The 72089-nt window shown below is 36.8% G+C and overlaps 2 protein-coding genes across 2 annotated transcripts; one reads left to right on the top strand and one right to left on the bottom strand.

The window, feature by feature from the left end:
- Positions 1-36114: 36114 nt before the first annotated feature.
- On the bottom strand, positions 36115-42104 carry LOC141241382 (manganese-dependent ADP-ribose/CDP-alcohol diphosphatase-like). Its single transcript, XM_073668752.1, has 4 exons — positions 41983-42104; positions 38331-38927; positions 37213-37329; positions 36115-37039 (listed from the first exon to the last, which is right to left on the bottom strand). The coding sequence occupies exons 1-4, from the start codon at positions 41987-41989 to the stop codon at positions 36744-36746; spliced, it is 1017 nt and encodes a 338-aa protein (XP_073524853.1). The 5' UTR covers positions 41990-42104; the 3' UTR covers positions 36115-36743.
- Positions 42105-42477: 373 nt separating this feature from the next.
- LOC141241386 (transmembrane protein 220-like) lies at positions 42478-67716 on the top strand. The gene is made up of 6 exons (XM_073668757.1): positions 42478-42680; positions 44982-45011; positions 49002-49062; positions 49152-49266; positions 49346-49405; positions 67274-67716. The coding sequence occupies exons 1-6, from the start codon at positions 42582-42584 to the stop codon at positions 67404-67406; spliced, it is 498 nt and encodes a 165-aa protein (XP_073524858.1). The 5' UTR covers positions 42478-42581; the 3' UTR covers positions 67407-67716.
- The last annotated feature ends 4373 nt before the right edge of the window (positions 67717-72089 follow it).

Here is a 72089-nt window from a genome sequence, read left to right as displayed (position 1 = left end):
ATAATACTGCCCCCTATGTACAAGAATATAACTACTATAATACTGCTCCCTATGTGCAAGAATATAACTACTATAATACTGCCCCCTATGTACAAGAATATAACTACTATAATACTGCCCCCTATGTACAAGAATATAACTACTATAATACTGCCCCTATGTACAAGAATATAACTGCTATAATACTGCCCCCTATGTACAAGAATATAACTACTATAATACTGCCCCCTATGTACAAGAATATAACTACTATAATACTGCTCCTATGTACAAGAATATAACTACTATAATACTGCTCCTATATACAAGAATATAACTACTATAATACTGCCCCCTATGTACAATCATATAGCTACTATAATACTGCTCCTATACACAATAATATAACTACTATAATACTGCTCCCTATGTACAAGATTATAACTACTATAATACTGCTCCCTATGTACAAGAATATAACTACTATCATACTGCTCCTATGTACAAGAATATAACTACTATAATACTGCCCCTATGTACAAGAATATAACTACTATAATACTGCCCCTATGTACAAGAATATAACTACTATAATACTGCTCCCTATGTACAAGAATATAACTACTATAATACTGCCCCCTATGTACAAGAATATAACTACTATAATACGGCCCCTATGTACAAGAATATAACTACTATAATACTGCTCCTATATACAAGAATATAACTACTATAATACTGCCCCCTATGTACAAGAATATAACTACTATAATACTGCCCCCTATGTACAAGAATATAACTACTATAATACTGCTCCCTATGTACAAGAATATAACTACTATAATACTGCTCCTATATACAAGAATATAACTACTATAATACTGCTCCCTATGTACAAGAATATAACTACTATAATACTGCTCCTATGTACAAGAATATAACTACTATAATACTGCTCCTATATACAAGAATATAACTACTATAATACTGCCCCCTATGTACAAGACTATAACTACTATAATACTGTCCCCTATGTACAAGAATATAACTACTATAATACTGCCCCCTATGTACAAGAATATAACTACTATAATACTGCCCCTATGTACAAGAATATAACTACTATAATACTGCTCCCTATGTACAAGAATATAACTACTATAATACTGCCCCCTATGTACAAGAATATAACTACTATAATACTGCCCCCTATGTACAAGAATATAACTACTATAATACTGCCCATATGTACAAGAATATAACTACTATAAAACTGCTCCCTATGTACAAGAATATAACTACTATAATACTGACCCCTATGTACAAGAATATAACTGCTATAATACTGCCCCTATGTACAAGAATATAACTACTATAATACTGCTCCTATATACAAGAATATAACCACTATAATACTGCCCCCTATGTACAAGAATATAACTACTATAATACTGCTCCTATGTACAAGAATATAACTACTATATTACTGCCCCCTATGTACAAGAATATAACTACTATAATACTGCCCCCTATGTACAAGAATATAACTACTATAATACTGCCCCTATGTACAAGAATATAACTACTATAATACTGCCCCTATGTACAAGAATATAACTACTATAATACTGCTCCTATGTACAAGAATATAACTACTATAATACTGCTCCTATATACAAGAATATAACTACTATAACACTGCCCCTATGTACAAGAATATAACTACTATAATACTGCTCCCTATGTACAAGAATATAACTACTATAATACTGCTCCTATGTACAAGAATATAACTACTATAATACTGCCCCCTATGTAGAATCATATAGCTACTATAATACTGCTCCTATATACAAGAAAACTACTATAATACTGCTCCCTATGTACAAGAATATAACTACTATAATACTGCTCCTATGTACAAGAATATAACTACTATAATACTGCTCCTATATACAAGAATATAACTACTATAATACTGCTCCTATATACAAGAATATAACTACTATAATACTGCCCCTATGTACAAGAATATAACTACTATAATACTGCCCCTATGTACAAGAATATAACTACTATAATACTGCTCCTATGTACAAGAATATAACTACTATAATACTGCTCCTATGTACAAGAATATAACTACTATAATACTGCTCCCTATGTACAAGAATATAACTACTATAATACTGCTCCCTATGTACAAGAATATAACTACTATAATACTGCCCCCTATGTACAAGAATATAACTACTATAATACTGCCCCCTATGTACAAGAATATAACTACTATAATACTGCTCCTATGTACAAGAATATAACTACTATAATACTGCTCCTATGTACAAGAATATAACTACTATAATACTGTCCCTATGTACAAGAATATAACTACTATAATACTGCTCCTATGTACAAGAATATAACTACTATAATACTGCCCCTATGTACAAGAATATAACTACTATAATACTGTCCCTATGTACAAGAATATAACTACTATAATACTGCTCCTATGTACAAGAATATAACTACTATAATACTGCTCCTATGTACAAGAATATAACTACTATAATACTGCTCCCTATGTACAAGAATATAACTACTATAATACTGCCCCCTACGTACAAGAATATAACTACTATAATACTGCTCCCTATGTACAAGAATATAACTACTATAATACTGCTCCCTATGTAAAAGAATATAACTACTATAATACTGCCCCCTATGTACAAGAATATAACTACTATAATACTGCCCCTATGTACAAGAATATAACTACTATAATACTGATCCTATATACAAGAATATAACTACTATAATACTGCCCCCTATGTACAAGAATATAACTACTATAATACTGCCCCCTATGTACAAGAATATAACTACTATAATACTGCTCCCTATGTACAAGAATATAACTACTATAATACTGCCCCCTATGTACAAGAATATAACTACTATAATATTGCCCCTATGTACAAGAATAAAACTACTAAAATACTGCTCCTATATACAAGAATATAACTACTATAATACTGCCCCCTATGTACAAGAATATAACTACTATAATACTGCCCCCTATGTACAAGAATATAACTACTATAATACTGCTCCCTATGTACAAGAATATAACTACTATAATACTGCTCCTATATACAAGAATATAACTACTATAATACTGCTCCCTATGTACAAGAATATAACTACTATAATACTGCCCCCTATGTACAAGAATATAACTACTATAATACTGCTCCTATGTACAAGAATATAACTACTATAATACTGCTCCTATATACAAGAATATAACTACTATAATACTGCCCCCTATGTACAAGAATATAACTACTATAATACTGTCCCCTATGTAAAGAATATAACTACTATAATACTGCCCATATGTACAAGTATATAACTACTATAATACTGCTCCTATATACAAGAATATAACTACTATAATACTGCCCCCTATGTACAAGAATATAACTACTATAATACTGCCCCTATGTACAAGAATATAACTACTATAATACTGCTCCCTATGTACAAGAATATAACTACTATAATACTGCCCCCTATGTACAAGAATATAACTACTATAATACTGCTCCCTATGTACAAGAATATAGCTACTCTAATACTGCTCCCTATGTACAAGAATATAACTACTATAATACTGCCCCCTATGTACAAGAATATAACTATTATAATACTGCCCCTATGTACAAGAATATAACTACTATAATACTGCTCCTATATACAAGAATATAACTACTATAATACAGCCCCCTATGTACAAGAATATAACTACTATAATACTGCCCCCTATGTACAAGAATATAACTACTATAATACTGCTCCCTATGTACAAGAATATAACTACTATAATACTGCCCCCTATGTACAAGAATATAACTACTATAATACTGCTCCTATGTACAAGAATATAACTACTGTAATACTGCCCCTATGTACAAGAATATAACTACTATAATACTGCCCCTATGTACAAGAATATAACTACTATAATACTGCCCCCTATGTACAAGAATATAACTACTATAATACTGCCCCTATGTACAAGAATATAACTGCTATAATACTGCCCCTATGTACAAGAATATAACTACTATAATACTGCTCCCTATGTACAAGAAAATAACTACTATAATACTGCCCCCTATGTACAAGAATATAACTACTATAATACTACTAATATGTACAAGAATATAACTACTATAATACTGCTCCTATGTACAAGAACATAACTACTATAATACTGCTCCTATGTACAAGAATACACCTACTATAATACAGCCCCTATGTACAAGAATATACCTACTATAATACAGCCCCTATGTACAAGAATATAACTACTATAATACTGCCCCCTATGTACAAGAATATAACTACTATAATACTGCCCCTATGTACAAGAATATAACTGCTATATTATTGCCATTATGTACAAGAATATAACTTCTATAATACTGCTCCCCTATGTACAAGAATATAACTACTATAATACTGCTCCTATGTACAAGAATATAACTGCTATAATACTGCCCCTATGTACAAGAATATAACTACTATAATACTGCCCCTATGTACAAGAATATAACTACTATAATACTGCTCCCTAAGTACAAGAATATAATTACTATAATACTGCCCCTATGAACAAGAATATAACTACTATAATACTGCCCCCTATGTACAAGAATATAACTACTATAATACTGCCCCTATGTACAAGAATATAACTACTATAATACTGCTCCTATATACAAGAATATAACTACTATAATACTGCCCCCTATGTAAAAGAATATAACTACTATAATACTGCCCCCTATGTACAAGAATATAACTACTATAATACTGCCCCCTATGTACAAGAATATAACTACTATAATACTGCTCCTATGTACAAGAATATAACTACTATAATACTGCTCCTATATACAAGAATATAACTACTATAATACTGCCCCCTATGTACAAGAATATAACTACTATAATACTGTCCCCTATGAACAAGAATATAACTACTATAATACTGCCCATATGTACAAGTATATAACTACTATAATACTGCTCCTATATACAAGAATATAACTACTATAATACTGCCCCCTATGTACAAGAATATAACTACTATAATACTGCCCCCTATGTACAAGAATATAACTACTATAATACTGCTCCCTATGTACAAGAATATAACTACTATAATACTGCCCCCTATGTACAAGAATATAACTACTATAATACTGCTCCCTATGTACAAGAATATAGCTACTCTAATACTGCTCCCTATGTACAAGAATATAACTACTATAATACTGCCCCCTATGTACAAGAATATAACTATTATAATACTGCCCCTATGTACAAGAATATAACTACTATAATACTGCTCCTATATACAAGAATATAACTACTATAATACAGCCCCCTATGTACAAGAATATAACTACTATAATACTGCCCCCTATGTACAAGAATATAACTACTATAATACTGCTCCCTATGTACAAGAATATAACTACTATAATACTGCCCCCTATGTACAAGAATATAACTACTATAATACTGCCCCTATGTACAAGAATATAACTACTATAATACTGCCCCTATGTACAAGAATATAACTACTATAATACTGCCCCCTATGTACAAGAATATAACTACTATAATACTGCCCCTATGTACAAGAATATAACTGCTATAATACTGCCCCTATGTACAAGAATATAACTACTATAATACTGCTCCCTATGTACAAGAAAATAACTACTATAATACTGCCCCCTATGTACAAGAATATAACTACTATAATACTACTAATATGTACAAGAATATAACTACTATAATACTGCTCCTATGTACAAGAATATAACTACTATAATACTGCTCCTATGTACAAGAATACACCTACTATAATACAGCCCCTATGTACAAGAATATACCTACTATAATACAGCCCCTATGTACAAGAATATAACTACTATAATACTGCCCCCTATGTACAAGAATATAACTACTATAATACTGCCCCTATGTACAAGAATATAACTGCTATAATACTGCCATTATGTACAAGAATATAACTTCTATAATACTGCTCCCCTATGTACAAGAATATAACTACTATAATACTGCTCCTATGTACAAGAATATAACTGCTATAATACTGCCCCTATGTACAAGAATATAACTACTATAATACTGCCCCTATGTACAAGAATATAACTACTATAATACTGCTCCCTAAGTACAAGAATATAATTACTATAATACTGCCCCTATGAACAAGAATATAACTACTATAATACTGCCCCCTATGTACAAGAATATAACTACTATAATACTGCCCCTATGTACAAGAATATAACTACTATAATACTGCTCCTATATACAAGAATATAACTACTATAATACTGCCCCCTATGTAAAAGAATATAACTACTATAATACTGCCCCCTATGTACAAAAATATAACTACTATGATACTGCTCCTATGTACAAGAATATAACTACTATAATACTGCTCCTATATACAAGAATATAACTACTATAATACTGCCCTCTATGTACAAGAATATAACTACTATAATACTGCTCCTATGTACAAGAATATAACTGTTATAATACTGCCCCTATGTACAAGAATATAACTACTATAATACTGCCCCTATGTACAAGAATATAACTACTATAATACTGCTCCCTAAGTACAAGAATATAATTACTATAATACTGCCCCTATGAACAAGAATATAACTACTATAATACTGCCTCCTATGTACAAGAATATAACTACTATAATACTGCCCCCTATGTACAAGAATATAACTACTATAATACTGCCCATATGTACAAGAATATAACTACTATAAAACTGCTCCCTATGTACAAGAATATAACTACTATAATACTGACCCCTATGTACAAGAATATAACTACTATAATACTGCCCCTATGTACAAGAATATAACTACTATTATACTGCTCCTATATACAAGAATATAACCACTATAATACTGCCCCCTATGTACAAGAATATAACTACTATAATACTGCTCCTATGTACAAGAATATAACTACTATATTACTGCCCCCTATGTACAAGAATATAACTACTATAATACTGCCCCCTATGTACAAGAATATAACTACTATAATACTGCCCCTATGTACAAGAATATAACTACTATAATACTGCCCCTATGTACAAGAATATAACTACTATAATACTGCTCCTATGTACAAGAATATAACTACTATAATACTACTCCTATATACAAGAATATAACTACTATAATACTGCTCCCTATGTACAAGAATATAACTACTATAATACTGCTTCTATGTACAAGAATATAACTACTATAATACTGCTCCCTATGTACAAGAATATAACTACTATAATACTGCTCCCTATGTACAAGAATATAACTACTATAATACTGCTCCCTATGTACAAGAATATAACTACTATAATACTGCTCCCTATGTACAGGAATATAACTACTATAATACTGCCCCCTATGTAGAATCATATAGCTACTATAATACTGCTCCTATATACAAGAAAACTACTATAATACTGCTCCCTAGGTACAAGAATATAACTACTATAATACTGCTCCTATGTACAAGAATATAACTACTATAATACTGCTCCTATGTACAAGAATATAACTACTATAATACTGCCCCTATGTACAAGAATATAACTACTATAATACTGCCCCTATGTACAAGAATATAACTACTATAATACTGCTCCTATGTACAAGAATATAACTACTATCATACTGCTCCTATGTACAAGAATATAACTACTATAATACTGCTCCCTATGTACAAGAATATAACTACTATAATACTGCCCCCTATGTACAAGAATATAACTACTATAATACTGCTCCCTATGTACAAGAATATAACTACTATAATACTGCCCCCTATGTACAAGAATATAACTACTATAATACTGCCCCTATGTACAAGAATATAACTACTATAATACTGCCCCTATGTACAAGAATATAACTACTATAATACTGCTCCTATGTACAAGAATATAACTACTATAATACTGCTCCCTATGTACAAGAATATAACTACTATAATACTGCTCCTATATACAAGAATATAACTACTATAATACTGCTCCTATATACAAGAATATAACTACTATAATACTGCTCCTATGTACAAGAATATAACTACTATAATACTGCTCCCTATGTACAAGAATATAACTACTATAATACTGCCCCCTATGTACAAGAATATAACTACTATAATACTGCTCCCTATGTACAAGAATATAACTACTATAATACTGCTCCCTATGTACAAGAAAATAACTACTATAATACTGCCCCCTATGTACAAGAATATAACTACTATAATACTGCCCCTATGTACAAGAATATAACTACTATAATACTGCTCCTATATACAAGAATATAACTACTATAATACTGCCCCCTATGTACAAGAATATAACTACTATAATACTGCCCCCTATGTACAAGAATATAATTACTATAATACTGCTCCCTATGTACAAGAATATAACTACTATAATACTGCCCCCTATGTACAAGAATATAACTACTATAATATTGCCCCTATGTACAAGAATATAACTACTAAAATACTGCTCCTATATACAAGAATATAACTACTATAATACTGCCCCCTATGTACAAGAATATAACTACTATAATACTGCCCCCTATGTACAAGAATATAACTACTATAATACTGCTCCCTATGTACAAGAATATAACTACTATAATACTGCTCCTATATACAAGAATATAACTACTATAATACTGCTCCCTATGTACAAGAATATAACTACTATAATACTGCCCCCTATGTACAAGAATATAACTACTATAATACTGCCCCCTATGTACAAGAACATAACTACTATAATACTGCTCCCTATGTACAAGAATATAACTACTATAATACTGCTCCTATATACAAGAATATAACTACTATAATACTGCTCCCTATGTACAAGAATATAACTACTATAATACTGCTCCTATGTACAAGAATATAACTACTATAATACTGCTCCTATATACAAGAATATAACTACTATAATACTGCCCCCTATGTACAAGAATATAACTACTATAATACTGTCCCCTATGTACAAGAATATAACTACTATAATACTGCCCATATGTACAAGTATATAACTACTATAATACTGCTCCTATATACAAGAATATAACTACTATAATACTGCCCCCTATGTACAAGAATATAACTACTATAATACTGCCCCCTATGTACAAGAATATAACTACTATAATACTGCTCCCTATGTACAAGAATATAACTACTATAATACTGCCCCCTATGTACAAGAATATAATTACTATAATACTGCTCCCTATGTACAAGAATATAGCTACTCTAATACTGCTCCCTATGTACAAGAATATAACTACGATAATACTGCCCCCTATGTACAAGAATATAACTATTATAATACTGCCCCTATGTACAAGAATATAACTACTATAATACTGCTCCTATATACAAGAATATAACTACTATAATATTGCCCCCTATGTACAAGAATATAACTACTATAATACTGCCCCCTATGTACAAGAATATAACTACTATAATACTGCTCCCTATGTACAAGAATATAACTACTATAATACTGCCCCCTATGTACAAGAATATAACTACTATAATACTGCTCCTATGTACAAGAATATAACTACTGTAATACTGCCCCTATGTACAAGAATATAACTACTATAATACTGCCCCTATGTACAAGAATATACTATAATACTGCCCCCTATGTACAAGAATATAACTACTATAATACTGCCCCTATGTACAAGAATATAACTGCTATAATACTGCCCCTATGTACAAGAATATAACTGCTATAATACTGCTCCCTATGTACAAGAAAATAACTACTATAATACTGCCCCCTATGTACAAGAATATAACTACTATAATACTACTCCTATGTACAAGAATATAACTACTATAATACTGCTCCTATGTACAAGAATATAACTACTATAATACTGCTCCTATGTACAAGAATACACCTACTATAATACAGCCCCTATGTACAAGAATATACCTACTATAATACCGCCCCTATGTACAAGAATATAACTACTATAATACTGCCCCCTATGTACAAGAATATAACTACTATAATACTGCCCCCTATGTACAAGAATATAACTACTATAATACTGCCCCTATGTACAAGAATATAACTGCTATAATACTGCCATTATGTACAAGAATATAACTACTATAATACTGCTCCCCTATGTACAAGAATATAACTACTATAATACTGCTCCTATGTACAAGAATATAACTGCTATAATACTGCCCCTATGTACAAGAATATAACTACTATAATACTGCCCCTATGTACAAGAATATAACTACTATAATACTGCTCCCTAAGTACAAGAATTTAATTACTATAATACTGCCCCTATGAACAAGAATATAACTACTATAATACTGCCCCCTATGTACAAGAATATAACTACTATAATACTGCCCCTATGTACAAGAATATAACTACTATAATACTGCTCCTATATACAAGAATATAACTACTATAATACTGCCCCCTATGTACAAGAATATAACTACTATAATACTGCCCCCTATGTACAAGAATATAACTACTATGATACTGCTCCTATGTACAAGAATATAACTACTATAATACTGCTCCTATATACAAGAATATAACTACTATAATACTGCTCCTATGTACAAGAATATAACTGCTATAATACTGCCCCTATGTACAAGAATATAACTGCTATAATACTGCCCCTATGTACAAGAATATAACTACTATAATACTGCTCCCTAAGTACAAGAATATAATTACTATAATACTGCCCCTATGAACAAGAATATAACTACTATAATACTGCCCCCTATGTACAAGAATATAACTACTATAATACTGCCCCTATGTACAAGAATATAACTACTATAATACTGCTCCCTAAGTACAAGAATATAATTACTATAATACTGCCCCTATGAACAAGAATATAACTACTATAATACTGCCCCCTATGTACAAGAATATAACTACTATAATACTGCCCCTATGTACAAGAATATAACTACTATAATACTGCTCCTATATACAAGAATATAACTACTATAATACTGCCCCCTATGTACAAGAATATAACTACTATAATACTGCCCCCTATGTACAAGAATATAACTACTATGATACTGCTCCTATGTACAAGAATATAACTACTATAATACTGCTCCTATATACAAGAATATAACTACTATAATACTGCTCCTATGTACAAGAATATAACTGCTATAATACTGCCCCTATGTACAAGAATATAACTGCTATAATACTGCCCCTATGTACAAGAATATAACTACTATAATACTGCTCCCTAAGTACAAGAATATAATTACTATAATACTGCCCCTATGAACAAGAATATAACTACTATAATACTGCCCCCTATGTACAAGAATATAACTACTATAATACTGCCCCTATGTACAAGAATATAACTACTATAATACTGCTCCTATATACAAGAATATAACTACTATAATACTGCCCCCTATGTACAAGAATATAACTACTATAATACTGCCCCCTATGTACAAGAATATAACTACTATGATACTGCTCCTATGTACAAGAATATAACTACTATAATACTGCTCCTATATACAAGAATATAACTACTATAATACTGCCCCCTATGTACAAGAATATAACTACTATGATACTGCTCCTATGTAGAAGAATATAACTACTATAATACTGCTCCTATATACAAGAATATAACTACTATAATACTGCCCCCTATGTACAAGAATATAACTACTATAATACTGCCCCTATGTACAAGAATATAACTACTATAATACTGCTCCTATATACAAGAATATAACTACTATAATACTGCTCCTATATACAAGAATATAACTACTATAATACTGCTCCCTATGTACAAGAATATAACTACTATAATACTGCCCCTATGTACAAGAATATAACTACTATAATACTGCTCCTATGTACAAGAATATAACTACTATAATACTGCCCCCTGTGTACAAGAATATAACTACTATAATACTGCTCCTATGTACAAGAATATAACTACTATAATACTGCTCCTATATACAAGAATATAACTACTATAATACTGCTCCTATATACAAGAATATAACTACTATAATACTGCCCCCTATGTACAAGAATATAACTACTATAATACTGCCCCCTATGTACAAGAATATAACTACTATAATACTGCCCCCTATGTACAAGAATATAACTACTATAATACTGCTCTTATGTACAAGAATATAACTACTATAATACTGCCCCCTATATACAAGAATATAACTGCTATAATACTGCCCCCTATGTACAAGAACATAACTACTATAATACTGCCCCTATGTACAAGAATATAACTACTATAATACTGCTCCCTATGTACAAGAATATAACTACTATAATCCTGCCCCTATATACAAGAATATAACTACTATAATACTGTCCCCTATGTACAAGAATATAACTACTATAATACTGCCCCTATGTACAAGAATATAACTACTATAATACTGCCCCCTATGTACAAGAGTATAACTACTATAATACTGCCCCTATGTACAAGAATATAACTACTATAAAACTGCTTCTATGTACAAGAATATAACTACTATAATACTGCTTCTATGTACAAGAATATAACTACTATAATACTGCCCCCTATGTACAAGAATATAACTACTATAATACTGCTCCTATGTACAAGAATATAACTACTATAATACTGCCCCTATGTACAAGAATATAGCTACTATAATACTGCCCCCTATGTACAAGAATATAACTACTATAATACTGCTCCCTATGTACAAGAATATAACTACTATAATACTGCTCCCTATGTACAAGAAAATAACTACTATAATACTGCCCGCTATGTACAAGAATATAACTACTATAATACTGCCCCTATGTACAAGAATATAACTACTATAATACTGCTCCCTATGTACAAGAATATAACTACTATAATACTGCCCCTATGTACAAGAATATAACTACTATAATACTGCCCATATGTACAAGAATATAACTGCTATAATACTGCCCCTGTGTACAAGAATATAACTACTATAATACTGCCCCCTATGTACAGGAATATAACTACTATAATACTGCTCCTATGTACAAGTATATAACTACTATAATACTGCCCCCTATGTACAAGAATATAACTACTATAATACTGCCCCTACATACAAAAATATAATTACTATAATACTGCTCCTATGTACAAGAATATAACTACTATAATACTGCTCCCTATGTATAAGAATATAACTGCTATAATACTGGCCCTATGTACAAGAATATAACTACTATAATACTGCCCCTATGTACAAGAATATAACTACTATAATACTGCCCCTATATATAAAAATATAATTACTATAATACTGCTCCTATGTACAAGAATATAACTGCTATAATACTAGCAGTATGTACAAGAATATAACTGCTATAATACTGCTCCCTATGTACAAGAATATAACTGCTATAATACTGGCCCTATGTACAAGAATATAACTACTATAATACTGCCCCTATGTACAAGAATATAACTACTATAATACTGCTCCCTATGTACAAGAGTATAACTACTATAATACTGCCCCTATATACAAAAATATAATTACTATAATACTGCCCCCTATGTACAAGAATATAACTACTATAATACTGCCCCCTATGTACAGGAATATAACTACTATAATACTGCCCCCTATATACAAGAATATAACTACTATAATACTGCTCCTATGTACAAGAATATAACTACTATAATACTGCTTCCTATATACAAGAATATAACTACTATAATACTGCTCCTATGTACAAGAATATAACTACTATAATACTGCCCCCTATGTACAAGAATATAACTACTATAATACTGCCCCTATATACAAAAATATAATTACTATAATACTGCCCCCTATGTACAAGAATATAACTACTATAATACTGCCCCCTATGTACAAGAATATAACTACTATAATACTGCCCCCTATGTACAAGAATATAACTACTATAATACTGCTCCTATGTACAAGAATATAACTACTATAATACTGTCCCCTATGTACAAGAATATAACTACTATAATACTGCTCCTATGTACAAGAATATAACTACTATAATACTGCCCCTATGTACAAGAATATAACTACTATAATACTGCTCCTATGTACAAGAATATAACTACTATAATACTGCCCCTATGTACAAGAATATAACTACTATAATACTGCCCCTATGTACAAGAATATAACTACTATAATACTGCCCCTATGTACAAGAATATAACTACTATAATACTGCTCCTATGTACAAGAATATAACTACTATAATACTGTCCCTATGTACAAGAATATAACTACTATAATACTGCCCACTATGTACAAGAATATAACTACTATAATACCGCCCTCTATGTACAAGAATATAACTACTAGAATACTGCTCCTATGTACAAGAATATACCTACTATAATACTGCTCCTATGTAGAAGAATATACCTACTATAATACTGCTCCTATGTACAGGAATATAACTACTATAATACTGCCCTCTATGTACAAGAATATAACTACTATAATACTGCTCCCTATGTACAAGAATATAACTACTATAATACTGCCCCTATGTACAAGAATATAACTACTATAATACTGCTCCCTATGTACAAGAATATAACTACTATAATACTGCTCCCTATGTACAAGAATATAACTACTATAATACTGCCCCTATGTACAAGAATATACCTACTATAATACTGCTCCTATGTACAGGAATATAACTACTATAATACTGTCCCCTATGTACAAGTTTCTAACTACTATAATACGGCCCCCTATATACAAGAATATAACTACTATAATACTGCTCCTATGTACAAGAATATAACTACTATAATACTGCTTCCTATATACAAGAATATAACTACTATAATACTGCTCCTATGTACAAGAATATAACTACTATAATACTGCCCCTATGTACAAGAATATAACTACTATAATACTGCCCCCTATGTACAGGAATATAACTACTATAATACTGCTCCTATGTACAAGAATATAACTACTATAATACTGCCCATATGTACAAGAATATAACTGCTATAATACTGCCCCTATGTACAAGAATATAACTGCTATAATACTGCTCCTATGTACAAGAATATAACTACTATAATACTGCTCCTATGTACAAGAATATAACTACTATAATACTGCTTCCTATATACAAGAATATAACTACTATAATACTGCTCCTATGTACAAGAATATAACTACTATAATACTGCCCCCTATGTACAAGAATATACCTACTATAATACTGCCCCTATGTACAAGAATATAACTACTATAATACTGCCCCTATGTACAAAAATATAATTACTATAATACTGCTCCTATGTACAAGAATATAACTACTATAATACTGCCCCCTATGTACAAGAATATAACTACTATAATACTGCTCCCTATGTACAAGAATATAACTACTATAATACTGCCCCCTATGTACAAGAATATAACTACTATGATACTGCCCCTATGTACAAGAATATAACTACTATAATACTGCCCCTATGTACAAAAATATAATTACTATAATACTGCTCCTATGTACAAGAATATAACTACTATAATACTGCCCCCTATGTACAAGAATATAACTACTATAATACTGCCCCCTATGTACAAGAATATAACTACTATAATACTGCCCCCTATGTACAAGAATATAACTACTATAATACTGCTCCTATGTACAAGAATATAACTACTATGATACTGCCCCTATGTACAAGAATATAACTACTATAATACTGCTCCTATGTACAAGAATATAACTACTATAATACTGCCCCCTATGTACAAGAATATAACTACTATAATACTGCCCATATGTACAAGAATATAACTATTATAATACTGTCCCCTATGCACAAGAATATAACTGCTATAATACTGCCCATATGTACAAGAATATAACTACTATAATACTGCTCCTATGTACAAGAATATAACTACTATAATACTGCTCCCTATGTACAAGAATATAACTACTATAATACTGCCCCTATATACAAAAATATAATTACTATAATACTGCTCCTATGTACAAGAAAATAACTACTATAATACTGACCCTATGTACAAGAATATAACTACTATAATACTGCCCCTATATACAAAAATATAATTACTATAATACTGCTCCTATGTACAAGAAAATAACTACTATAATACTGCTCCCTATGTACAAGAATATAACTGCTATAATACTGCTCCCTATGTACAAGAATAGAACTGCTATAATACTGGCCCTATGTACAAGAATATAACTACTATAATACTGCCCCTATGTACAAGAATATAACTACTATAATACTGCCCCCTATGTACAGGAATATAACTACTATAATACTGCCCCCTATATACAAGAATATAACTACTATAATACTGCTCCTATATACAAGAATATAACTACTATAATACTGGCCCTATGTACAACAATATAACTACTATAATACTGCTCCTATGTACAAGAATATAACTACTATAATACTGCTCCCTATGTACAAGAATATAACTGCTATAATACTGGCCCCATGTAAAAGAATATAACTACTATAATACTGCCCATATGTACAAGAATATAACTGCTATAATACTGGCCCCATGTACAAGAATATAACTACTATAATACTGCCCATATGTACAAGAATATAACTGCTATAATACTGCCCCTGTGTACAAGAATATAACTACTATAATACTGCCCCCTATGTACAGGAATATAACTACTATAATACTGCTCCTATGTACAAGAATATAACTACTATAATACTGCCCCCTATGTACAAGAATATAACTACTATAATACTGCCCCTACATACAAAAATATAATTACTATAATACTGCTCCTATGTACAAGAATATAACTTCTATAATACTGCTACCTATGTACAAGAATATAACTACTATAATACTGCCCCCTATGTACAAGAATATAACTACTATAATACTGCCCCCTATGTACAAGAATATAACTACTATAATACTGACCCTATGCACAAGAATATAACTACTATAATACTGCCCATATGTACAAGAATATAACTACTATAATACTGCCCCTATGTACAAGAATATAACTACTATAATACTGCTCCTATGTACAAGAATATAACTACTATAATACTGCTCCCTATGTATAAGAATGTAACTGCTATAATACTGGCCCTATGTACAAGAATATAACTACTATAATACTGCCCCTATGTACAAGAATATAACTACTATAATACTGCCCCTATATATAAAAATATAATTACTATAATACTGCTCCTATGTACAAGAATATAACTACTATAATACTGCTCCCTATGTACAAGAATATAACTACTATAATACTGCCCCCTATGTACAGGAATATAACTACTATAATACTGCCCCCTATATACAAGAATATAACTACTATAATACTGCTCCTATGTACAAGAATATAACTACTATAATACTGCCCCTATATACAAGAATATAACTACTATAATACTGCCCCTATATACAAGAATATAACTACTATAATACTGCTCCTATGTACAAGAATATAACTACTATAATACTGCCCCCTATGTACAAGAATATAACTACTATAATACTGCCCCTATGTACAAGAATATAACTACTATAATACTGCCCCTATATACAAAAATATAATTACTATAATACTGCCCCCTATGTACAAGAATATAACTACTATAATACTGACTCTATGCACAAGAATATAACTACTATAATACTGCTCCTATGTACAACTATATAACTACTATAATACTGCTCCTCTGTACAAGAATATAACTACTATAATCCTGCCCCTATGTACAAGAATATAACTACTATAATACTGCTCCTATGTACAAGAATATAACTACTATAATACTGCCCCTATGTACAAGAATATAACTACTATAATACTGCCCCCTATGTACAAGAATATAACTACTATAATACTGCTCCTATGTACAAGAATATAACTACTATAATACTGCTCCTATGTACAAGAATATAACTACTATAATACTGCCCCTATGTACAAGAATATAACTACTATAATACTGCTCCCTATGTACAAGAATATAACTACTATAATACTGCTCCTATGTACAAGAATATAACTACTATAATCCTGCCCCTATATACAAGAATATAACTACTATAATACTGCCCCTATATACAAAAATATAATTACTATAATACTGCCCCCTATGTACAAGAATATAACTACTATAATACTGCCCCTATGTACAAGAATATAACTACTATAATACTGCCCCTATATACAAAAATATAATTACTATAATACTGCCCCCTATGTACAAGAATATAACTACTATAATACTGACTCTATGCACAAGAATATAACTACTATAATACTGCTCCTATGTACAACTATATAACTACTATAATACTGCTCCTCTGTACAAGAATATAACTACTATAATCCTGCCCCTATGTACAAGAATATAACTACTATAATACTGCTCCTATGTACAAGAATATAACTACTATAATACTGCCCCTATGTACAAGAATATAACTACTATAATACTGCCCCCTATGTACAAGAATATAACTACTATAATACTGCTCCTATGTACAAGAATATAACTACTATAATACTGTCCCCTATGTACAAGAATATAACTAATATAATACTGCCCCTATGTACAAGAATATATCTACTATAATACTGCCCCCTATGTACAAGAATATAACTACTATAATACTGCTCCTATGTACAAGAATATAACTACTATAATACTGCCCCTATGTACAAGAAAATAACTACTATAATACTGCCCGCTATGTACAAGAATATAACTACTATAATACTGCCCCTATGTACAAGAATATAACTACTATAATACTGCTCCCTATGTACAAGAATATAACTACTATAATACTGCCCCTATGTACAAGAATATAACTACTATAATACTGCCCATATGTACAAGAATATAACTGCTATAATACTGCCCCTGTGTACAAGAATATAACTACTATAATACTGCCCCCTATGTACAGGAATATAACTACTATAATACTGCTCCTATGTACAAGTATATAACTACTATAATACTGCCCCCTATGTACAAGAATATAACTACTATAATACTGCCCCTACATACAAAAATATAATTACTATAATACTGCTCCTATGTACAAGAATATAACTACTATAATACTGCTCCCTATGTATAAGAATATAACTGCTATAATACTGGCCCTATGTACAAGAATATAACTACTATAATACTGCCCCTATATATAAAAATATAATTACTATAATACTGCTCCTATGTACAAGAATATAACTGCTATAATACTAGCCCTATGTACAAGAATATAACTGCTATAATACTGCTCCCTATGTACAAGAATATAACTGCTATAATACTGGCCCTATGTACAAGAATATAACTACTATAATACTGCCCCTATGTACAAGAATATAACTACTATAATACTGCTCCCTATGTACAAGAGTATAACTACTATAATACTGCCCCTATATACAAAAATATAATTACTATAATACTGCCCCCTATGTACAAGAATATAACTACTATAATACTGCCCCCTATGTACAGGAATATAACTACTATAATACTGCCCCCTATATACAAGAATATAACTACTATAATACTGCTCCTATGTACAAGAATATAACTACTATAATACTGCTTCCTATATACAAGAATATAACTACTATAATACTGCTCCTATGTACAAGAATATAACTACTATAATACTGCCCCCTATGTACAAGAATATAACTACTATAATACTGCCCCTATATACAAAAATATAATTACTATAATACTGCCCCCTATGTACAAGAATATAACTACTATAATACTGCCCCCTATGTACAAGAATATAACTACTATAATACTGCCCCCTATGTACAAGAATATAACTACTATAATACTGCTCCTATGTACAAGAATATAACTACTATAATACTGTCCCCTATGTACAAGAATATAACTACTATAATACTGCTCCTATGTACAAGAATATAACTACTATAATACTGCCCCTATGTACAAGAATATAACTACTATAATACTGCTCCTATGTACAAGAATATAACTACTATAATACTGCCCCTATGTACAAGAATATAACTACTATAATACTGCCCCTATGTACAAGAATATAACTACTATAATACTGCCCCTATGTACAAGAATATAACTACTATAATACTGCTCCTATGTACAAGAATATAACTACTATAATACTGTCCCTATGTACAAGAATATAACTACTATAATACTGCCCACTATGTACAAGAATATAACTACTATAATACTGCCCTCTATGTACAAGAATATAACTACTAGAATACTGCTCCTATGTACAAGAATATACCTACTATAATACTGCTCCTATGTACAAGAATATACCTACTATAATACTGCTCCTATGTACAGGAATATAACTACTATAATACTGCCCTCTATGTACAAGAATATAACTACTATAATACTGCTCCCTATGTACAAGAATATAACTACTATAATACTGCCCCTATGTACAAGAATATAACTACTATAATACTGCTCCCTATGTACAAGAATATAACTACTATAATACTGCTCCCTATGTACAAGAATATAACTACTATAATACTGCCCCTATGTACAAGAATATACCTACTATAATACTGCTCCTATGTACAGGAATATAACTACTATAATACTGTCCCCTATGTACAAGTTTCTAACTACTATAATACGGCCCCCTATATACAAGAATATAACTACTATAATACTGCTCCTATGTACAAGAATATAACTACTATAATACTGCTTCCTATATACAAGAATATAACTACTATAATACTGCTCCTATGTACAAGAATATAACTACTATAATACTGCCCCTATGTACAAGAATATAACTACTATAATACTGCCCCCTATGTACAGGAATATAACTACTATAATACTGCTCCTATGTACAAGAATATAACTACTATAATACTGCCCATATGTACAAGAATATAACTGCTATAATACTGCCCCTATGTACAAGAATATAACTGCTATAATACTGCTCCTATGTACAAGAATATAACTACTATAATACTGCTCCTATGTACAAGAATATAACTACTATAATACTGCTTCCTATATACAAGAATATAACTACTATAATACTGCTCCTATGTACAAGAATATAACTACTATAATACTGCCCCCTATGTACAAGAATATACCTACTATAATACTGCCCCTATGTACAAGAATATAACTACTATAATACTGCCCCTATGTACAAAAATATAATTACTATAATACTGCTCCTATGTACAAGAATATAACTACTATAATACTGCTCCCTATGTACAAGAATATAACTACTATAATACTGCCCCCTATGTACAAGAATATAACTACTATGATACTGCCCCTATGTACAAGAATATAACTACTATAATACTGCCCCTATGTACAAAAATATAATTACTATAATACTGCTCCTATGTACAAGAATATAACTACTATAATACTGCCCCCTATGTACAAGAATATAACTACTATAATACTGCCCCCTATGTACAAGAATATAACTACTATAATACTGCCCCCTATGTACAAGAATATAACTACTATAATACTGCTCCTATGTACAAGAATATAACTACTATGATACTGCCCCTATGTACAAGAATATAACTACTATAATACTGCTCCTATGTACAAGAATATAACTACTATAATACTGCCCCCTATGTACAAGAATATAACTACTATAATACTGCCCATATGTACAAGAATATAACTATTATAATACTGTCCCCTATGCACAAGAATATAACTGCTATAATACTGCCCATATGTACAAGAATATAACTACTATAATACTGCTCCTATGTACAAGAATATAACTACTATAATACTGCTCCCTATGTACAAGAATATAACTACTATAATACTGCCCCTATATACAAAAATATAATTACTATAATACTGCTCCTATGTACAAGAAAATAACTACTATAATACTGACCCTATGTACAAGAATATAACTACTATAATACTGCTCCCTATGTACAAGAATAGAACTGCTATAATACTGGCCCTATGTACAAGAATAGAACTGCTATAATACTGGCCCTATGTACAAGAATATAACTACTATAATACTGCCCCTATGTACAAGAATATAACTACTATAATACTGCCCCCTATGTACAGGAATATAACTACTATAATACTGCCCCCTATATACAAGAATATAACTACTATAATACTGCTCCTATATACAAGAATATAACTACTATAATACTGGCCCTATGTACAACAATATAACTACTATAATACTGCTCCTATGTACAAGAATATAACTACTATAATACTGCTCCCTATGTACAAGAATATAACTGCTATAATACTGGCCCCATGTAAAAGAATATAACTACTATAATACTGCCCATATGTACAAGAATATAACTGCTATAATACTGGCCCCATGTACAAGAATATAACTACTATAATACTGCCCATATGTACAAGAATATAACTGCTATAATACTGCCCCTATGTACAAGAATATAACTACTATAATACTGCCCATATGTACAAGAATATAACTGCTATAATACTGCCCCTGTGTACAAGAATATAACTACTATAATACTGCCCCCTATGTACAGGAATATAACTACTATAATACTGCTCCTATGTACAAGAATATAACTACTATAATACTGCCCCCTATGTACAAGAATATAACTACTATAATACTGCCCCTACATACAAAAATATAATTACTATAATACTGCTCCTATGTACAAGAATATAACTTCTATAATACTGCTCCCTATGTACAAGAATATAACTACTATAATACTGCCCCCTATGTACAAGAATATAACTACTATAATACTGCCCCCTATGTACAAGAATATAACTACTATAATACTGACCCTATGCACAAGAATATAACTACTATAATACTGCCCATATGTACAAGAATATAACTACTATAATACTGCCCCTATGTACAAGAATATAACTACTATAATACTGCTCCTATGTACAAGAATATAACTACTATAATACTGCTCCCTATGTATAAGAATGTAACTGCTATAATACTGGCCCTATGTACAAGAATATAACTACTATAATACTGCCCCTATGTACAAGAATATAACTACTATAATACTGCCCCTATATATAAAAATATAATTACTATAATACTGCTCCTATGTACAAGAATATAACTACTATAATACTGCTCCCTATGTACAAGAATATAACTACTATAATACTGCCCCCTATGTACAGGAATATAACTACTATAATACTGCCCCCTATATACAAGAATATAACTACTATAATACTGCTCCTATGTACAAGAATATAACTACTATAATACTGCCCCTATATACAAGAATATAACTACTATAATACTGCCCCTATATACAAGAATATAACTACTATAATACTGCTCCTATGTACAAGAATATAACTACTATAATACTGCCCCCTATGTACAAGAATATAACTACTATAATACTGCCCCTATGTACAAGAATATAACTACTATAATACTGCCCCTATATACAAAAATATAATTACTATAATACTGCCCCCTATGTACAAGAATATAACTACTATAATACTGACTCTATGCACAAGAATATAACTACTATAATACTGCTCCTATGTACAACTATATAACTACTATAATACTGCTCCTCTGTACAAGAATATAACTACTATAATCCTGCCCCTATGTACAAGAATATAACTACTATAATACTGCTCCTATGTACAAGAATATAACTACTATAATACTGCCCCTATGTACAAGAATATAACTACTATAATACTGCCCCCTATGTACAAGAATATAACTACTATAATACTGCTCCTATGTACAAGAATATAACTACTATAATACTGCTCCTATGTACAAGAATATAACTACTATAATACTGCCCCTATGTACAAGAATATAACTACTATAATACTGCTCCCTATGTACAAGAATATAACTACTATAATACTGCTCCTATGTACAAGAATATAACTACTATAATCCTGCCCCTATATACAAGAATATAACTACTATAATACTGCCCCTATATACAAAAATATAATTACTATAATACTGCCCCCTATGTACAAGAATATAACTACTATAATACTGCCCCTATGTACAAGAATATAACTACTATAATACTGCCCCTATATACAAAAATATAATTACTATAATACTGCCCCCTATGTACAAGAATATAACTACTATAATACTGACTCTATGCACAAGAATATAACTACTATAATACTGCCCCTATGTACAAGAATATAACTGCTATAATACTGCCCCTATGTACAAGAATATAACTGCTATAATACTGCCCCTATGTACAAGAATATAACTACTATAATACTGCTCCCTATGTACAAGAATATAACTACTATAATACTGCTCCCTATGTACAAGAATATAACTACTATAATCCTGCCCCTATGTACAAGAATATAACTACTATAATCCTGCCCCTATGTACAAGAATATAACTACTATAATACTGCTCCTATGTACAAGAATATAACTACTATAATACTCCTCCTATGTACAAGAATATAACTACTATAATACTGCCCCTATGTACAAGAATATAACTTCTATAATACTGCTCCCTATGTACAAGAATATAACTACTATAATACTGCCCCTATGTACAAGAATATAACTACTATAATACTGCTTCTATGTACAAGAATATAACTACTATAATACTGCTCCTATGTACAAGAATATAACTACTATAATACTGCCCCCTATGTACAAGAATATAACTACTATAATACTGCTTCTATGTACAAGAATATAACTACTATAATACTGCCCCCTATGTACAAGAATATAACTACTATAATACTGCTCCTATGTACAAGAATATAACTACTATAATACTGCTCCTATGTACAACAATATAGCTACTATAATACTGCTCCTAGGTACAAGAATATAACTACTATAATACTGCTCCTATGTACAAGAATATAACTACTATAATACTGGTCCTATGTACAAGAATATAACTACTATAATACTGCTCCTATGTACAAGAATATAACTACTATAATACTGGTCCTATGTACAAGAATATAACTACTATAATACTGCCCCTATGTACAAGAATATAACTACTATAATACTGGTCCTATGTACAAGAATATAACTACTATAATACTGCCCCTAGGTACAAGAATATAACTACTATAATACTGCTCCTATGTACATGAATATAACTACTATAATACTGCCCCTATGTACAAGTATATAACTACTATAATACTGCCCCCTATGTACAAGAATATAACTACTATAATACTGCTCCTATGTACAAGAATATAACTACTATAATACTGCCCCTATGTACAAGAATATAACTACTATAATACTGCCCCTATGTACAAGAATATAACTGCTATAATACTGCTCCTATGTACAAGAATATAACTACTAGAATACTGGTCCTATGTACAAGAATATAACTACTATAATACTGCTTCCTATATACAAGAATATAACTACTATAATACTGCCCCTATGTACAAGAATATAACTACTATAATACTGCTTCCTATATACAAGAATATAACTACTAGAATACTGCCCCCTATGTACAAGAATATAACTACTATAATACTGCTCCTATGTACAAGAATATAACTACTATAATACTGCTCCTATGTACAAGAATATAACTACTATAATACTGTCCCTATGTACAAGAATATAACTACTATAATACTGCCCCCTATGTACAAGAATATAACTACTATAATACTGCTCCCTATGTACAAGAATATAACTACCATAATACTGCTCCTATGTACATGAATATAACTACTATAATACTGCCCCCTATGTACAAGAATATAACTACTAGAATACTGCTCCCTATGTACAAGAATATAACTACTATAATACTGCCCCCTATGCACAAGAATATAACTACTATAATACTGCCCCTATGTACAAGAATATAACTACTATAATACTGCTCCTATGTACATGAATATAACTACTATAATACTGCCCCCTATGTACAAGAATATAACTACTAGAATACTGCTCCCTATGTACAAGAATATAACTACTATAATACTGCCCCTATGTACAAGAATATAACTACTATAATACTGCTCCCTATGTACAAGAATATAACTACTATAATACTGCTCCTATGTACAAGAATATAACTACTATAATACTGCTCCTATGTACAAGAATATAACTACTATAATACTGTCCCTATGTACAAGAATATAACTACTATAATACTGTCCCCTATGTACAAGAATATAACTACTATAATACTGCCCCTATGTACAAGAATATAACTACTATAATACTGCCCCTATGTACATGAATATAACTACTATAATACTGCCCCTATGTACAAGAATATAACTACTATAATACTGCCCCTATGTACAAGAATATAACTACTATAATACTGCTCCTATGTATATGATTATAACTGCTATAATACTGACCCTATGTACAAGAATATAACTACTATAATACTGCCCCCTATGTACAAGAATATAACTACTATAATACTGCCCCTATGTACAAGAATATAACTACTATAATACTGCTCCTATGTACAAGAATATAACTACTATAATACTGCTCCTATGTACAAGAATATAACTACTATAATACTGTCCCTATGTACAAGAATATAACTACTATAATACTGTCCCCTATGTACAAGAATATAACTACTATAATACTGCCCCTATGTACAAGAATATAACTACTATAATACTGCCCCTATGTACATGAATATAACTACTATAATACTGCCCCTATGTACAAGAATATAACTACTATAATACTGCCCCTATGTACAAGAATATAACTACTATAATACTGCTCCTATGTACAAGAATATAACTACTATAATACTGCTCCTATGTACAAGAATATAACTACTATAATACTGCCCCTATGTACAGGAATATAACTACTATAATACTGCTCCCTATGTACAAGAATATAACTACTATAATACTGCTCCTATGTACAAGAATATAACTACTATAATACTGCCCCTATGTACAAGAATATAACTACTATAATACTGCCCCTATGTACATGAATATAACTACTATAATACTGCCCCTATGTACAAGAATATAACTACTATAATACTGCCCCTATGTACAAGAATATAACTACTATAATACTGCTCCTATGTACAAGAATATAACTACTATAATACTGCTCCTATGTACAAGAATATAACTACTATAATACTGTCCCTATGTACAAGAATATAACTACTATAATACTGTCCCCTATGTACAAGAATATAACTACTATAATACTGCCCCTATGTACAAGAATATAACTACTATAATACTGCCCCTATGTACATGAATATAACTACTATAATACTGCCCCTATGTACAAGAATATAACTACTATAATACTGCCCCTATGTACAAGAATATAACTACTATAATACTGCTCCTATGTACAAGAATATAACTACTATAATACTGCTCCTATGTACAAGAATATAACTACTATAATACTGCCCCTATGTACAGGAATATAACTACTATAATACTGCCCCTATGTACAAGAATATAACTACTATAATACTGCTCCCTATGTACAAGAATATAACTACTATAATACTGCCCCCTATGTACAAGAATATAACTACTATAATACTGCTCCCTATGTACAAGAATATAACTACTATAATACTGCTCCCTATGTACAAGAATATAACTACTATAATACTGCACCTATGTGCAAGAATATAACTGCTATAATACTGCCCCTATGTACAAGAATATAACTACTATAATACTGCCCCCTATGTACAAGAATATAACTACTATAATACTGCTCCCTATGTACAAGAATATAACTACTATAATACTGCTCCCTATGTACAAGAATATAACTACTATAATACTGCTCCTATGTGCAAGAATATAACTGCTATAATACTGCCCCCTATGTACAAGAATATAACTACTATAATACTGCTCCCTATGTACAAGAATATAACTACTATAATACTGCTCCCTATGTACAAGAATATAACTGCTATAATACTGCTCCTATGTGCAAGAATATAACTGCTATAATACTGCCCCTATGTACAAGAATATAACTACTATAATACTGCTCCTATGTACAAGAATATAACTACTATAATACTGCTCCCTATGTACAAGAATATAACTACTATAATACTGCCCCTATGTACAAGAATATAACTACTATAATACTGCTCCTATGTACAAGAATATAACTACTATAATACTGCCCCTATGTACAAGAATATAACTACTAGAATACTGCTCCCTATGTACAAGAATATAACTACTATAATACTGCTCCTATGTACAGGAATATAACTACTATAATACTGCCCCTATATACAAGAATATAACTACTATAATACTGCCCCTATGTACAAGAATATAACTACTATAATACTGCTCCTATGTACAGGAATATAACTACTATAATACTGCCCCTATATACAAGAATATAACTACTATAATACTGCCCCTATGTACAAGAATATAACTACTATAATACTGCTCCCTATGTACAAGAATATAACTACTATAATACTGCCCCTATGTACATGAATATAACTACTATAATACTGCCCCTATGTACAAGAATATAACTACTATAATACTGCTTCTATGTACAAGAATATAACTACTATAATACTGCTCCTATGTACAGGAATATAACTACTATAATACTGCTATCTATATACAAGAATATAACTACTATAATACTGCTCCTATGTACAAGAATATAACTACTATAATACTGCCCCCTATGTGCAAGAATATAACTACTATAATACTGCTCCTATGTACAAGAATATAACTACTATAATACTGCTCCCTATGTACAAGAATATAACTGCTATAATACTGCTCCTATGTACAAGATTTTAAGTACTATAATACTGCCACTATGTACAGGAATATAACTACTATAATACTGCTCCCTATGTACAAGAATATAATTACTATAATACTGCTCCAATGTACAAGAATATAACTACTATAATACTGCTCCTATGTACAAGAATATAACTACTATAATACTGCTCCTATGTACAAGAATATAACTACTATAATACTGCCCCTATATACAAGAATATAGCTACTATAATACTGCCCCCTATGTGCAAGAATATAACTACTATAATACTGCCCCTATGTGCAAGAATATAACTACTATAATACTGCCCCTATGTACAAGAATATAACTACTATAATACTGCCCCCTATGTACAAGAATATAACTACTATAATACTGCCCCCTATGTACAAGAATATAACTGCTATAATACTGGCCCTATGTACAAGAATATAACTACTATAATACTGCTCCCTATGTACAAGAATATAACTACTATTATACTGGTCCCTATGTACAAGAATATAACTACTATAATACTGCCCCCTATGTACAAGAATATAACTACTATAATACTGCTTCCTATATACAAGAATATAACTACTATAATACTGCTCCCTATGTACAAGAATATAACTACTATAATACTGCTTCCTATATACAAGAATATAACTACTATAATACTGCCCCTATGTACAAGAATATAACTGCTATAATACTGCCCCTATGTACAAGAATATAACTACTATTATACTGCTTCTATGTACAAGAATATAACTACTATAATACTGCTCCTATGTGCAAGAATATAACTGCTATAATACTGGCCCTATGTACAACAATATAGCTACTATAATACTGCCCCCTATGTACAAGAATATAACTACTATAATACTGCTCCTATGTACAACAATATAGCTACTATAATACTGCCCCCTATGTACAAGAATATAACTACTATAATACTGCTCCCTATGTACAAGAATATAACTACTATAATACAAGAATATAACTACTATAATACTACTCCTATATACAAGAATATAACTACTATAATACTGCTCCCTATGTACAAGAATATAACTACTATAATACAGCCCCCTATGTACAAGAATATAACTACTATAATACTGCTCCTATGTACAAGAATATAACTACTATAATACTGCCCCTATGTACAAGAATATAACTACTATAATACTGCTCCTATGTGCAAGAATATAACTGCTATAATACTGGCCCTATGTACAAGAATATAACTACTATAATACTGCCCCTATGTACAAGAATATAACTATTATAATACTGCCCCTATGTACAAGAATATAACTACTATAATACTGCCCCCTATGTACAAGAATATAACTACTATAATACTGCTTCTATGTACAAGAATATAACTACTATAATACTGCTCCCTATTTACAAGAATATAACTACTATAATACTGCCCCCTATGTACAAGAATATAACTACTATAATACTGCTCCCTATTTACAAGAATATAACTACTATAATACTGCTCCCTATGTACAAGAATATAACTACTATAATACTGCTTCCTATGTACAAGAATATAACTACTATAATACTGCTCCTATGTACAAGAATATAACTACTATAATACTGCTCCCTATGTACAAGAATATAACTACTATAATACTGCCCCTATGTGCAGGAATATAACTACTATAATACTGCCCCTATGTACAAGAATATAACTACTATAATACTGCTTCTATGTACAAGAATATAACTACTATAACACTGCTCCCTATGTACAAGAATATAACTACTATAATACTGCCCCTATGTACAAGAATATAACTACTATAATACTGCCCCTATGTGCAAGAATATAACTACTATAATACTGCCCCTATGTACAAGAATATAACTACTATAATACTGCCCCCTATGTACAAGAATATAACTACTATAATACTGCCCCCTATGTACAAGAATATAACTGCTATAATACTGGCCCTATGTACAAGAATATAACTACTATAATACTGCTCCCTATGTACAAGAATATAACTACTATTATACTGGTCCCTATGTACAAGAATATAACTACTATAATACTGCCCCCTATGTACAAGAATATAACTACTATAATACTGCTTCCTATATACAAGAATATAACTACTATAATACTGCTCCCTATGTACAAGAATATAACTACTATAATACTGCTTCCTATATACAAGAATATAACTACTATAATACTGCCCCTATGTACAAGAATATAACTGCTATAATACTGCCCCTATGTACAAGAATATAACTACTATTATACTGCTTCTATGTACAAGAATATAACTACTATAATACTGCTCCTATGTGCAAGAATATAACTGCTATAATACTGGCCCTATGTACAACAATATAGCTACTATAATACTGCCCCCTATGTACAAGAATATAACTACTATAATACTGCTCCTATGTACAACAATATAGCTACTATAATACTGCCCCCTATGTACAAGAATATAACTACTATAATACTGCTCCCTATGTACAAGAATATAACTACTATAATACAAGAATATAACTACTATAATACTACTCCTATATACAAGAATATAACTACTATAATACTGCTCCCTATGTACAAGAATATAACTACTATAATACAGCTCCCTATGTACAAGAATATAACTACTATAATACTGCTCCTATGTACAAGAATATAACTACTATAATACTGCCCCTATGTACAAGAATATAACTACTATAATACTGCTCCTATGTGCAAGAATATAACTGCTATAATACTGGCCCTATGTACAAGAATATAACTACTATAATACTGCCCCTATGTACAAGAATATAACTATTATAATACTGCCCCTATGTACAAGAATATAACTACTATAATACTGCCCCCTATGTACAAGAATATAACTACTATAATACTGCTTCTATGTACAAGAATATAACTACTATAATACTGCTCCCTATTTACAAGAATATAACTACTATAATACTGCCCCCTATGTACAAGAATATAACTACTATAATACTGCTCCCTATTTACAAGAATATAACTACTATAATACTGCTCCCTATGTACAAGAATATAACTACTATAATACTGCTTCCTATGTACAAGAATATAACTACGATAATACTGCTCCTATGTACAAGAATATAACTACTATAATACTGCTCCCTATGTACAAGAATATAACTACTATAATACTGCCCCTATGTGCAGGAATATAACTACTATAATACTGCCCCTATGTACAAGAATATAACTACTATAATACTGCTTCTATGTACAAGAATATAACTACTATAACACTGCTCCCTATGTACAAGAATATAACTACTATAATACTGCCCCTATGTACAAGAATATAACTACTATAATACTGCCCCCTATGTACAAGAATATATCTACTATAATACTGCCCCCTATGTACAAGAATATAACTACTATAATACTGCCCCTATGTACAAGAATATAACTACTATAATACTGCTCCTATGTACAAGAATATAACTACTATAATACTGCTCCCTATGTACAAGAATATAACTACTATAATACTGCCCCTATGTACAAGAATATAACTACTATAATACTGCTCCCTATGTCCAAGAATATAACTATTATAATACTGCCCCTATGTACAAGAATATAACTACTATAATACTGCTTCTATGTACAAGAATATAACTACTATAATACTGCTCCCTATGTACAAGAATATAACTACTATAATACTGCCCCTATGTACAAGAATATAACTACTATAATACTGCTCCCTATGTACAAGAATATAACTACTATAATACTGCTCCCTATGTACAAGAATATAACTACTATAATACTGCTCCTATGTACAAGAATATAACTACTATAATACTGCCCCCTATGTACAAGAATATAACTACTATAATACTGCTCCTATATACAAGAATATAACAACTATAATACTGCTCCTATGTACAAGAATATAACTACTATAATACTGCTCCTATGTACAAGAATATAACTACTATAATACTGTCCCCTATGTACAAGAATATAACTACTATAATACTGCTCCCTATGTACAAGAATATAACTACTATAATACTGCTCCTATGTACAAGAATATAACTACTATAATACTGCTCCTATGTACAAGAATATAACTACTATAATACTGCTCCTATGTACAAGAATATAACTACTATAATACTGCTCCTATGTACAAGAATATATCTACTATAATACTGCCCCCTATGTACAAGAATATAACTACTATAATACTGTCCCCTATGTACAAGAATATAACTACTATAATACTGCTCCCTATGTACAAGAATATAACTACTATAATACTGCTCCTATGTACAAGAATATAACTACTATAATACTGCTCCTATGTACAAGAATATTACTACTATAATACTGCTCCTATGTACAAGAATATAACTACTATAATACTGCTCCTATGTACAAGAATATATCTACTATAATACTGCCCCCTATGTACAAGAATATAACTACTATAATACTGCTCCTATGTACAAGAATATAACTACTATAATACTGTCCCCTATGTACAAGAATATAACTACTATAATACTGCTCCCTATGTACAAGAATATAACTACTATAATACTGCTCCTATGTACAAGAATATAACTACTATAATACTGCTCCTATGTACAAGAATATAACTACTATAATACTGCTCCTATGTACAAGAATATAACTACTATAATACTGCTCCTATGTACAAGAATATAACTACTATAATACTTCTCCTATGTACAAGAATATAACTACTATAATACTGCTCCTATATACAAGAATATAACTACTATAATACTGCTCCTATGTACAAGAATATAACTACTATAATACTGCCCCTATGTACAAGAATATAACTACTATAATACTGTCCCCTATGTACAAGAATATAACTACTATAATACTGCTCCTATGTACAAGAATATAACTACTATAATACTGCTCCTATGTACAAGAATATAACTACTATAATACTGCCCCTATGTACAAGAATATAACTACTATAATACTGCCCCTATGTACCAGAATATAACTACTATAATACTGCTCCTATGTACAAGAATATAACTACTATAATACTGCTCCTATGTACAAGAATATAACTACTATAATACTGCTCCTATGTACAAGAATATAACTACTATAATACTTCTCCTATGTACAAGAATATAACTACTATAATACTGCTCCTATATACAAGAATATAACTACTATAATACTGCTCCTATGTACAAGAATATAACTACTATAATACTGCCCCTATGTACAAGAATATAACTACTATAATACTGTCCCCTATGTACAAGAATATAACTACTATAATACTGCTCCTATGTACAAGAATATAACTACTATAATACTGCTCCTATGTACAAGAATATAACTACTATAATACTGCCCCTATGTACAAGAATATAACTACTATAATACTGCCCCTATGTACCAGAATATAACTACTATAATACTGCTCCTATGTACAAGAATATAACTACTATAATACTGCTCCTATGTACAAGAATATAACTACTATAATACTGCTCCTATGTACAAGAATATAACTACTATAATACTGCCCCTATGTACAAGAATATAACTACTATAATACTGCCCCCTATGTACAAGAATATAACTACTATAATACTGCCCCCTATGTACAAGAATATAACTACTATAATACTGCCCCTATGTACCAGAATATAACTACTATAATACTGCTCCCTATATACAAGAATATAACTACTATAATACTGCCCCTATGTACAAGAATATAACTACTATAATACTGCTCCTATGTACAAGAATATAACTACTATGATACTGCCCCCTATGTACAAGAATATAACTACTATAATACTGCCCCCTATGTACAAGAATATAACTACTATAATACTGCCCCCTATGTACAAGAATAAAACTACTATAATACTGCTCCTATGTACAAGAATATAACTACTATAATACTGCCCCCTATGTACAAGAATATAACTACTATAATACTGCCCCCTATGTACAAGAATATAACTACTATAATACTGCTCCTATGTACAAGAATATAACTAGTATAATACTGCTCCTATGTACAAGAATATAACTACTATAATACTGCCCCCTATGTACAAGAATATAACTACTATAATACTGCCCCCTATGTACAAGAATATAACTACTATAATACTGCTCCTATGTACAAGAATATAACTATTATGATACTGCCCCCTATGTACAAGAATATAACTACTATAATACTGCCCCTATGTACAAGAATATAACTACTATAATACTGCCCCCTATGTACAAGAATATAACTACTATAATACTGCTCCTATGTACAAGAATATAACTACTATAATACTGCTCCTACGTACAAGAATATAACTACTATAATACTGCTCCTATGTACAAGAATATAACTACTATAATACTGCTCCCTATGTACAAGAATATAACTACTATAATACTACCCCTATGTACAAGAATATAACTACTATAATACTACCCCTATGTACAAGAATATAACTACTATAATACTGCCCCCTATGTACAAGAATATAACTACTATAATACTGCTCCTATGTACAGGAATATAACTACTATAATACTGCTCCGATGTACAAGAATATAACTACTATAATACTGCTCCTATGTACAAGAATATAACTGCTATAATACTGCCCCCTATGTACAAGAATATAACTACTATAATACTGCCCCCTATGTACAAGAATATAACTACTATAATACTGCTCCTATGTACAAGAATATAACTGCTATAATACTGCCCCCTATGTACAAGAATATAACTACTATAATACTGCCCCCTATGTACAAGAATATAACTGCTATAATACTGCCCCCTGTAGGTAAGAATGACAACTTGCTAGGTGTTATATTTGGAGATATATTATCTCTTACTCTTTATATTACACATCTTCGTGTGACACGTGTGAGCAGTATATAGTTTTCATATATGTATATATATATTTCTTCTATGGAGGGGATCTGTCAGTGGGATCTTCTTCTCCTCCTTCCTCTTCTATATGAACATGTAGGTCGTAGAAAGGTGAATAAAATGACACCTTGATATCTCCGATCTGATGTTTAATGCCGCAGAAATCCACATTTTTCTTAATATGTAAATGAGCTGTTAAGATCTATGGGCCGGACATAGATCTCTCAGAGAATCTGCTTCCAGGGCTTATTTGATATAAGGGGGTGTTACCAGTGTGAGACATGTAATGACTGACAGTCTGCTCTCCTGATCTACATGACTCACAATAGTAATGCCGCTGTTCACAGAAAATAAGCTCTAGAGGCAGATTCTTGGGGAGATCTATGTCCGGCTCGTAGATCTTAACAGCTCATTTACATAATAAGGAAAAAGTGGCTTTTTCGATAATAAATCATCAGATCGAAGATTTCAAGGTCTCGCCATCACTATAGTTCATCATGTGGTCTGTACGTTCCTCCATCTTCCAGGCGGGTTGTCACCAGGTTCTTCCCTCGTCCACTAACTTTTCCGGTAGAGCAGCGTTCTGTCGGGGATGAGGCCGCGGCCCCTCAGGACCATCCTGTCCTCATATATATACATGGTGCCAAAAGCCTGGCTGTCAGGGGGGGTTTCGATGATGCCATTAAAGGTTAAGTGGTGGATTCCGCACTGGTCCTGGTAGTATCCACCATCGTGATCGTGCCCAGCAAAATAGGCCACCACACAGGGGTGAGACTGTAGAAGGTCTAGGACCTCCAGATAGTTCCAGGTCAGACATACTGGGTCTGTGGAGCTGGGGTGGACTGGGAGGTGACCTGTATAGGAGAAGACATTTGTTATACCATGAGCATTATAAGAAGTCCATCAGATCAAAGTCAACAAGCCAACAGAGGACAGGTCACCAGATGGCAACGAGCTCATGTAACACAACACCCTCTGGAGGCATCACACAGACACACATGTAATGTCTCCACAGAAGGTGACCTACCTGCCACCATCACTTTTTCATTGTTTTTATCTGATTCTTCGAGAACCTCAGTAATCCAGCCGAGCTGAGAGACGCTGATCCCGCCATTAAACTGGACAAACCGAGTTTCGGCAAGATCTAAAACGCAAAAAAAAATATCAAAAGTAATGGCAATGACACCTCCACGAAAAATACTGAGAAGTTGTCACAGCCCTGCCCATTTCTGACATTAGGCTCAAATATTTAAGACAAGACCCAAAAGTTGTGTTACAACCGTGTAGCTGTTCCTCGGTAGTTGACGTTCCTCAGTAGTTGACGTTCCTCGGTAGTTGACGTTCCTCGGTAGTTGACGTTCCTCGGTAGTTGACGTTCCTCGGTAGTTGACGTTCCTCGGTAGTTGACGTTCCGCGGTAGTTGACGTTCCGCAGTAGTTGACGTTCCGCAGTAGTTGACGTTCTTCGCTAGTTGACGTTCCTCGGTAGTTGACGTTCCTCGGCAGTTGACGTTCCTCGGCAGTTGACGTTCCTCGGCAGTTGACGTTCCTCGGCAGTTGACGTTCCTCGGTAGTTGACGTTCCTCGGCAGTTGACGTTCCTCGGTAGTTGACGTTCCTCGGTAGTTGACGTTCCTCAGTAGTTGACGTTCCTCAGTAGTTGACGTTCCTCAGTAGTTGACGTTCCACAGTAGTTGACGTTCCTCAGAAGATGATGTTCCTCAGAAGTTGACTTTGATGCCTCCAGGTGAGGTTTTAAAGGGGTAATCCAGTCTATGCTAGTGATCTGTGAGGGTTGATGATCATTAATAGCTTTCTAAACTGGAATACCCCTTTAAGGTGCTCATTCACATTAGGGCAAAGTTAGTTTAACCTCGTAACTTGGGCCAAGTCTTTGGTAGCCTCTTGACTGTCGAAAGACCTGGTCATGCTAAATTTCTACACGTGATCCTTTTGCTCATAGGGAAGATAAGACGCCGTTGGACGTTGGTGAAATTGACTTATTCTACTCTTCTCATTCAGCTAAACAGAGTGTGCATGTGTATGAGGGCTGAGACGACAGGGTCAACAGCTATTGAAGATGTATGGGGGCACCTTGAGGAATGCCAGTTATGGTATGTCCCCCACATGATGTTTCCCTCTGATACCTTTTGGACTGTTCTTATCCTCATTCGGATTCTTCTGTCTCAGGAACTTCAAGGACTTGACGTGCTTGTCACTGGATGGATCTCTTCCAATCACGCTAAAGTCATAAGAATCAATTAAAAGGAGTCGAAACTTGGGGTAAGGACTGAAGTGATAGGCGTAAAACGAGTCCATGGAGTCTCCACCATCTGCAGTAAACCTTGTTGATGTCCCGGGGAGTCTGGAGCTGTTCAGAATAGATTCCATTAACTGCTGCCTGCTGAAGTTGTAGAACTCATGGTTCCCCCAGATATGATGGACGGGGATCTTCAGATTTTCAATCTCCATCAGGACTTTCTTCAGTGATGTCTCTGAGGACTTGTGCGTGACATTGTAGCCATCGATGAGGTCCCCAAGCTGGAGGATGAACTGAGGGGTGACGGTCTCGGAGGCCCACTCTCGCATGGCTCCTTGAAGCAACCATAGACTATTCCTGTAGTATCTCATCCTGGTCTTGACGTAGTTGTAGCCATCATCTATGTCGGCGTACTGGATGTCAGCTATGACGCCAAATGTAAACAAGGGGTCCTCCATGTCTTCATCCACGGGGGTCTCAGCTCCTGAAATACAATATTCAGAGAGGCTTCAATCATTATTCAACTAAATGGATCGATGACTGACGTTCTATGATGATAGGACCCACTGGTGGGTGAGACCCAAACTCATCGCAACGCTCGATGGCACGTGTGGATTCTCATTAGTCCCTATGCCATCAGCTAGATGCTGGGTCCAGCTGCCAAATCAGTGCCAGGGCTCCCACACTGTCACATATTACTGCCCACAGTCACCCGTGTGCCCACCATGTCGCATGCCAGCAGTCACCCACCTGCCCACCATGTCACATGCCAGCAGTCACCCACCTACCCACCATTCTCACATGCCAGCAGTCACCCACGGGCCCACCATTGTCACATGCCAGCAGTCACCCATGTGCCCACCATGTCACATGCCAGCAGTCACCCACCTGCCCACCATTCTCACATGCCAGCAGTCACCCACGTTCCCACCATTCTCACATTCCAGCAGTCACCCACGTGTCCACCATTCTCATATTCCAGCAGTCACCCACTTGCCCACCATGTCACACGCCAGCAGTCACCCAACTGCCCACCATGTCACATGCCAGCAGTCACCCACGTGCACACCATGTCACATGCCAGCAGTCACCTACATGCCCACCATTGTCACATGCCAGCAGCTACCCACGTGCCCACCATGTCACATGCCAGTAGTCACCCACCTGCCCACCATTCTCATATTCCAGCATTCCAGCAGTTTGATTCCTGCCTCGGCAGTTTGATCCCGGCCCCGGCAGTTTGATCCCGACCTCGGCAGTTTGATCCCGGCCCCTGCAGTTTGATCCCGGCCCCTGCAGTTTGATCCCGGCCCCTGCAGTTTGATCCCGGCCCCTGCAGTTTGATCCCGGCCCCGGCAGTTTGATCCCGGCCCCGGCAGTTTGATCCCGGCCCCGGCAGTTTGATCCCGGCCCCGGCAGTTTGATCCCGACCTTGGCAGTTTGATCCCGACCTTGGCAGTTTGATCCCGACCTTGGCAGTTTGATCCCGACCTCGGCAGTTTGATCCCGACCTCGGCAGTTTGATCCCGGCCGTTTGATCCCGGCCCCGGCAGTTTGATCCCAACCTCGGCAGTTTGATCCCGACCTTGGCAGTTTGATCCCGACCTCGGCAGTTTGATCCCGACCTCGGCAGTTTGATCCCGACCTCGGCAGTTTGATCCCGACCTCGGCAGTTTGATCCCGGCCGTTTGATCCCGGCCCCGGCAGTTTGATCCCAACCTCGGCAGTTTGATCCCGGCCCCGGCAGTTTGATCCCGGCCCCGGCAGTTTGATCCCGGCCCCGGCAGTTTGATCCCGGCCCCGGCAGTTTGATCCCGGCCCCGGCAGTTTGATCCCGGCCCCGGCAGTTTGATTCCTGCCTCGGCAGTTTGATCCCGACCTCGGCAGTTTGATCCCGGCCCCGGCAGTTTGATCCCGACCTTGGCAGTTTGATCCCGGCCCCGGAAGTTTGATCCCGGCCCCGGCAGTTTGATTCCTGCCTCGGCAGTTTGATCCCGACCTCGGCAGTTTGATCCCGGCCCCGGCAGTTTGATCCCGACCTTGGCAGTTTGATCCCGGCCCCGGAAGTTTGATCCCGGCCCCGGAAGTTTGATCCCGGCCCCGGCAGTTTGATCCCGGCCCCGGCAGTATGATATTCCCCGGCAGTTCGATCCCGACCTCAGCAGTTCGATCCCGGCCCCGGCAGTTCGATCCCGACCTCGGCAATTTGATCCCGGCCCCGGCAGTTTGATCCCGATCTGGGCAGTTTGATCCCGACCTCGGAAGTTTGATCCCGGCCCCGGAAGTTTGATCCCGGCCCCGGCAGTTTGATCCCGGCCCCGGCAGTATGATATTGGCCCCGGCAGTATGATATTGGCCCCGGCAGTATGATATTGGCCCCGGCAGTATGATATTGGCCCCGGCAGTATGATATTGGCCCCGGCAGTTCGATCCCGACCTCGGCAGTTTGATCCCGACCTCGGCAGTTTGATCCCGACCCCGGCAGTTTGATCCCGGCCTCGGCAGTTTGATCCCGGCCTCGGCAGTTTGATCCCGGCCTCGGCAGTTTGATCCCGGCCCCGGCAGTTTGATCCCGGCCCCGGCAGTTTGATCCCGGCCCCGGCAGTTTGATCCCGGCCCCGGCAGTTTGATCCCGGCCCCGGCAGTTTGATCCCGGTCACGGCAGTTTGATCCCGGTCACGGCAGTTTGATCCCGGCCCCGGAAGTTTGATCCCGGCCCCGGAAGTTTGATCCCGGCCCCGGCAGTTTGATATTGGCCCCGGCAGTATGATATTGACCTCGGCAGTTTGATCCCGGCCCCGGCAGTTTGATCCCGGCCCCGGCAGTTTGATCCCGGCCCCGGCAGTTTGATCCCGGCCTCGGCAGTTTGATCCCGGCCTCGGCAGTTTGATCCCGGCCTCGGCAGTTTGATCCCGGCCTCGGCAGTTTGATCCCGGCCTCGGCAGTTTGATCCCGGTCACGGCAGTTTGATCCCGATCTGGGCAGTTTGATCCCGATCTGGGCAGTTTGATCCCGGCCCCGGCAGTTTTGATCCCGGCCCCAGCAGTTTTGATCCCGATCTGGGCAGTTTGATCCCGATCTGGGCAGTTTGATCCCGGCCTCGGCAGTTTGATCCCGGCCCCGGCAGTTTGATCCCGGCCCCGGCAGTTTGATCCCGGCCCCGGCAGTTTGATCCCGGCCCCGGCAGTTTGATCCCGGCCCCGGCAGTTTGATCCCGGCCCCGGCAGTATGATATTGGCCCCGGCAGTATGATATTGGCCCCGGCTGTATGATATCGGCCCCGGCAGTTCGATCCCGGCCCCGGCAGTATGATATTGGCCCCGGCAGTTTGATCCTGACCCCGGCAGTTTAATCCCGGACCCCGGCAGCTTGATCCGGGACAGATCCTGTGGCACGGCACTAAATATTAACCCTTTCAATGGACAGTAACGCTGCATAGTGCAGAGACGGACTCGCATGTAAAGCTACAGCAATACGGAGGGGACGTGTGCAGCATTGTGGGGGTTAATCCTGCCCAGGGGCACAAGGGCTGCTCTTACCCGGCATGTCGCCTGACAGCAGGGGGTGCAGGCTGCATTGCAGAGAAGGATCTGTTCACACAGGGAAATGCTTCCTTGTCACAGCCCACCCCCACACGATCCCGCCCACACACGACACCCCACCCTCCAGGGCTGGCACTGCCTTACCCGCCATACCAGTGTGTGCCAGCAGGGCCAGAGACCTGAAGCTCCTGGGCTCCAATGCAAAATGTGTAACATTAGGCATGGCTATATGGGAGCTGGTGCTCTCTGTTATCAGCCACCCATCTGTATTAATCTACTGGCTCGCCTCCAGTGAATAGGTGCGGGACCTGCACAGCTGAGGGTTTGTTCCAGTTGCTTCCAGGCTTCTGTGACCTGATGCAAAAAAAAAAAAAGTGAAAAATACCAGCTCCAAAAAGTTTTATTAAAAAATTCCAAGTTTTTATGACATCATTTTAAAATGTGATGACGTCACGAGGCCCATGGAAATTCTGTGAAACTGATACATTGTAGCAAATAAGAAGCAGTCAGGGAAGGGTTAAGATGTGGGCGGAGCTCTCCCAACAACAGGAAGTGTCCCAGGGTCCACACAGAGGACTGAGAGAGACCCCCAGAGCATGGAGGGAGCGGCCCCCAGCCCCCAGTACCAGCAGGCGCTATGGAGACTCTGCAATGGCTGCATGGCTGCATTCTTCACTCTGGCGGCTTATGTGCAAGTAAGTGTAACCCTGCGCCTTCTGGGGGCACAGCAGCACAGAGGATTTCAGGAGAGGAGTGTGCTGATCTATGGGAGGTCACAGGCTGAGAATTACATAGTGGGATGAGGAGATTCCCCAGCAGCACAGAGTATTTCAGGAGAGGAGTGTGCTGATCTATGGGAGGTCACAGGCTGAGAATTACATAGTGGGATCAGCAGATTCCCCAGCAGCACAGAGTATTTCAGGAGAGGAGTGTGCTGATCTAAGGGAGGTCATAGGCTGAGAATTACACAGTGGGATGAGCAGATTCCCCAGCAGCACAGAGTATTTCAGGAGAGGAGTGTGCTGATCTATGGGAGGTCACAGGCTGAGAATTACATAGTGGGATGAGCAGATTCCCCAGCAGCACAGAGTATTTCAGGAGAGGAGTGTGCTGATCTATGGGAGGTCACAGGTTGAGAATTACATAGTGGGAGGAGCAGATTCCCCAGCAGCACAGAGTATTTCAGGAGAGGAGTGTGCTGATCTATGGGAGGTCACAGGCTGAGAATTACATAGTGGGAGGAGCAGATTCCCCAGCAGCACAGAGTATTTCAGGAGAGGAGTGTGCTGATCTATGGGAGGTCACAGGCTGAGAATTACATAATGGGATGAGCAGATTCCCCAGCAGCACAGAGTATTTCAGGAGAGGCGTGTGCTGATCTATGGGAGGTCACAGGCTGAGAATTACATAGTGGGAGGAGCAGATTCCCCAGCAGCACAGAGTATTTCAGGAGAGGCGTGTGCTGATCTATGGAAGGTCACAGGCTGAGAATTACATAGTGGGAGGAGCAGATTCCCCAGCAGCACAGAGTATTTCAGGAGAGGAGTGTGCTGATCTATGGGAGGTCATAGGCTGAGAATTACATAGTGGGAGGAGCAGATTCCCCAGCAGCACAGAGTATTTCAGGAGAGGAGTGTGCTGATCTATGAGAGGTCATAGGCTGAGAATTACATAGTGGGATGAGCAGATTCCCCAGCAGCACAGAGTATTTCAGGAGAGGAGTGTGCTGATCTAAGGGAGGTCATAGGCTGAGAATTACATAGTGGGAGGAGCAGATTCCCCAGCAGCACAGAGTATTTCAGGAGAGGAGTGTGCTGATCTATGGGAGGTCACAGGTTGAGAATTACATAGTGGGAGGAGCAGATTCCCCAGCAGCACAGAGTATTTCAGGAGAGGAGTGTGCTGATCTATGGGAGGTCACAGGCAGAGAATTACATAGTGGGAGGAGCAGATTCCCCAGCAGCACAGAGTATTTCAGGAGAGGAGTGCGCTGATCTATGGGAGGTCACAGGCTGAGAATTACAAAGTGGGAGGAGCAGATTCCCCAGCAGCACAGAGTATTTCAGGAGAGGAGTGTGCTGATCTATGGGAGGTCACAGGCTGAGAATTACACAGTGGGAGGAGCAGATTCCCCAGCAGCACAGAGTATTTCAGGAGAGGAGTGTGCTGATCTATGGGAGGTCATAGGCTGAGAATTACATAGTGGGAGGAGCAGATTCCCCAGCAGCACAGAGTATTTCAGGAGAGGAGTGTGCTGATCTATGGGAGGTCACAGGCTGAGAATTACATAGTGGGATGAGCAGATTCCCCAGCAGCACAGAGTATTTCAGGAGAGGAGTGTGCTGATCTATGGGAGGTCACAGGCTGAGAATTACATAGTGGGATGAGCAGATTCCCCAGCAGCACAGAGTATTTCAGGAGAGGCGTGTGCTGATCTATGGGAGGTCACAGGCTGAGAATTACACAGTGGGAGGAGCAGATTCCCCAGCAGCACAGAGTATTTCAGGAGAGGAGTGTGCTGATCTATGGGAGGTCACAGGCTGAGAATTACATAGTGGGAGGAGCAGATTCCCCAGCAGCACAGAGGATTTCAGGAGAGGAGTGTGCTGATCTATGGGAGGTCACAGGCTGAGAATTACAAAGTGGGATGAGCAGATTCCCCAGCAGCACAGAGTATTTCAGGAGAGGAGTGTGCTGATCTATGGGAGGTCACAGGCTGAGAATTACATAGTGGGATGAGGAGATTCCCCAGCAGCACAGAGTATTTCAGGAGAGGAGTGTGCTGATCTATGGGAGGTCACAGGCTGAGAATTACATAGTGGGAGGAGCAGATTCCCCAGCAGCACAGAGTATTTCAGGAGAGGAGTGTGCTGATCTAAGGGAGGTGACAGAGGGTGGAAGGAGCAGGGTCCCAGCAGCACAGAGGATTTATGCAATGATGCTGATACAATGCTGGAAGCAGTTTTCTCCCATTTTCATGTTCTGTTTTCTTACAGATCAATGATCCCGACGCCGAGATCTGGATTGTGAGTAACTGAGCGAAGTGCGAGCCCCTGACACCGTCACTGCCACACAGACACAAAGGGTTAACTCCTGCTCCACAGGAGGGAGGGGGACAGAGGAGGAGGAGGGACGGAGGAGTCTGGTGGGAGGAGGAGGAGGGACGGAGGAGTCTGGAGGGAGGAGGAGGAGGAGGGACGGAGGAGTCTGGAGGGAGGAGGAGGAGGAGGGACGGAGGAGTCTGGAGGGAGGAGGAGGAGGAGGGACGGAGGAGTCTGGAGGGAGGAGGAGGAGGGACCGAGGAGTCTGGAGGGAGGAGGAGGAGGGACCGAGGAGTCTGGAGGGAGGAGGAGGAGGGACCGAGGAGTCTGGAGGGAGGAGGAGTCTGGAGGGAGGAGGAGGGACGGAGGAGTCTGGAGGGAGGAGGAGGAGTCTGGAGGGAGGAGGAGGAGTCTGGAGGGAGGAGGAGGAGTCTGGAGGGAGGAGGAGGAGGGAGGGAGGAGTCTGGAGGGAGGGAGGAGGAGGAGGGACGGAGGAGGAGGAGGGACGGAGGAGGAGGGACGGAGGAGGAGGAGGGACGGAGGAGTCTGGAGGGAGGAGGAGGGACGGAGGAGTCTGGAGAAAGGAGGAGGGACGGAGGAGTCTGGAGGGAGGAGGAGGGACGGAGGAGTCTGGAGGGAGGAGGAGGGACGGAGGAGTCTGGAGGGAGGAGGAGGAGTCTGGAGGGAGGAGGAGGAGTCTGGAGGGAGGAGGAGGAGTCTGGAGGGAGGAGGAAGGAGGGAGGGAGGAGGAGGAAGGAGGGAGGGAGGAGGGAGGAGGAGGGAGGGAGGAGTCTGGAGGGAGGGAGGAGTCTGGAGGGAGGGAGGAGGAGGAGGGAGGGAGGAGGAGGAGGGAGGAGGAGGAGGAGGGAGGGAGGGAGGAGTCTGGAGGGAGGGAGGAGTCTGGAGGGAGGGAGGAGGAGGGACGGAGGAGGAGGAGGGACGGAGGAGGAGGAGGGACGGAGGAGTCTGGAGGGAGGGAGGAGGAGGGACGGAGGAGTCTGGTGGGAGGAGGAGGAGGGACGGAGGAGTCTGGTGGGAGGAGGAGGAGGGACGGAGGAGTCTGGTGGGAGGAGGAGGAGGGACGGAGGAGTCTGGTGGGAGGAGGAGGAGGGACGGAGGAGTCTGGTGGGAGGAGGAGGAGGGACGGAGGAGTCTGGTGGGAGGAGGAGGAGGGACGGAGGAGTCTGGTGGGAGGAGGAGGAGGGACGGAGGAGTCTGGGAGGAGGAGGAGTGACGGAGGAGTCTGGTGGGAGGAGGAGGAGGAGGGACGGAGGAGTCTGGTGGGAGGAGGAGGAGGAGGGACGGAGGAGTCTGGTGGGAGGAGGAGGAGGAGGGACGGAGGAGTCTGGTGGGAGGAGGAGGAGGAGGGACGGAGGAGTCTGGTGGGAGGAGGAGGAGGAGGGACGGAGGAGTCTGGTGGGAGGAGGAGGAGGAGGGACGGAGGAGTCTGGTGGGAGGAGGAGGAGGAGGGACGGAGGAGTCTGGTGGGAGGAGGAGGAGGAGGGACGGAGGAGTCTGGTGGGAGGAGGAGGAGGAGGGACGGAGGAGTCTGGTGGGAGGAGGAGGAGGAGGGACGGAGGAGTCTGGTGGGAGGAGGAGGAGGAGGGACGGAGGAGTCTGGTGGGAGGAGGAGGAGGAGGGACGGAGGAGTCTGGTGGGAGGAGGGACGGAGGAGTCTGGAGGGACGGAGGAGTCTGGAGGGACGGAGGAGTCTGGAGGGAGGAGGAGGAGGGACGGAGGAGTCTGGAGGGACGGAGGAGTCTGGAGGGAGGAGGAGGAGGGACGGAGGAGTCTGGAGGGAGGAGGAGGAGGGACGGAGGAGTCTGGAGGGACGGAGGAGTCTGGAGGGAGGAGGAGGAGGGACGGAGGAGTCTGGAGGGAGGAGGAGTCTGGAGGGAGGAGGAGGGACGGAGGAGTCTGGAGGGAGGAGGAGGGACGGAGGAGTCTGGAGGAAGGAGGAGGGACGGAGGAGTCTGGAGGGAGGAGTCTGGAGGGACGGAGGAGTCTGGAGGGACGGAGGAGTCTGGAGGGACGGAGGAGTCTGGAGGGACGGAGGAGTCTGGAGGGAGGAGGAGGGACGGAGGAGGGGGAGGGAGGAGGAGGGACGGAGGAGGAGGAGGGACGGAGGAGGAGTCTGGAGGGAGTCTGGAGGGACGGAGGAGTCTGGAGGGAGGAGGAGGAGGGACAGAGGAGTCTGGTGGGAGGAGGAGGAGGGACGGAGGAGTCTGGTGGGAGGAGTCTGGAGGGACGGAGGAGTCTGGAGGGACGGAGGAGTCTGGAGGGACGGAGGAGTCTGGAGGGACGAGGAGGGACGGAGGAGGAGGAGGGACGGAGGAGTCTGGAGGGAGGGAGGAGGAGGGACGGAGGAGGAGGAGGGACGGAGGAGGAGTCTGGAGGGAGTCTGGAGGGACGGAGGAGTCTGGAGGGAGGAGGAGGAGGGACAGAGGAGTCTGGTGGGAGGAGGAGGAGGGACGGAGGAGTCTGGTGGGAGGAGGAGGAGGGACGGAGGAGTCTGGTGGGGGGAGGAGGAGGAGGGACGGAGGAGTCTGGTGGGGGGAGGAGGAGGAGGGACGGAGGAGTCTGGTGGGAGGAGGAGGAGGAGGGCCTGAGGAGTCTGGAGGGAGGAGGAGGAGGGACGGAGGAGTCTGGAGGGAGGAGGAGGAGGGACGGAAGAGGAGGGACGGAGGAGTCTGGAGGGAGGAGTCTGGAGGGACGGAGGAGTCTGGAGCGAGGAGGAGCAGGGACGGAGGAGTCTGGAGGGAGGAGGAGGAGGGACGGAGGAGTCTGGAGCGAGGAGGAGGAGGGACGGAGGAGTCTGGAGGGGGGAGGAGGAGGGACGGAGGAGTCTGGAGGGAGGAGGAGGGACGGAGGAGTCTGGAGGGGGGAGGAGGAGGGACGGAGGAGTCTGGAGGGGGGAGGAGGAGGGACGGAGGAGTCTGGAGGAGGGAGGAGGAGGGACGGAGGAGTCTGGAGGGGGGAGGAGGAGGGACGGAGGAGTCTGGAGGGGGGAGGAGGAGGGACGGAGGAGTCTGGAGGGAGGAGTCTGGAGGGAGGAGGAGGAGGAGGAGGGACGGAGGAGGAGGAGGGACGGAGGAGTCTGGTGGGAGGAGGAGGAGGGACGGAGGAGTCTGGTGGGAGGAGGAGGAGGGACGGAGGAGTCTGGTGGGAGGAGGAGGAGGGACGGAGGAGTCTGGTGGGAGGAGGAGGAGGGACGGAGGAGTCTGGTGGGAGGAGGGACGGAGGAGTCTGGTGGGAGGAGGGACGGAGGAGTCTGGTGGGAGGAGGGACGGAGGAGTCTGGTGGGAGGAGGAGGAGGGACGGAGGAGTCTGGTGGGAGGAGGAGGAGGGACGGAGGAGTCTGGTGGGAGGAGGAGGAGGGACGGAGGAGTCTGGTGGGAGGAGGAGGAGGGATGGAGGAGTCTGGTGGGAGGAGGAGGAGGGACGGAGGAGTCTGGTGGGAGGAGGAGGAGGGACGGAGGAGTCTGGGCTTGTCAGGAGATGTGCATGGGCTTGTCAGGAGGGGAGTCTGGGCTTGTCTGGAGATGTGCATGGGCTTGTCTGGAGATGTGCATGGGCTTGTCTGGAGATGTGCATGGCTGCAGCAGTCGTCGGCCGACCACTCTCTGTCCTGAGGTGTATGGGCACTATGGCTGCTCTTCCTGTGTCCTGAACCCCCAGATTCTGGGTAAATGAAGCATAATGGATGCCTCACAGTTTTGGCCTCTGCACGATGTTCTGCGGGGTCGGCTCCTGCGGCTTACATCAGGCCGGCCACCATCTCCTCATTGCAGTAGTATTCTGGGGACTGACGGCCCCACTCTCCATGTCGCTCTCTTATATGTACGTAGAGAAGATATCGCCATGGTGCTTCCTATATGGAGCGGTGGCGGCCATGTTGTGTCACCCAGCTGTACAGCAGCTGAGGGTTTCTTATGGTATTTTTGGGGTGTTCTCCTCATTCTGTGTCGTCTGCAGGTAATCTATGTAATCCCCGCCGCCCTGGTATTCCTCCTCAGCATAAATCCAGATATAACGGGTGAGTCCTCGGGGATAACACCGCGTCCTGCTCACCGCCGCCTCCGGTATCCTATACTTCACCGGCGTCCATTATATGTCACCTCATAGGTCACATCATCTGGAGGACGCTGTCCGCACTACATGGCGCCGGCTGTATGATCGGAGCTTCTTATCTGCTGCTGTCCGGTAATATAAGAAACATATTACATGAGGAGGAAGGGAGGTAAGAACAACACAAAAAGATGGCGGCACGTCACATCCATGATGAAGGCAACGCTGACTGTTCACAAATTATCTCCCAGGGAACTGTCAGGATTAGTGATCATCGCAGGGTGGATGCTCCTCTGTAAGGATTCTGCCAGGTACCGCTGCAAATCAGACATGTCCTCTGTATAAAAGTATATAACTACTATAATAAATAATACCGCCCTTATGTGCAAGAATATAACTGCTATAATATATAATACCGCCCCCTGTGTACAAGAATATAACTACTATAATACTGCCCCTATGTACAAGAATATAACTACTATAATACTGCCCCTATGTACAAGAATATAACTACTATAATACTGCTCCTATGTACAAGAATATAACTGCTATAATACTGCTCCTATGTACAAGAATATAACTACTATAATACTGCCCCTATGTACAAGAATATAACTACTATAATACTGCTCCTATGTACAAGAATATAACTACTATAATACTGCCCCTATGTACGAGAATATAACTACTATAATATATAATACCGCCCCCTGTGTACAGGAATATAACTACTATAATACTGCTCCTATGTACAAGAATATAACTACTATAATACTGCCCCTATGTACGAGAATATAACTACTATAATATATAATACCGCCCCCTGTGTACAGGAATATAACTACTATAATACTGCTCCTATGTACAAGAATATAACTACTATAATACTGCCCCTATGTACAAGAATATAACTACTATAATACTGCCCCTATGTACGAGAATATAACTACTATAATATATAATACCGCCCCCTGTGTACAGGAATATAACTACTATAATACTGCCCCTATGTACAAGAATATAACTACTATAATACTGCCCCTATGTACAAGAATATAACTACTATAATACTGCCCCTATGTACAAGAATATAACTACTATAATACTGCCCCTATGTACAAGAATATAACTACTATAATACTGCTCCTATGTACAAGAATATAACTACTATAATACTGCCCCTATGTACGAGAATATAACTACTATAATATATAATACCGCCCCCTGTGTACAGGAATATAACTACTATAATACTGCTCCTATGTACAAGAATATAACTACTATAATACTGCCCCTATGTACAAGAATATAACTACTATAATACTGCCCTCTATGTACAAGAATATAACTACTATAATACTGCTCCTATGTACAACAATATAACTACTATAATACTTCCCCCTATGTACAAAAATATAACTACTAAAATACTGCTCCCTATGTACAAGAATATAACTACTATAATACTGCTCCCTATGTACAAGAAGATAACTACTATAATACTGCCCCTATGTACAAGAATATACTATAATACTGCTCCTATGTACAAGAATATAACTACTATAATACTGCTCCTATGTACAAGAATATAACTACTAGAATACTGCCCTCTATGTACAAGAATATAACTACTATAATACTGCTCCTAGGTACAAGAATATAACTACTATAATACTGCTCCTATGTACAAGAATATAACTACTATAATACTGCTCACTATGTACAAGAATATAACTACTATAATACTGCTCCCTATATACAAGAATATAACTACTATAATACTGCTCCTATGTACAAGAATATAACTACTAGAATACTGCCCTCTATGTACAAGAATATAACTACTATAATACTGCTCCTAGGTACAAGAATATAACTACTATAATACTGCTCCTATGTACAAGAATATAACTACTAAAATACTGCTCACTATGTACAAGAATATAACTACTATAATACTGCTCCCTATATACAAGAATATAACTACTATAATACTGCTCCTATGTACAAGAAGATAACTACTATAATACTGCCCCTATGTACAAGAATATACTATAATACTGCTCCTATGTACAAGAAGATAACTACTATAATACTGCCCCTATGTACAAGAATATACTATAATACTGCCCCCTATGTACAAGAATATAACTACTATAATACTGCCCCCTATATACAAGAATATAACTACTATAATACTGCTCCTATGTACAAGAATATAACTACTATAATACTGCTCCTATGTACAGGAATATAACTACTATAATACTGCTCCTATGTACAGGAATATAACTACTATAATACTGCTCCTATATAGAAGAATAACACAACTATAATACTGCCCCTATGTACAAGAATATACTATAATACTGCTCCTATGTACAAGAATATAACTACTATAATACTGCTCCCTATATACAAGAATATAACTACTATAATACTGCTCCTATGTACAAGAATATAACTACTATAATACTGTCCCTATGTACAAGAATATAACTACTATAATACTGCCCCCTATGTACAAGAATATAACTACTATAATACTGCTCCTATGTACAAGAATATAACTACTATAATACTGCTCCTATGTACAAGAAGATAACTACTATAATACTGCCCCTATGTACAAGAATATAACTACTATAATACTGCCCCCTATGTACAAGAATATAACTACTATAATACTGCCCCCTATATACAAGAATATAACTACTATAATACTGCCCCTATGTACAGGAATATAACTACTATAATACTGCTCCTATGTACAAGGATATAACTACTATAATACTGCTCCTGTGTACAAGAATATAACTACTATAATACTGCCCCCTATGTACAAGAATATAACTACTATAATACTGCTCCCTATGTACAAGAATATTACTATAATACTGCTCCCTATGTACAAGAATATAACTACTATAATACTGCCCCTATGTACAAGAATATAACTACTATAATACTGCCCCTATGTACAAGAATATAACTACTATAATACTGCCCCTATGTACAAGAATATAACTACTATAATATATAATACCGCCCCCTGTGTACAGGAATATAACTACTATAATACTGCTCCTATGTACAAGAATATAACTACTATAATACTGCCCCTATGTACAAGAATATAACTACTATAATACTGCCCTCTATGTACAAGAATATAACTACTATAATACTGCTCCTATGTACAAGAATATAACTACTATAATACTACCCCCTATGTACAAGAATATAACTACTATAATACTGCTCCCTATGTACAAGAATATAACTACTATAATACTGCCCCCTATGTACAAAAATATAACTACTATAATACTGCTCCCTATGTACAAGAATATAACTACTATAATACTGCTCCCTATGTACAAGAATATAACTACTATAATACTTCCCCCTATGTACAAAAATATAACTACTATAATACTGCTCCCTATGTACAAGAATATAACTACTATAATACTGCCCCTATATACAAGAATATAACTACTATAATACTGCCCCCTATGTACAAGAATATAACTACTATAATACTGCTCCTATGTACAGGAATATAACTACTATAATACTGCTCCTATGTACAAGAATATAACTGCTATAATACTGCCCCCTATGTACAGGAATATAACTACTATAATACTGCTCCTATATAGAAGAATATAACTACTATAATACTGCCCCCTGTGTACAATATAACTACTATAATACTGCCCCTATGTACAAGAATATAACTACTATAATACTGCCCCTATATACAAGAATATAACTACTATAATACTGCCCCTATGTACAGGAATATAACTACTATAATACTGCCCCCTATGTACAAGAATATAACTACTATAATACTACTCCTATATACAAGAATATAACTACTATAATACTGCTCCTATGTACAGGAATATAACTACTATAATACTGCGCCCCCTATGTACAAGAATATACCTACTATAATACTGCTCCTATGTACAAGAATATAACTACTATAATACTGCCCCTATGTACAAGAATATAACTACTATAATTCTGCCCCTATGTACAAGAATATAACTACTATAATACTGCCCCTATGTACAAGAATATAACTACTATAATACTGCCCCTATGTACAAGAATATAACTACTATAATACTGCTCCTATGTACAAGAATATAACTACTATAATACTGCTCCTATGTACAAGAATATAACTACTATAATACTGCTCCTATGTACAAGAATATAACTACTATAATACTGCTCCCTATGTACAAGAATATAACTACTATAATACTGCTACTATGTACAGGAATATAACTACTATAATACTGCCCCTATGTACAAGAATATAACTACTATAATACTGCTCCTATGTACAAGAATATAGCTACTATAATACTGCCTCCTATGTACAAGAATATAACTACTATAATACTGCCCCCTATGTACAAGAATATAACTACTATAATACTGCCTCCTATGTACAAGAATATAACTACTATAATACTGCCTCCTATGTACAAGAATATAACTACTATAATACTGCCCCCTATGTACAGGAATATAACTACTATAATACTGCTCCTATGTACAAGAATATAACTACTATAATACTGCCCCCTTTGTACAGGGATATAACTACTATAATACTGCCCCTATGTACAAGAATATAACTACTATAATACTGCCCCTATGTACAAGAATATAACTACTATAATACTGCCCCTATGTACAAGAATATAACTACTATAATACTGCTCCTATGTACAAGAATATAACTGCTATAATACTGCCCCCTATGTACAAGAATATAACTGCTATAATACTGCCCCCTATGTACAAGAATATAACTGCTATAATACTGCCCCCTATGTACAAGAATATAACTACTATAATACTGCCCCTATGTACAAGAATATAACTACTATAATACTGCTCCTATGTACAAGAATATAACTACTATAATACTGCCCCTATGTACAGGAATATAACTACTATAATACTGCTCCTATGTACAAGAATATAACTACTATAATACTGCCCCTATGTACAAGAATATAACTACTATAATACTGCCCTCTATGTACAAGAATATAACTACTATAATACTGCTCCTATGTACAAGAATATAACTACTATAATACTGCTCCTATGTACAGGAATATAACTACTATAATACTGCTCCTATGTAAAGGAATATAACTACTATAATACTGCTCCTATGTACAAGAATATAACTACTATAATACTGCCCCTATGTACAAGAATATACTATAATACTGCTCCTATGTACAAGAATATAACTACTATAATACTGCTCCCTATGTACAAGAATATAACTACTATAATACTGCCCCTATGTACAAGAATATACTATAATACTGCTCCTATGTACAAGAATATAACTACTATAATACTGCCGCTATGTACAAGAAGATAACTACTATAATACTGCCCCCTATGTACAAGAATATAACTGCTATAATACTGCCCCCTATGTACAAGAATATAACTACTATAATACTGCTCCTATGTACAAGAATATAACTACTATAATACTGTCCCTATGTACAAGAATATAACTACTATAATACTGCTCCTATGTACAAGAATATAACTACTATAATACTGCTCCTATGTACAAGAATATAACTACTATAATACTGCCCCCTATGTACAAGAATATAACTACTATAATACTGCTCCTATGTACAAGAAGATAACTACTATAATACTGCTCCTATGTACAAGAAGATAACTACTATAATACTGCCCCCTATGTACAAGAAGATAACTACTATAATACTGCCCCCTATGTACAAGAATATAACTACTATAATACTGCCCCCTATGTACAAGAATAGAACTACTATAATACTGCCCCCTATATACAACAATATAACTACTATAATACTGCCCCCTATGTACAAGAATATAACTACTATAATACTGCTCCTATGTACAAGAATATAACTACTATAATACTGCTCCTATGTACAGGAATATAACTACTATAATACTGCTCCTATGTACAGGAATATAACTACTATAATACTGCTCCTATATAGAAGAATAACACAACTATAATACTGCCCCTATGTACAAGAATATACTATAATCCTGCTCCTATGTACAAGAATATAACTACTATAATACTGTCCCTATGTACAAGAATATAACTACTATAATACTGCCCCCTATGTGCAAGAATATAACTACTATAATACTGCTCCTATGTACAAGAATATAACTACTATAATACTGCTCCTATGTACAAGAAGATAACTACTATAATACTGCCCCTATGTACAAGAATATAACTACTATAATACTGCCCCCTATGTACAAGAATATAACTACTATAATACTGCCCCCTATATACAAGAATATAACTACTATAATACTGCCCCTATGTACAGGAATATAATTACTATAATACTGCTCCTATGTACAAGAATATAACTACTATAATACTGCTCCTGTGTACAAGAATATAACTACTATAATACTGCCCCCCATGTACAAGAATATAACTACTATAATACTGTCCCCTATGTACAAGAATATAACTACTATAATACTGCCCCCTATGTACAAGAATATAACTACTATAATACTGCTCCCTATGTACAAGAATATAACTACTATAATACTGTCCCTATGTACAAGAATATAACTGCTATAATACTGCCCCTATGTACAAGAATATAACTACTATAATACTGCTCCTATGTACAAGAATATAACTCCTATAATACTGCTCCTTAGGTACAAGAATATATCTATTATAATACTGCTCCTATGTACAAGAATATAACTCCTATAATACTGCTCCCTATGTACAAGAATATAACTACTATAATACTGTCCCTATGTACAAGAATATAACTGCTATAATACTGCCCCTATGTACAAGAATATAACTACTATAATACTGCTCCTATGTACAAGAATATAACTACTATAATACTGCCCCCTATATACAAGAATATGACTACTATAATACTGCCCCCTATGTACAAGAATATAACTACTATAATACTGCTCCTATGTACAAGAATATAACTCCTATAATACTGCTCCTTAGGTACAAGAATATATCTATTATAATACTGCTCCTATGTACAAGAATATAACTCCTATAATACTGCTCCCTATGTACAAGAATATAACTACTATAATACTGTCCCTATGTACAAGAATATAACTGCTATAATACTGCCCCTATGTACAAGAATATAACTACTATAATACTGCTCCTATGTACAAGAATATAACTACTATAATACTGTCCCTATGTACAAGAATATAACTGCTATAATACTGCCCCTATGTACAAGAATATAACTACTATAATACTGCTCCTATGTACAAGAATATAACTACTATAATACTGCCCCTATGTACAAGAATATAAAAACTATAATACTGCTCCCTATGTACAAGAATAAAACTACTATAATACTGCTCCTATGTACAAGAATATAACTCCTATAATACTGCTCCCTATGTACAAGAATATAACTACTATAATACTGCTCCTATGTACAAGAATATAACTCCTATAATACTGCTCCCTATGTACAAGAATATAACTACTATAATACTGCTCCTATGTACAAGAATATAACTCCTATAATACTGCTCCCTATGTACAAGAATATAACTACTATAATACTGCTCCTATGTACAAGAATATAACTCCTATAATACTGCTCCCTATGTACAAGAATATAACTACTATAATACTGCCCCCTATGTACAAGAATATAACTACTTTAATACTGCTCCTATCTACAAGAATATAACTGCTATAATACTGCTCCTATGTACAAGAATATAACTACTATAATACTGCTCCTATGTACAAGAATATAACTCCTGTAATACTGCTCCCTATGTACAAGAATATAACTACTATAATACTGCTCCTATGTACAAGAATATAACTACTATAATACTGCCCCCTATGTACAAGAATAAAACTACTATAATACTGCTCCTATGTACAAGAATATAACTCCTATAATACTGCTCCCTATGTACAAGAATATAACTACTATAATACTGCTCCTATGTACAAGAATATAACTACTATAATACTGCTCCTATGTACAAGAATATAACTACTATAATACTGCCCCCTATGTACAAGAATATATCTACTATAATACTGCCCCTATGTACAAGAATATAACTACTATAATACTGCCCCTATGTACAAGAATATAACTACTATAATACTGCTCCTATGTACAAGAATATAACTACTATAATACTGCCCCCTATGTACAAGAATATAACTACTATAATACTGCCCCCTATGTACAAGAATATAACTACTATAATACTGCTCCTATGTACAAGAATATAACTACTATAATACTGCCCCCTATGTACAAGAATATAACTACTATAATACTGCCCCCTATGTACAAGAATATAACTACTATAATACTGCTCCTATGTACAAGAATATAACTACTATAATACTGCCCCCTATGTACAAGAATATAACTACTATAATACTGCTCCTATGTACAAGAATATAACTACTATAATACTGCCCCCTATGTACAAGAATATATCTACTATAATACTGCTCCTATATACAAGAATATAACTACTATAATACTGCCCCCTATGTACAAGAATATAACTACTATAATACTGCTCCTATGTACAAGAATATAACTACTATAATACTGCCCCCTATGTACAAGAATATAACTACTATAATACTGCTCCCTATGTACAAGAATATAACTACTATAATACTGCCCCTATATACAAGAATATAACTACTATAATACTGCTCCTATGTACAAGAATATAACTACTATAATACTGCTCCTGTGTACAAGAATATAACTACTATAATACTGCCCCCTATGTACAAGAATATAACTACTATAATACTGCTCCTATGTACAAGAATATAACTACTATAATACTGCCCCCTATGTACAAGAATATATCTACTATAATACTGCTCCTATATACAAGAATATAACTACTATAATACTGCTCCTATGTACAGGAATATAACTACTATAATACTGCTCCTATGTACAGGAATATAACTACTATAATACTGCTCCTATATAGAAGAATAACACAACTATAATACTGCCCCTATGTACAAGAATATACTATAATACTGCTCCTATGTACAAGAATATAACTCCTATAATACTGCTCCCTATGTACAAGAATATAACTACTATAATACTGCTCCTATGTACAAGAATATAACTACTATAATACTGTCCCTATGTACAAGAATATAACTACTATAATACTGCCCCCTATGTACAAGAATATAACTACTATAATACTGCTCCTATGTACAAGAATATAACTACTATAATACTGCCCCTATGTACAAGAATATAACTACTATAATACTGCCCCCTATGTACAAGAATATAACTACTATAATACTGCCCCCTATATACAAGAATATAACTACTATAATACTGCCCCTATGTACAGGAATATAACTACTATAATACTGCTCCTATGTACAAGGATATAACTACTATAATACTGCTCCTGTGTACAAGAATATAACTACTATAATACTGCCCCCTATGTACAAGAATATAACTACTATAATACTGCTCCCTATGTACAAGAATATTACTATAATACTGCTCCCTATGTACAAGAATATAACTACTATAATACTGCCCCTATGTACAAGAATATAACTACTATAATACTGCCCCTATGTACAAGAATATAACTACTATAATACTGCCCCTATGTACAAGAATATAACTACTATAATATATAATACCGCCCCCTGTGTACAGGAATATAACTACTATAATACTGCTCCTATGTACAAGAATATAACTACTATAATACTGCCCCTATGTACAAGAATATAACTACTATAATACTGCCCTCTATGTACAAGAATATAACTACTATAATACTGCTCCTATGTACAAGAATATAACTACTATAATACTGCCCCCTATGTACAAGAATATAACTACTATAATACTGCTCCCTATGTACAAGAATATAACTACTATAATACTGCCCCCTATGTACAAAAATATAACTACTATAATACTGCTCCCTATGTACAAGAATATAACTACTATAATACTGCTCCCTATGTACAAGAATATAACTACTATAATACTTCCCCCTATGTACAAAAATATAACTACTATAATACTGCTCCCTATGTACAAGAATATAACTACTATAATACTGCCCCTATATACAAGAATATAACTACTATAATACTGCCCCCTATGTACAAGAATATAACTACTATAATACTGCTCCTATGTACAGGAATATAACTACTATAATACTGCTCCTATGTACAAGAATATAACTGCTATAATACTGCCCCCTATGTACAGGAATATAACTACTATAATACTGCTCCTATATAGAAGAATATAACTACTATAATACTGCCCCCTGTGTACAATATAACTACTATAATACTGCCCCTATGTACAAGAATATAACTACTATAATACTGCCCCTATATACAAGAATATAACTACTATAATACTGCCCCTATGTACAGGAATATAACTACTATAATACTGCCCCCTATGTACAAGAATATAACTACTATAATACTACTCCTATATACAAGAATATAACTACTATAATACTGCTCCTATGTACAGGAATATAACTACTATAATACTGCGCCCCCTATGTACAAGAATATACCTACTATAATACTGCTCCTATGTACAAGAATATAACTACTATAATACTGCCCCTATGTACAAGAATATAACTACTATAATTCTGCCCCTATGTACAAGAATATAACTACTATAATACTGCCCCTATGTACAAGAATATAACTACTATAATACTGCCCCTATGTACAAGAATATAACTACTATAATACTGCTCCTATGTACAAGAATATAACTACTATAATACTGCTCCTATGTACAAGAATATAACTACTATAATACTGCTCCTATGTACAAGAATATAACTACTATAATACTGCCCCCTATGTACAAGAATATAACTACTATAATACTGCCTCCTATGTACAAGAATATAACTACTATAATACTGCCTCCTATGTACAAGAATATAACTACTATAATACTGCCCCCTATGTACAGGAATATAACTACTATAATACTGCTCCTATGTACAAGAATATAACTACTATAATACTGCCCCCTTTGTACAGGGATATAACTACTATAATACTGCCCCTATGTACAAGAATATAACTACTATAATACTGCCCCTATGTACAAGAATATAACTACTATAATACTGCCCCTATGTACAAGAATATAACTACTATAATACTGCTCCTATGTACAAGAATATAACTGCTATAATACTGCCCCCTATGTACAAGAATATAACTGCTATAATACTGCCCCCTATGTACAAGAATATAACTGCTATAATACTGCCCCCTATGTACAAGAATATAACTACTATAATACTGCCCCTATGTACAAGAATATAACTACTATAATACTGCTCCTATGTACAAGAATATAACTACTATAATACTGCCCCTATGTACAGGAATATAACTACTATAATACTGCTCCTATGTACAAGAATATAACTACTATAATACTGCCCCTATGTACAAGAATATAACTACTATAATACTGCCCTCTATGTACAAGAATATAACTACTATAATACTGCTCCTATGTACAAGAATATAACTACTATAATACTGCTCCTATGTACAGGAATATAACTACTATAATACTGCTCCTATGTAAAGGAATATAACTACTATAATACTGCTCCTATGTACAAGAATATAACTACTATAATACTGCCCCTATGTACAAGAATATACTATAATACTGCTCCTATGTACAAGAATATAACTACTATAATACTGCTCCCTATGTACAAGAATATAACTACTATAATACTGCCCCTATGTACAAGAATATACTATAATACTGCTCCTATGTACAAGAATATAACTACTATAATACTGCCGCTATGTACAAGAAGATAACTACTATAATACTGCCCCCTATGTACAAGAATATAACTGCTATAATACTGCCCCCTATGTACAAGAATATAACTACTATAATACTGCTCCTATGTACAAGAATATAACTACTATAATACTGTCCCTATGTACAAGAATATAACTACTATAATACTGCTCCTATGTACAAGAATATAACTACTATAATACTGCCCCCTATGTACAAGAATATAACTACTATAATACTGCCCCCTATGTACAAGAATATAACTACTATAATACTGCTCCTATGTACAAGAAGATAACTACTATAATACTGCTCCTATGTACAAGAAGATAACTACTATAATACTGCCCCCTATGTACAAGAAGATAACTACTATAATACTGCCCCCTATGTACAAGAATATAACTACTATAATACTGCCCCCTATGTACAAGAATAGAACTACTATAATACTGCCCCCTATATACAACAATATAACTACTATAATACTGCCCCCTATGTACAAGAATATAACTACTATAATACTGCTCCTATGTACAAGAATATAACTACTATAATACTGCTCCTATGTACAGGAATATAACTACTATAATACTGCTCCTATGTACAGGAATATAACTACTATAATACTGCTCCTATATAGAAGAATAACACAACTATAATACTGCCCCTATGTACAAGAATATACTATAATACTGCTCCTATGTACAAGAATATAACTACTATAATACTGCTCCCTATATACAAGAATATAACTACTATAATACTGCTCCTATGTACAAGAATATAACTACTATAATACTGTCCCTATGTACAAGAATATAACTACTATAATACTGCCCCCTATGTGCAAGAATATAACTACTATAATACTGCTCCTATGTACAAGAATATAACTACTATAATACTGCTCCTATGTACAAGAAGATAACTACTATAATACTGCCCCTATGTACAAGAATATAACTACTATAATACTGCCCCCTATGTACAAGAATATAACTACTATAATACTGCCCCCTATATACAAGAATATAACTACTATAATACTGCCCCTATGTACAGGAATATAATTACTATAATACTGCTCCTATGTACAAGAATATAACTACTATAATACTGCTCCTGTGTACAAGAATATAACTACTATAATACTGCCCCCCATGTACAAGAATATAACTACTATAATACTGTCCCCTATGTACAAGAATATAACTACTATAATACTGCCCCCTATGTACAAGAATATAACTACTATAATACTGCTCCCTATGTACAAGAATATAACTACTATAATACTGTCCCTATGTACAAGAATATAACTGCTATAATACTGCCCCTATGTACAAGAATATAACTACTATAATACTGCTCCTATGTACAAGAATATAATTCCTATAATACTGCTCCTTAGGTACAAGAATATATCTATTATAATACTGCTCCTATGTACAAGAATATAACTCCTATAATACTGCTCCCTATGTACAAGAATATAACTACTATAATACTGTCCCTATGTACAAGAATATAACTGCTATAATACTGCCCCTATGTACAAGAATATAACTACTATAATACTGCTCCTATGTACAAGAATATAACTACTATAATACTGCCCCCTATATACAAGAATATGACTACTATAATACTGCCCCCTATGTACAAGAATATAACTACTATAATACTGCTCCTATGTACAAGAATATAACTCCTATAATACTGCTCCTTAGGTACAAGAATATATCTATTATAATACTGCTCCTATGTACAAGAATATAACTCCTATAATACTGCTCCCTATGTACAAGAATATAACTACTATAATACTGTCCCTATGTACAAGAATATAACTGCTATAATACTGCCCCTATGTACAAGAATATAACTACTATAATACTGCTCCTATGTACAAGAATATAACTACTATAATACTGTCCCTATGTACAAGAATATAACTGCTATAATACTGCCCCTATGTACAAGAATATAACTACTATAATACTGCTCCTATGTACAAGAATATAACTACTATAATACTGCCCCTATGTACAAGAATATAAAAACTATAATACTGCCCCCTATGTACAAGAATAAAACTACTATAATACTGCTCCTATGTACAAGAATATAACTCCTATAATACTGCTCCCTATGTACAAGAATATAACTACTATAATACTGCTCCTATGTACAAGAATATAACTCCTATAATACTGCTCCCTATGTACAAGAATATAACTACTATAATACTGCTCCTATGTACAAGAATATAACTCCTATAATACTGCTCCCTATGTACAAGAATATAACTACTATAATACTGCTCCTATGTACAAGAATATAACTCCTATAATACTGCTCCCTATGTACAAGAATATAACTACTATAATACTGCCCCCTATGTACAAGAATATAACTACTTTAATACTGCTCCTATCTACAAGAATATAACTGCTATAATACTGCTCCTATGTACAAGAATATAACTACTATAATACTGCTCCTATGTACAAGAATATAACTCCTGTAATACTGCTCCCTATGTACAAGAATATAACTACTATAATACTGCTCCTATGTACAAGAATATAACTACTATAATACTGCCCCCTATGTACAAGAATAAAACTACTATAATACTGCTCCTATGTACAAGAATATAACTCCTATAATACTGCTCCCTATGTACAAGAATATAACTACTATAATACTGCTCCTATGTACAAGAATATAACTACTATAATACTGCTCCTATGTACAAGAATATAACTACTATAATACTGCCCCCTATGTACAAGAATATATCTACTATAATACTGCCCCTATGTACAAGAATATAACTACTATAATACTGCCCCTATGTACAAGAATATAACTACTATAATACTGCTCCTATGTACAAGAATATAACTACTATAATACTGCTCCTATGTACAAGAATATAACTACTATAATACTGCCCCCTATGTACAAGAATATAACTACTATAATACTGCCCCCTATGTACAAGAATATAACTACTATAATACTGCTCCTATGTACAAGAATATAACTACTATAATACTGCCCCCTATGTACAAGAATATAACTACTATAATACTGCCCCCTATGTACAAGAATATAACTACTATAATACTGCTCCTATGTACAAGAATATAACTACTATAATACTGCCCCCTATGTACAAGAATATAACTACTATAATACTGCTCCTATGTACAAGAATATAACTACTATAATACTGCCCCCTATGTACAAGAATATATCTACTATAATACTGCTCCTATATACAAGAATATAACTACTATAATACTGCCCCCTATGTACAAGAATATAACTACTATAATACTGCTCCTATGTACAAGAATATAACTACTATAATACTGCCCCCTATGTACAAGAATATAACTACTATAATACTGCTCCCTATGTACAAGAATATAACTACTATAATACTGCCCCTATATACAAGAATATAACTACTATAATACTGCTCCTATGTACAAGAATATAACTACTATAATACTGCTCCTGTGTACAAGAATATAACTACTATAATACTGCCCCCTATGTACAAGAATATAACTACTATAATACTGCTCCTATGTACAAGAATATAACTACTATAATACTGCCCCCTATGTACAAGAATATATCTACTATAATACTGCTCCTATATACAAGAATATAACTAATATAATACTGCCCCCTATGTACAAGAATATAACTACTATAATACTGCTCCTATGTACAAGAATATAACTACTATAATACTGCCCCCTATGTACAAGAATATATCTACTATAATACTGCTCCTATATACAAGAATATAACTACTATAATACTGCCCCCTATGTACAAGAATATAACTGCTATAATACTGCTCCTATGTACAAGAATATAACTGCTATAATACTGCTCCTATGTACAAGAATATAACTGCTATAATACTGCTCCTATGTACAAGAATATAACTAATATAATACTGCCCCCTATGTACAAGAATATAACTACTATAATACTGCTCCTATGTAGAAGAATATAACTACTATAATACTGCCCCCTATGTACAAGAATATAACTACTATAATACTGCTCCTATGTACAAGAATATAACTACTATAATACTGCCCCCTATGTACAAGAATATAACTACTATAATACTGCTCCCTATGTGCAAGAATATAACTACTATAATACTGCCCCTATGTACAAGAATATAACTACTATAATACTGCTCCTATGTACAGGAATATAACTACTATAATACTGTCCCCTATGTACAAGAATATAACTACTATAATACTGTCCCCTATGTACAAGAATATAACTACTATAATACTGCCCCCTATGTACAAGAATATAACTACTATAATACTGCCCCCTATGTACAAGAATATAACTACTATAATACTGCCCCCTATGTACAAGAATATAACTACTATAATACTGTCCCCTATGTACAAGAATATAACTACTATAATACTGCTCCTATGTACAAGAATATAACTACTATAATACTGCTTCCTATGTACAAGAATATAACTACTATAATACTGCCCCCTATGTACAAGAATATAACTACTATAATACTGCCCCCTATGTACAAGAATATAACTACTATAATACTGCCCCCTATGTACAAGAATATAACTACTGTAATACTGCCCCTATGTACAAGAATATAACTGCTATAATACTGCCCCTATGTACAAGAATATAACTACTATAATACTGCTCCCTATGTACAAGAATATAACTACTATAATACTGCTCCCTATGTACAAGAATATAACTACTATAATACTGCTCCTATGTACAAGAATATAACTACTATAATACTGCTCCCTATGTACAAGAATATAACTACTATAATACTGCTCCTATGTACAAGAATATAACTACTATAATACTGCTCCTATGTACAAGAATATAACTACTATAATATTGCTCCTATGTACAAGAATATAACTACTATAATACTGCTCCTATGTACAAGAATATAACTACTATAATACTGCTCCCTATGTACAAGAATATAACTACTATAATACTGCCCCCTATGTACAAGAATATAACTACTATAATACTGCCCCCTATGTACAAGAATATAACTACTATAATACTGCCCCCTATGTACAAGAATATAACTACTATAATACTGTCCCCTATGTACAAGAATATAACTACTATAATACTGCTCCTATGTACAAGAATATAACTACTATAATACTGCTTCCTATGTACAAGAATATAACTACTATAATACTGCCCCCTATGTACAAGAATATAACTACTATAATACTGCCCCCTATGTACAAGAATATAACTACTATAATACTGCCCCCTATGTACAAGAATATAACTACTGTAATACTGCCCCTATGTACAAGAATATAACTGCTATAATACTGCCCCTATGTACAAGAATATAACTACTATAATACTGCTCCCTATGTACAAGAATATAACTACTATAATACTGCTCCCTATGTACAAGAATATAACTACTATAATACTGCTCCTATGTACAAGAATATAACTACTATAATACTGCTCCCTATGTACAAGAATATAACTACTATAATACTGCTCCTATGTACAAGAATATAACTACTATAATACTGCTCCTATGTACAAGAATATAACTACTATAATATTGCTCCTATGTACAAGAATATAACTACTATAATACTGCTCCTATGTACAAGAATATAACTACTATAATACTGCTCCCTATGTACAAGAATATAACTACTATAATACTGCTCCTATGTACAAGAATATAACTACTATAATACTGCTCCTATGTACAAGAATATAACTACTATAATACTGCTCCTATGTACAAGAATATAACTACTATAATACTGCTCCTATGTACAAGAATATAACTACTATAATACTGCTCCTATGTACAAGAATATAACTACTATAATACTGCTCCTATGTACAAGAATATAACTACTATAATACTGCTCCTATGTACAAGAATATAACTACTATAATACTGCCCCTATGTACAAGAATATAACTACTATAATACTGCCCCTATGTACAAGAATATAACTACTATAATACTGCCCCTATGTACAAGAATATAACTACTATAATACTGCTCCTATGTACAAGAATATAACTCCTATAATACTGCCCCCTGTGTATAATAATTTTTGCTGGTCCTTCCAGAGCCGCGGTCGGTGGATTGAGATTACTTGTGGCCGTCTCGGTCTCGGTTTTTCCGTTCCTGGTTTGGATCTACATCTACGTTGACAAGGAGATAAGGACATCTTGGCCTCAACACTGTAAGACGGTCCTATGAGATGCGGAGTGGCGGTTTTCATGCGTCTGTTGATGGAGCTAGCCTTAGCATGGAGTCTCCGGTGACAGTGTGACCATTCATGAGTCCTGACTTTGCACCTGATGTCTTTGGTCCTCCCTCCATACGTCTCTTGTGATGAGGACACTTTGGGACGGGCTCCCACCCGTCAGCACATTTCTGGGACCATGTGGCGGTTTATGGCGGGTTCGGTTACTCTACAAGGAGCCGAAGCAGAAGATACGCGTTTATTGCTGTTATGTCCATTTCTTAAAGGCGCAGTAACCAGTAATCCAACCAAAGGATAAAAGAATTGACTGAACATACAGTCGTGGATTTATCTTTCTTGCTCCTGTTTTGTTCCTTATCACGGCAGGTTATGGGTCGTTTACTTCTCTCAGGAGACAGCCATTTTTTCTTCTCCTCTAATCCCTGTGACAGTGCAGCAGGAAGTTCAGGAGGAAGGGGCGGAGTTAGGCACACACAGTACCAGCAGAAGCACACTCAGGACCAGCAGAAGCACACACAGGACCAGCAGAAGCACACACAGGACCAGCAGAAGCACACGCAGTACAAGCAGAAGCACACACAGGACCAGCAGAAGCACACACAGGACCAGCAGAAGCACACACAGGACCAGCAGAAGCACACACAGGACCAGCAGAAGCACACACAGGACCAGCAGAAGCACACACAGGACCAGCAGAAGCACACACAGGACCAGCAGAAGCACACACAGTACCAGCGGAAGCGCACACAGTACGAGCCATAGTACCAGCAGAAGCACACACAGGACCAGCAGAAGCACACACAGTACCAGCAGAAGCACACACAGGACCAGCAGAAGCACACACAGGACCAGCAGAAGCACACACAGGACCAGCAGAAGCACACACAGGACCAGCAGAAGCACACACAGGACCAGCAGAAGCACACACAGGACCAGCAGAAGCACACACAGGACCAGCGGAAGCACACACAGGACCAGCGGAAGCGCACACAGTACGAGCCATAGTACCGGCAGTAGCGCACACAGTACCGGCAGTAGCGCACGCAGTACCAGCAGAAGCACACGCAGTACAAGCAGAAGCACACACAGTACCAGCAGAAGCACACACAGTACCAGCAGAAGCACACACAGGACCAGCAGAAGCACACACAGGACCAGCAGAAGCACACACAGGACCAGCAGAAGCACACACAGGACCAGCAGAAGCACACACAGGACCAGCAGAAGCACACACAGGACCAGCAGAAGCACACACAGGACCAGCAGAAGCACACACAGGACCAGCAGAAGCACACACAGGACCAGCAGAAGCACACACAGGACCAGCAGAAGCACACACAGTACCAGCGGAAGCGCACACAGTACGAGCCATAGTACCGGCAGTAGCGCACACAGTACCAGCAGAAGCACACACAGTACAAGCCATAGTACCGGCAGTAGCGCACACAGTACCAGTCATAGTACCGGCAGTAGCGCACACAGTACCAGCAGTAACAAACACAGTACCAGCCATAGTACCGGCAGTAGCGCACACAGTACCAGTCATAGTACCGGCAGTAGCGCACACAGTACCAGCAGTAACACACACAGTACCAGCCATAGTACCGGCAGTAGCGCACACAGTACCAGTCATAGTACCGGCAGTAGCGCACACAGTACCAGCAGTAGCGCACACACAGTACCAGCCATAGTACTGGCAGTAGTGGTGCTACTCACAGTACCAGCAGTAGCGCACATAATGCTAGCGATAGTACTTGCAGTAATACACATACAGTACCAGCCATAGTACTTGCAGTAATACACACACAGTATAAGCCATAGTACTTGCAATAATACACACACAGTACCAGCCATAGTATTTGCAGTAATACACACACAGTATAAGCCACAGTACTTGCAATAATACACACACAGTACCAGCCATAGTACTTGCAGTAATACACACACAGTACCAGCCATAGTATTTGCAGTAATACATACACAGTACCAGCAAAAGCACACACAATGCTAGCCATAGTACTGGCAGTAGCACACACACAATACCAGCCATAGTACTGGCAGTAGTGCACACGGTAGCACACAGTACAAGCCATAGTACCAGCAGTAGCGCACACAGTACCAGCCATAGTAGTGGTGCTACTCACAGTACCAGCAGTAGCACACATAATGCTAGCCATAGTACTTTCAGTAATACACACACAGTACCAGCCATAGTACTTTCAGTAATACACACAGTACCAGCCATAGTATTTGCAGTAATACACACACACAGTACCAGCCATAGTACTTGCAGTAATACATACACAGTACCAGCAAAAGCACACACAATGCTAGCCATAGTACTGGCAGTAGCGCGCACAGTACCAGCAGTAGCACTCATAATGCTAGCCATAGTACTGGCAGTAATACACATACAGTACAGTACCAGCTATAGTACCGGCAGTAGTGCACACAGTACCAGCCATAGTAATGGCAGTAGCACACACAGTACCAGCAGTAGCACACATAATGCTAGCCATAGTACTTTCAGTAATACACATACAGTACCAGTCATAGTATTTGCAGTAATACACACACAGCACCAGCCATAGTACTTGCAGTAATACATACACAGTACCAGCAAAAGCACACACAATGCTAGCCATAGTACTGGCAGTAATACACATACAGTACCAGTCATAGTATTTGCAGTAATACACACACAGTAACAGCCATAGTACTTGCAGTAATACATACACAGTACCAGCAAAAGCACACACAATGCTAGCCATAGTACTGGCAGTAGCGCACACAGTACCAGCAGTAGCACTCATAATGCTAGCCATAGTACTGGCAGTAATACACATACAGTACAGTACCCGCCATAGTACCGGCAGTAGTGCACACAGTACCAGCCATAGTAATGGCAGTAACACACACAGTACCAGCCATAGTAATGGCAGTAACACACACAGTACCAGCCATAGTACCGGCAGTAGCGCACACAGTAACAGCCATAGTACTTGCAGTAATACATACACAGTACCAGCAAAAGCACACACAATGCTAGCTATAGTACTGGCAGTAGTGCACACAGTACCAGCAGTAGCACTCATAATGCTAGCCATAGTACTGGCAGTAATACACATATAGTACAGTACCCGCCATAGTACCGGCAGTAGTGCACACAGTACCAGCCATAGTACTGGCAGTAACACACACAGTACCAGCCATAGTACCGGCAGTAGCCACACAGTACCAGCAGTAGCACTCATAATGCTAGCCATAGCTCTGGCAGTAATACACATACAGTACAGTACCAGCCATAGTACCGGCAGTAGTGCACACAGTACCAGCCATAGTAATGGCAGTAACACACACAGTACCAGCCATAGTACCGGCAGTAGCGCACACAGTACCAGCCATAGTACTGGCAGTAGTGGTGCAAACTCACAGTACCAGCAGTAGCGCACATAATGCTAGCCATAGTACTTTCAGTAATACACATACAGTACCAGCCATAGTACTTGCAGTAATACACACACAGCACCAGCCATAGTACTTGCAGTAATACATACACAGTACCAGCAAAAGCACACACAATGCTAGCCATAGTACTGGCAGTAGTGCACACAGTACCAGCAGTAGCACTCATAATGCTAGCCATAGTACTGGCAGTAATACACATACAGTACAGTACCCGCCATAGTACTGGCAGTAGTGCACACAGTACCAGCCATAGTAATGGCAGTAACACACACAGTACCAGCCATAGTACCGGCAGTAGCGCACACAGTAACAGCAGTAGCACTCATAATGCTAGCCATAGCTCTGGCAGTAATACACATGCAGTACAGTACCAGCCATAGTACCAGCAGTAGTGCACACAGTACCAGCCATAGTAATGGCAGTAACACACACAGTACCAGCCATAGTACCGGCAGTAGCGCACACAGTACCAGCCATAGTACTGGCAGTAGTGGTGCAAACTCACAGTACCAGCAGTAGCGCACATAATGCTAGCCATAGTACTTTCAGTAATACACATACAGTACCAGCCATAGTACTTGCAGTAATACACACACAGCACCAGCCATAGTACTTGCAGTAATACATACACAGTACCAGCAAAAGCACACACAATGCTAGCCATAGTACTGGCAGTAGTGCACACAGTACCAGCAGTAGCATCCATAATGCTAGCCATAGTACTGGCAGTAATACATATACAGTACAGTACCAGCCATAGTACCGGCAGTAGCGCACACAGTACCAGCCATAGTAATGGCAGTAGCACACACAGTACCAGTAGTAGCACACACAGCTCCAGCCATAGTACCGGCAGTAGCGCACACAGTACCAGCAGTAGCACACACAGTACAAGCCATAGTACTGGCAGTAGCAGACACAGTACCAGCCATAGTACCGGCAGTAGCACACACAGTACCAGCCATAGTACCTGCAGTAGCATATACAGTACAAGCCATAGTACTGGCAGTGGCACACACACAGTACCAGCCATAGTACTGGCAGTAGCACACACAGTACAAGCCATAGTACCAGCAGTAGCACACACAGTACAAGCCATAGTACTGGCAGTAGCAGACACAGTACCAGCCATATTACTGGCAGTAGCACACACAGTACCAGCCATAGTACCTGCAGTAGCATATACAGTACCAGCCATAGTACTGGCA

Source organism: Phyllobates terribilis, unplaced genomic scaffold (assembly GCF_046119375.1).
Source record: "Phyllobates terribilis strain yellow unplaced genomic scaffold, ASM4611937v1 Scaffold_998__1_contigs__length_483029, whole genome shotgun sequence".
NCBI lineage: Eukaryota > Metazoa > Chordata > Amphibia > Anura > Dendrobatidae > Phyllobates > Phyllobates terribilis.
The sequence above is the reverse complement of the archived record's forward strand: the minus strand, read 5'-3'. Positions and strand labels throughout refer to the sequence as shown.

Excerpts from the sequence above, each read along its gene's own strand:
- LOC141241382 (XM_073668752.1), bottom strand. Across the intron at positions 37,330-38,330 it reads GGATAAGAACAGTCCAAAAG|ATCTTGCCGAAACTCGGTTT; the intron begins GTATCAGAGGGA and ends TTTGCGTTTTAG. Across the intron at positions 37,040-37,212 it reads TGAAAAAGTGATGGTGGCAG|GTCACCTCCCAGTCCACCCC; the intron begins GTAGGTCACCTT and ends TCTCCTATACAG.
- LOC141241386 (XM_073668757.1), top strand. The coding sequence starts at position 42,582 with ATGGAGGGAGCGGCCCCCAGCCCCCAGTACCAGCAGGCGCTATGGAGA. Across the intron at positions 45,012-49,001 it reads CCGACGCCGAGATCTGGATT|GTAATCTATGTAATCCCCGC; the intron begins GTGAGTAACTGA and ends TGTCGTCTGCAG. Across the intron at positions 49,063-49,151 it reads CATAAATCCAGATATAACGG|GTCACATCATCTGGAGGACG; the intron begins GTGAGTCCTCGG and ends GTCACCTCATAG.